Source organism: Thermobia domestica, chromosome 18, assembly GCF_964235325.1.
Source record: "Thermobia domestica chromosome 18, izTheDome1.hap1.1, whole genome shotgun sequence".
Lineage (NCBI taxonomy): Eukaryota > Metazoa > Arthropoda > Insecta > Zygentoma > Lepismatidae > Thermobia > Thermobia domestica.
Window position 1 is genome coordinate 40,411,794 of NC_137471.1, and position 72,089 is coordinate 40,483,882.

Below are 72,089 nucleotides of genomic sequence, written 5' to 3' on the forward strand. Positions count from 1 at the left end.
CTCCTTTGATGATATCCTGGATCCGCCACTGCATATATATATATATATATATATATATATATATATATATATATATATATATATATATACAGATATATGTATGTATGTATGTATATAATATGTGTGTGTGTAGTATGTTGTACGATGCAAGCTGATGAAAAAGCTTTATCTTATTCTTGATTTTTTGACAGGCAAATAAAGAATATTTCGGGGAGTAATCTACCCTAAAGATTATAATAATGTATCTTATCTTTTCTCTTGCATGTATAATCTCAGTCCTGCAGGAAGTTTTCATTTCTTTCTTGGAATAGTTAAACGAATACTTTGGTTCGGCTTCTCCTTCACAAATCTATGTCGAAAGGTTAACTTTATCGCTACAAACACAAATTACTTCTTCTCATAGAAACCATCTACAAATACACTGTACTGCTGAAACAGAAACCATCAACTAAAGAGGTCATAAATTTTGCCAATCCTCGTGTTTGAAGTCCCCGTTCTTCACAATAATTTCCTTCCTCCCGCCCCTGTTAAGAAGGTCAAAGTAGGTTTTTAAAAGGACTGACTCCCGCTGAGAAGGAAAGTGGGATGAGAAATGACTATAGTGCCATGTAGCAGTTAGACGGCAAAGTACGTGAACACGAAAAAATCTGATTTCTGAAGATTCAATGATGAAGGATATAATTTCAAATCGATTGTGTAATGGATGTATTTGGAAACAGCGAAAAAATAGCACAGTAGCCCACAAATACAAAGACAGTACTCCATTCTCCAAAAAAAATCCGAAGTTTTTAGCTCTTTTCCTTACTGTAAAAAAAAAAAAAAAAAAAAAAAAAAAAACAGAAGACTTTTCCCTCTAATTTTGATCATTTTCTTATGGGAATTTGGATTTTAATTATTTGTATTTAGAAGAAGAAAATATCACGCACAGAGTTCAAATTGCACCTTTAAAATGAGATGCATCATATTGAGTGAGCTATTGAGACATTTTTGCGAAAGAACGAAATGAAACCATGATTTGCCTTAAAAATGGTTGAGATCCCATGTTAAATTGAACACCAATATTCCGACCGCTGTGGCCCACTCCTTCTCCCTCTTAAGTTGTGATAATCAAAGTATAATATTAGATGTATTAACAATCTTAAAGTGAAAATATGAATAATTTAACGTAATAATTATTTGAGTAATCATTTTGTTTTGTAAATTCTATTCCTTCATTAACGCTAGGATGTAGGTTACGGGATGTCCTTCGCATCCAACGTAGAAGTAGTGAGCTATACCTCGCAATAGGTAGGCCTATAAATAGTAGAAAAGTGAAAAACAATAATTAAACCAATTTTGACATTCTGATAGCTCGTACGTAACCGACCACGTTGCCCATCAATTTGTTATTTAAATCTTACCAAGTGTAAATAACAATTGACAAAGCATGATATGTGTCCTGGTAAAGGAAATGTTTAGGAAATTTAAATTTTTCGATACCTCTCAGCTGTGAGTGCAAGGGTAGAGAGGTGTGACCTCCAACACCATCGATAACATATTTAACAAATTATTTTCCACGTTGATATTGTCTCCAATTGATCTTATGATTCTTTCTTGCGAGTTATTAACTAGTTTTTAGAAATTATGTTTCAACATTATTGAAACTGGATCTATCGTACATTTAGAAACATCCAAATATCATACGATGGTACATGTTCACAGTGTGTGTTATTGAATCGTTATTTTAACGATAAAATATTAGTATAATATGTTCTTAATTTCAATGCATCTATTCTAAGCATAAATATGTTCCAGCTGTTAAGTTTTAGTGCATTTTCAAATTAATATTTCATGTAATCAACAACATAGAAGAAAATAAAATTAATGGTTATACCCAACTGCTCACAAACTTTGTTTCTTGTAATTATGTAAAACTTTATTTCTGGTTATTGTTATGCCGTGGACATTTTTACATTGCAAATGTCTGGAAGAGGGTAGATCAACCCCTACTCCTATTCTTTACTATGATGAATTTATATAAAATATTTAAAATATTTAAAATATTTCTAGATGCCTGTTTGTCAACTGTTTCTGTACAACAATGAAAAACAACCTTTATTCCCGGGTGCCGTCAGATATTTTGTTTACAAATCGGAAGTATTTGTATAGTTTTCCTTCTTCTGTAGTGGCTACCGCACGTCCTTCCATTCAAGGGACTTTATGTTCGATTCCAGGAAATGAGTATGAAATATGAATGCATTATATCGTTCGAGCTCTTCCTTGAATTTTAACTCCTTGCTTCATGTAGTTCCGGTCCTAAAAATGGACGCTAGACTTAAAAATACGTACAACCAATCATAACTGTTTATAGGTATTTCCTACTGTACACAGGGTAGTAATAAAGCATGCCGACAAAAGCAAATGATTGCTCAAATCGAAATAGGTAGAAAAGTATATAGTTTCAGAGCTAGGGTGTCCAAAATAGTGAAAAGCTAAATTTCGACACGCGCTACTTGAAATTCGAGTAACCGCGAAGAGGCGGTTCATATCAGCGTAAGGGAAGTCATACACACACATTAAAAAAGGAAATATTTCATCAATGAATAATCAGGATGCAAGGAATTCTTTGTAGTTTATAATTTCTAGACATACTCTCAACAGAATTCCTAGATATACGCTATTTCAAGGTGGGTTCAAAATAGGCACAAGATAAGCCTTGAGAACAGAAGGTATGGGATGCTATGGCGGAAGATGGGTACATTTCAGAACCGTCAGTACCACGTTCGTTTTCGTTCTTCGAAATAACGGTGCTGCGATGTACTTGTCCACTGTTTTCAAGGCTTACCTTTTACGTATTTTAGACTTACTTTGAAATAAGAGCAAATCTAGGAGCTCTATAATGAGAATATCTGGCAATGATACCCTATTCGGAATCCCTTGTACACCCAGTGGAAATAAGAAACCTGTATTTTTGGATGAGTATTTGCATCCGCTGTTATGCTGATATGAGTCGCCATTCCAAAGTTTTTTGAATCAAAAGTAGCACGTATTGAAAGTTAACTTGTCCTCCATACCGAGCAGTCCTCCATTCACTTATTATGATGTGACGAATCATTTATTACAGTTTGCTGGTATAGTTCATTAAACTATATATATATATGATGGATCATTTATTCTAATACGCCCTAATATTTATTAATAAACAAGTTGTAAAATTCTGAAATTTCAAATATGCAAAGGGTGATATTGAGAGGCAGGTTAATAATTTTGCTACCGGTAACCCAAAATATTGCTGTATTTTTTTTTAAATAACACTACACTATGTTAATATATATTTCGAGTCATCATATCAAAAGGAAACTTACAGTAACACATTTTTATTGCTAAATATGAACATTACAATAACAGAAATATTGAAACGCAACAAAATTTTTAAGGTTCCTACAACAGTAATAATGCAAGTGAGATAAACAGAGGAATGCGAATTCTTTCACTGGTTCTCAAATTTGATATAACGCGTTTAATATTACTCTATTAAGATAATTTTTTATGGGTTTCTTTAGTCTCGTATTGAGTCACTTTATTGGTTAAACTAAACGAGAACCACTCTAAATAAAATATTCCAGATATAGATAGAGGGCCACAAATAAAAAGTAAAGTGTATTTCTTTTATACGTGGACAGTTCGGCAAATTCTTTAAATTTCCCCTCCTGGAGTTTACAACATTATCTCTTCCTTCCCCTATCCCTCTTTTAAACGCATTTGCGGGGTTGCAGTGTCGCAGCAACCACTATGTCTCGTGTCTCTTATTCTCAATGCCAATACTATCGCTAATGTGAAACAGACGTCAGGCGTCCACATTTTGCTATATTCGAGTATAATATATAAGTATAAGAAACTTATGTATGTGAACAACAATCTTCTAATCACTGACTGAAAGGACAGTGTTTGGAACTGTGGCAACTAAGTACTCCACGTGGATTTGACGAGCGGTTGTTAAATGCTGGAAATGAGGGTTCTGGTTGGTCATTTAGTTATTGATGGTGTTTTCCAGATGTTCCCACGGACGATGACTTATTTATGGCACTAGCCCCACACGGAGAAAGCGGCATCCTGTATATACAAACTGTACATGTATAGATGGAAAACACTTTAACGAACATTTAGAAGACACTGTTCAGTAGGTGATCATATATATATCGAAGGGGTGCTAATGTATTACTACAACTCCCTACTCAAACTTCAGCTTCGGAAAATGAAAATAGGTTTAAAATGAGGTCTTTAATTTAAAAATTTAGTACGTTTACTTCTTTGTTAGAAAGCAGAAGTCATCTTTCTAGTCAATATTTATCGAGTCCATTTCTATCTTGTAGTTTAAACACGACATTACTTTAGATTTAAGAGCACAAACTTCTTGTAATATCGCATATAGTATTTGCTTGTTTTACAAGTTACGATTTTGAGGTCAGATATAAAAAAATATATTGTATATTTGTTGTATTATTTACTATTTTACGTGGACACATCAATTCAGTATTAGCAGCCGTAAAATCCCATAATATTGTATGAGTATTTACAATGTTACAGATAACTCAACCATGTCTTCGGGTTTTCTATTAATATCTTGTCCACTACAGATTGGCTTACTCCTCTTTGCACGAGACGCGGAGCAATGTTTAGAAGTATGTGAGCATAACCATGGCCTCCATATTTCACCTGGAAATATATGTATTTAATAGTAAGATGCACAAAAAATATTTATCACATTTATTGTACAAATATTTCTAAAACAGTATCAATAAAATATATATATATTATAAAGCATTTTTATAAGCACTAGAACTCAAATTTTACCCACTTCCAAGTGGAATTCACAATAATAAATTGTCCATATCTTCGAATACATTAAATTTAGAAATAAGAAATTTGTTGTTCGAACATTTGATTTAAAATAAGTCAGCACGTATTTCAACGCATTTTGATACTTGATTTATATTTGTGAACCACTACACTCTTTTCTTTGAAGCCGTTTTCTTCTGTTGTACGTCGAATATAGAACGAAACGATGAAACACGTATTTAATTATTTGAAATCAAAAGTCCAAATACAGAATTTAATTTCTCTGAACTTCAGAGATTCTGAGTTATGGACATTTTAGGCCTTATGCAGAGTCGTTCTGACGCGTAATTAGTGTCATACTAAAGAGTGCGACTAACATATGTTTCCTGCAGTAGTCAGGCCTTTAGTATGACGCTAATCATAAGTCAAAACGACTCTGCATAAGGCCCCTTGTTACCATAATTGAACTCCACCCTTTTACTCCCAAACCATTTTCATCGTTTCTGTGCAGATTGCCAAGAAAAGTTCAACCACGTATTTAATTATTTTAAGTTAAAAGTCTATTTTATGTCCCCAACCTTAAGAGGTTTCGAGATATGAGTATCTAATATAGTAACTGATATTTATATCTTATTATAATAATGCATCTCCAACTTCTGTTTCTTGAATTCTAAATAAAATATCAAAAATGGTCAATCATGTGACTAATTATTTTCAATGAAGAGTTAAAAAAAATCGAGATTCACTTCTCGAAGCATAAGAAATTCCGGAATATGGGCATTTTATTTTAATAATTTTACATCCATATACTTTTTATCTTCTTAGCTCTATCCTCCCTTCTTGATAAATGATGAAATAAATTATTCACAACATGTCTAATAATTTTAAATGAGAAGTCGGTATGCCAAGCATCATGTCTCTGAGCATTGTATTATAATAAATGTAAAATACCCCCCTTTTATTTGTACCCCGTTTTCTAAATTTCAAGGTGAAATTTAGAAAGACACTGAAGCACCTGCCTAATTACTTTAAATGAGAAGCTTACATATATATAAAACTGCATGTGTCTAAGATCAAAAAATTCCTATTATAATAACTCTAATCCCCACGTTTTTTACTCACACACATTTTATTTCCCTTTTGATCAAATATCAAAAGCCGATGAAACATATGTGACTATTTTAAATGAGAAGTCCAAATACGGAATTTCATGCCTCTCACCTTTGCAAATTCTGAGATGCGGACATATAATCATTGTAAACCCATTCCTGTTTTCTACCCACCCTCCTTTTCTTATCTTCTAGATTAAATATTAAACAAAATACTCTTTAATAAGTTTCCTATTATTTTAAACGGGAAGTTTAAATACAAAAGTTCATATCTGTAAGGTTAAGAGATTCCAAGATATGAAAATGAAATCTTTAAGTTTTACGTCCAACGTTTATTTCGGTTAGGCTAAGGGAGAGGGTGATTATGATAAATGAAATGGTGAAATGAAGAAAGTGTGAGGAAACGGGAGAACCCCGAGAAAACCCATGAGCATGGTGTTTGTCCAACACAAAGCTCTCACGGCGCGAGCTGGGATCAAACCAGGGACCCCAAGCACCGGAGATGAATGCTCTACCATTGAGCCACCGCGCCCCCTCCAAGATATGATTATTATAAGGTGGCAATTCTCACATTTTCCTCCACACCCCTTTTTATTCCCTTCTAGATTAAATATCAAAAATAAGAAGTCCAAAAGTTAAATTTTACAACTCTATCCTTAGGAGACTTCAAGATATGAACATCAAATTATAATAATTGTAATCTCCACTCATTTTCACCCTTTTCTTCCGTTAGAAGTCAAACAAAAACGCATCTGATTATTTGAAATGTGAAGTTCAAATACAAAATTTCATGTTTCTAACGATCAGGAATTCTGAAACATGCACATGTTATATAATAATTATGACCTCATTTCTCTCCTTCATCGTAGGTTTTCCAAAAATTTACTCTTAGTGGCTCCTTGCGTAAAATCTTTTATGTACTGTCCAAATTTCAAGTTCCTAGATTAACCAATTTCGTCTGAATATTTCTTTTAAAAAATGGGCATCTTAAAATAATAGTAAACTACATCCGCATTTTCTTTCCGCCCCTATTTATTTCCTTCTAGGTCGAAGATCAAAAGACGCTGAAACATGTGTCGGATTACTTTAAATAACAAATTTCATGTCACTAACCTTATGATATTCAGAGATTTGAGCAATTTATTGTAATAATTGAAGTCCCCATCCTCTTTCTGCTATTGTATGTTAAATATCGAAAAACAACACTATTCAGTCTGTCTAATTATTTTTAAATATGAATTCCTGATACCAAATTCCATGTCTCTAGTCTTCAAATATTTTGAAACGTGGGCATCTTATATCAATTACTACCCTATTTACACCACCTATCCTTTCTCGTCGAATTCTAAAATTCATACCTTAATTAGTGATATTTTACATCACAAGTCCTATCCACTGTCCAAAATTTCAAATTTCTATTTTAAAGGTTTGGCCTAAGCGTTGACTTGGCAGTCCGTCGGGATGTTCTCTTATATAGAGACATGTACGGCATTTGTAATAAAATAATGAAATAATAATCATCAAGGGTAGGGTAGCTGCAGTGGCGGATCCAAGGGGGGCTATAGGGGCTACAGCCCCCCCACCCCACCCATGACGCTCAGATATACACTGGATAAAATGGGCTTCAATCCTGCTTTACACTGGATAAAACGGCAAAATATGGTTCAGCCCCTCTCTTGGTCATATCCTGGATCCGTACCTGGGTAGGGTGACTCAAAGTTGAGTTAAAAACAGTATACTTCAACAAATATTTCTTTTTCAAAGTAAAGAAAAAGAATGCTTAGAATTTAATCTTAGGTATAACTGTTCACAATTACGATGTGAAGTTATATTACTGCTTCAGAAGATACAATTCTTGCAAATAATAACAATAACCGTAACACTTAGTGATATAAAAGTGTATCTCCCGTCATTCCATACGGTTGAATCCTAAACTTCAAATCAACCAATATGGTTGGAGGTCAGGTTAGCAATTCTAACAGACAAGTTAATCTACAATCAACTCATGATAAATGTGTTTTAAGAATATTACACTTTTACATTATTATTATTATTATTATTATTATTATTATTATTATTATTATTATTATTATTATTATTTGAAGCACTTATGATGACTTCTGATACTTTTTGTAAATTGAAATATTCAAACACATTTATTTTAAAATGTACTTGTTTTCATTTACTAAAAGTCAATTTATACTTCTTTTCTTGGTAAAGTACGCACTCTGTTCCTAATTCCTGAATAAATAACGAAATTTATAATGTATTACAACGTAACTAGTTTTGTCATAGGGCCGCGGTGGCTCAGTGGTAGAGCGTTCATCTCTGGTGCTTGGGGTCCCGGGTTCGATCCCAGCCCCCACAAAGTGAACTTTGTGGTGGATGAACACCGTGTGCGTAGGTTTCCTCGGGGTTCTCCCGTTTCCTCCCACTTTCTTCATTCCACCATTTCATTCATTACTCATCATCACCGTCTCCTTTAGCCTAACCGGCATAACCGTGGGACGTAAAACTCGAAGATTTCATTTTACTTTTGTCATAAGCATATTTTCTCTAAGTTTGACTTTTTCACAGGGATGGTCATATCTTCTCTTATGATCCATGATGCTTTACTTTATTATCTCGATGTGTGTCCTCAAAAAAATAATGCACAATAATACCTTTCCTGAAATACGGACTTTCTTAATATTGTGTTTTTGCATAAATACTCTTTCTAGAAATATTTTTCGTAGATTTAATTGTATCAACTATTATTTTTCTCGAACCTTCCACAAAAGTTCAGAAACATAGCGTAACGATCCTAACGTACTTCACTATTTTATCCATTAAAAACTACGTACAATCCTTAAAGTGACTATCAATTAGTAACTCCAATGTTATTTTACAGATAGAAGCTTTAATTGACTCATTAAATTTTGAAAAAAAAAAATTAAGTTTCAACTCAATTCTCTTAGCAAATTGACCGAACTTGTATCATTTCAGCGTAAGAGATCCCATAATAATACTTTTAGGGGTCTATATTTTATATTTTATGTTCTTTATTGCAATTCCCAATTATCACATAGAAAGTATTTCCAATTAGAAATTTGTTTTTACTTATTAAATTGTAGAAGAAACGGGATGTTATTTTAATGATATCTACAAATCGTAGGAACTTCGATAGTCTCGCAATAAAAGACAAAAGATTTCTTTCAAACAGAAGAGTTTGAAAAAGCATTCTGGTCTAAAAATTGCTATTATTATATTACTGAAATAAATTTACTTCGAAATTTTTAGATTCGTCATTTTAGAATTTATATGAATTTATTTCTAATGATAACAAACGTAATAAATAATCTATTTACTTACAACATGTTTATTGTGGAGCTAAGTTGATACTTTGTACTTTTCCTGATTTAGTATTCCTGATTTTGATGCAAGTTTTATTCCTCAGTAATATGGACACCTCTATGCGGAAGAAAGTAGTTCCACGTATACATACTTTACAGTATTTAAAACACATGCATATTCATTATTATAAATAAGCGTAACTCACCAATCGATGTTTTGTATGGATATCATGAGCAACGAGAATTCTATCTTCTACGCCTTCTTTCACGAGAGTTAAAATTTTGTGGATTCTCTGTGCATCTGATGGCATGTCTATTTGAGGTGCCAACTGGTAATGAGAACACTCTATCCCAAATAAATCAAACTGGCAGTAGGTTCCTAATCTCGAAAATTCTATCAGTCGATCATCATCAAGAAGAGTTCCTGCAAGTTCAAATAAATAACTGGTTAATTAAGTGAATCCATTAAAGAACAATGATTCTAAGAAAAATGCAACGTAATGTAGAGGCAGAGATTATTAGAATTTTTAAGGCTTGTTGCTGTAAGCCCACAATTGCAATTATATGAACCAACCTTCTTATATTTCTACCGAACTGTGATTTACCTTATTAACTGGTTAAACTTTGCAATGAATAAAAACCAGAAGGACGAAATTATGTGTGTTTTCTATTATTTGTGGCCTTTTATGCTTTTTGTCCTTTGGTACATCATCTCTTGTCTATAGGGATACAAGCCTGTTGTACATCCAGACACGAAATAGTTTCAGACATAAGTTATTGCTCAGTTACAAGAAGCGTTCAGGAACTGGCATTTTTTTTTTTTTTTTTTTTTTTTTTTGTATAATAAACAATGAATATCTAAAGACTTTAGAGCATCCTGGCTCCTTTGGTATTATTTGTTTAGTAAATAAAAGAGAAAATTCAAAAATGTCCCTAAGTATGACACCTTCCCTACAGAAGAACCATCTTCCTGTGTTTCTTCCTACCCAGACCCAATTTGTTTTCATTTTTAGTGTATCCTCAATTTCTTCAAAAAAAAAATGCAAACGTTCACTGAGTGAATTTGTAGTAGAAACCACTGAAAGATAAAGGGACATATTGGACACGGCAATAGCATTTTCTTTCTACGTAGCAAACATTTCTTTCAATGTTGTAGAATTAAATCAGTTTAAAACAATGATTAACCTACTGAAACCTAGTTATAATCCTGCTTAAGCAAATGCAATTGGTGAAAACTATTAGATTGTGTTGTAGAAGAAATCGAAGTATAGCTGAGAGAATTACTAAAATCCAGCAGCGTTGCTATAACATTAGATAGTTTGTTTAGTGTTCGAAATGATCTAATACAAGGAGGAAATGATCCATAAAAAAATTCAAGTTTTCTACTAAGTCCATGTGATTCCGGTTTCGCAAAAAGACGACAAAGTATCTGGCTATAGTTGACTCTGCAATCACAGAATGTGAAGGGAAGTTTGGGATTAAGGTTCTCGCACTAATAACGGACAATGAGAACAAAATGAAAAAGACAAGGGAAATACTAAAAGAAAAATACACGCACATTATTATGTATCGTGATGAGCCCATCTTTCAAATTTAGTTAAATAGGATATTCTACTTCAGTTCCCAAACGTAGTTGAAGTATAAAAGTATTTTCGAAAAACACATCAGAATCATGGGTGGCTGAAACAATATATGGACTCATTCCGCACATCCTAATGACACTGGATAGAATTCTCATCCTGCCTGTATCAATATGTTCACTGGTAACTACCATTAGTATAGGGAAATAACATTTGAACATAAAGATAAAATTGATAAATTGATATCAAAAGTTGTAGACAATGTTGGTATATATACACCGAGACTTTGCATTTGGAGAAACAGCTAAAAGTTGTTGGTGCTGTGCTGAACACACTGCAATGTGTGTCAACCTCACCAGGTTCTGCTGAATTTATTTAAAAAAAGTGATACCACATCACAGTCATTTTAGAAAATGATGATTTAATGAAGCACTACAACTTTTCCAGTTTCTTCCCAATATCAGGAATCCTAATTACATGGGACATCGCTTGAACAGTGAGCAAGAACGCATAGCAGAAGAATGGATTTCCTACAGAAATCCGGAATACCTTCCAGCTTTTAGAATTAAAGATACTGAGTATTTCGCCACATCTATGTTGCAGAAAAGTGTGATAAAGCAATCCCCCATGCAAAGTGTGTGGAGAACCATGGAAGTAAAAACCAAAAAGTGTTCAAAATTTCTAAGTGGGTTCCGTGATTTCTTCGCTCTCCTTCATTCAGTCCTAGCATCATCGCCATCAATAGAAAGATTTTCTACTTTCGGATTAATTTGGAATTAAACGTGGAACAGAAAAGGTTATCAAGTTGGTGAAAGTTTATAGATTTCTGCGTTCAAAAGATAAGGAAAAATCGAACATTAACTCATAGGATTATGTGACTTCCGAAGAACGCTACCTTTGTTTGAATGTGAAATATTATTTAGTGAGTAGCCTATCTGTTTTCTTCAAGTTTATTTGCGATTATAAGAAAGCAAGTCTATGTTGCTATATATACCGACATAGAAATAATAAATCAGCCAATCTTAAATGGTCTCTTGTTCATTTGTGTTTTGATAAGTGATGGTGTATTTGTTCGAATATAGTGAGTTATGTATGAAACGTCGTTTGTTGTCATAGTGACGGACAAAAACGTCTTCTATAGTTCAAAAATCCAAATAAGTAAGTGCTTTCATAGAATTTTGTTACTTTAGCACGTTAAGGTTTATATTTGAAAGAACATTAGATAATTATGTAGATAAGATTCACCATTTTAGCTAGTTAAATGGTCTGTATTGGTACAATCTCACGTAAAAATATTCTTTTTTCTATAATAAATTCTGTAATATATATATTTAATAAAAAATGTTAGTTTTCTATCTTTTCTGAATATATTTTTTAAAATAATATTCAAAGGCATAATGATACAAATCGTGTTTAGCTTTATGTATAGTAAATTAAATGAGAGAATTAATGTCATGCTTCATGCAATAATTTGTACTACAGAGCAAGATTCATTACCGTATACACTTGGGGAAAAAATATACCATTTTGTTTCCCTCCTTTACATTATCGGTGCACGAGTATTTCGTAGCTATGGACAACACCCTTATAACGTTTAAGTATAAACGAAACATAAGAAGAAAGAAAACATTATCATATTTCCCTGTTAGAAAGGCAGCTTTTGACAAAAATGAGATAATGCCATTTCTTTTTCGTTTTCATTCCCGGCTCTAAAATTATATTGACTAACTAGTGGGATTTCCTTCGTTGGTATTTTTCTTTAGTTTTAACAGAATAAAATTATACAGTTTCAAAGTCTAAATATTCAAAGTAAGAGATAATGGCCCTTTTAATTACGTTTATAATTTAGGAAAGGTATATTAAACTACTTCCACTTGTTTTTGTGCGTATTTTAATTACGAATCGTCATATCCATTCTAACCATTAAAATCCATTTTTCAGTATTAGTCTATTGTATAAGGTCTTTCTAATGCCGGAAATAGTTAAAAAAAAAAAAGGAAGATAACGAAAAATCACTGTATTTTAAAACTTTTTTTTTTCAAATAGATCGAACCTGAAAAAAAAAACGCTGGGATTTTTGTGGCAAACCCTGCTTACTAATCGGGTATTTCATTAAGTCATGATGCAGCGAGGTGATTACACTTCATTCGAGTCACCAGTAAAGTTCACTTTTAGATTGGTCGCGTAAAATGAGAGAAAAATATATTTGAGTATAAATTCATCGAATTCGAATGGTATCAATGTACTTACTTTCAAGGTGAGACATAACAGCTTTCTTAACCGATCCACCAGCTTCTTGGTATATTCGTATAATTTCGAAAGGTGCATCGGGATGTCGACCTGGGTGGAAGCTCACTGGACATCCTAAACTCTGCTGAACTTCAGCTGTCGCTTGTATAGCTCGCTTTTCAAAATCTGTCAAGAGAAGATGATAATCAATTGGAACTGTAAATAAAAGTTGTGTAACATCTGTAATCTGTACATTTAAATGTTATAAAACATTCGTGGATTTCGATCGATTCTAAAACCCCAAAAGAAATCTTGCTGCGAAACCAGTGCTGCTTTAGGTATTCTTTATTTTGTGCATTGAATAGGTTGAAGCTCCGTCTCTTACCACTTGCTACACAAATGTTGCAATTTAGTGGGGTGAAAAGTCACATGAACTGAACTTTGGTCAATCTACCTATTCTTCAAAATAATGCAAAATCACAAGGCTCAATAAAATATTTAATATTCCGTCATTCTGCTTTACATAAGAGAGACAATAACAAAAATAAATATAACTAAATCAATAATGAGCACTTATCTAAAAACGGAAGACAACAAGAAGCCAAGAGATGGTGTACATATATTAATGAAGACTATTGAGAACGAAAAATAATAATATGTATTAGCTGAAGACAGACTATTAACAGTGATATAATTCATTGTATTCTGGACTAATACAAGAGCACGCATGATGAAAATAGGAGTTAACAATAATACGACGTCAAGGAATAAATAAAAACTAACTTCCTGAAGAATAATGCAGAAGCACCTTTTCATGTGTACTGTCGCAGTTCATTTGCAATGTTGAGGCAAGTTTCCTTTATTTTCTTTCTTTCTCTCTCTCTCTCTCTCTCTCTCTCTCTCTCTCTCTATATATATATATATATATATATATATATATATATATATATATATAGTCCCATATTCATCAACGCATTGCTTTTTATATCATTTCCTATTGTTATCCATCAGCTAGACTTACCTTCCTTATTATTTGTTCTAAATGTCTTTTTACTTATATCTTAACCTCGGGACAGCCGAAGCAAATAAATCTGTACGCTAAATTGTTATACTTGATCAATGCAGTGGTGTACCTACTTTTGGGCCAGCCTATATATATATATATATATATATATATATATATCCAGGTTTAGTTGTTTTAAAACTAATATTTTTTAAACAAAAAGTATCTGTGTTTTATCTTTTGTTTAAAATAAAGCTGTTGAATGTATAATACTGTGCTGTGTTTCTTTTAAATACTTAAAAACGACTAGAAGTAGATATTTATATTTCGCCTTCCTAAGATATTCTTTGACATATATTTTTAAACTTCAATTTTAAACACTTAACACTCTTGACAACTTCATTTTATTTCGCGGGTTAATAATTTCTATTTAGATTCGGTAATAACTTATTATTATTATTTTAATATATGTCCTAAATCTGAGAAAAACTTACTGGTGAAAATAGTTAGAGCAAACCAAAAACTACGAAAGCGACTCCAGAAACTATATATATATATATTTGTCCGTGGTGATCGTTGCCTTACATATTATAGATTATTCATGTTGAGGTATAGACACGGAAGAATTATCAGTGGTAACATTATACACGACTGACATCTAGTGGTAAGGCACGAAATCTACAGATTCACAAGAAACTCCCAGTATATGTTGGTAACGCTAAAAAGTGGATATGAGTTAGTGTAATATTGTTTTGAACAGGAACAATGCCGCCACAGCGTAATTTAGAGGAGACTATGGCTTGGAAAGCCATTGAGAGAATGGAAAAGGATAAACACATGGGCAAGGAGAAGAAGTCTTGCACGTGTATCCTAGTGTCATTTACCGATTGTGGACACAGTTCTTACAGACTAACACTGTTGGATGTAGGTACAAATACAGACCGTGAGCTTTCAAGCTGAAAATGGCTCGTCAACGGAGTGTGAAGAAGATTAGGTGAATAACTTAAATCACCATCTCTTTTACTTTAAATTGACCGAAAATTTGAAGAACCCAGGAGGAAAATATGGTGTGCGACCATTATACTATATTTGAATTGCATAGTTTACCTCACTGCTAGAAAAAAAAAAATATCACATAGAATACACTTTTACTATAATAATAAACATCTATATGAATTACATTTGCTACTAACAAATAAAATGTTAAATTGCCTTTCCAACAACAACAACAATAAAAAAGGCTTTCAGTATCTTTAAACGGCATTTGTCACCTATCATGTTTTTCTCTCTAATTTTTCATTTGTAAAAATCCTTGTTGCTCGTTAATATAGCTATTGGGAAAGATATACTATTATACTATACCTAATAGTACATCTCGCGGCACGAGAGGAGTCGTTTGACAGCAGGTAAGAGGTTGAGTTAAATGATACGCATCGTTTGAAAGATATTTCTGTTATCATTACGAAAACATTATTTTATTTGAATAGAGTTAATGTTTCTGGAGAACATGACTAATTTCTATTCAAATTTTTCATTTATCTTATACAATTTCTCATTTTTCACTCCATTTGTATCGGGAGACACGTGGAATTAAATTTACGGAAGAGATATATGACATTACCTTCATTTGATAACTTAAAAAAAAAAAAAAAAAAAAAAACATTAAGTATAGTGAGAGCCCGTCATTGTAGTGAGAACAGGGGATTAAAATTGAAACTAACCGTTCAAAATTGTTTGCTATTAACATTTCCCAAAGGCAATAGGAGTCCAAAGTTTGCTTGCATTTGTTGAAATGCAAGTTACTTTCAGAAATCAGAATTAAAAATACATAAAATAACCCGAAAATATTAGTTATTTCAGAAAACATGGCTGTAAACATTAATAACTGAATAAAATGAATTTTCAAAAAATCAAATTTAGTTTTTCAAGTCATATTATGTTATGGACAAATACCATGTGTGTGTAGTCTCCGGATTATTCTGCTTCTTCATACTTTCTTCATTTCACTCATCCTCATCATTACTGTCTCCTCTAGCCTCCGGGAATAACAATGGACATTAAACTGAAAGATATTAATTTTCGAGTGTTATCGTATCCAACTCAAAGAAATTAATATATTTGGAAAGACAATCAGTAGATATTTTAAATTATATATTACAATTGTTATTCAACTTTTTGAAGCTGACACTTTAACCATGCAAGTGCGGGTTGAAACTAATATGGTTTAATTTTAAATATTTCACTCCAATACATTCCGTATGCTGCTCAGGATGCACATAATAAAAAATTAATTACCTAGAATTGGCCAAACGCTCCCAACTTCACCAATGAATCCACATTTAATTTCTGGAGCTTCAATACAACCTTTTGTCAGCTCTGTTCTGATCACCTCAGCCATGGACTCAACACTTCTTGAAAGTTCAGTTGGTTTCTGAACCTCTGCAACATAAAATCCTGGAAAGAAATGTATGTAATATATAATAGTATTTGCAGAATACTTACAAAACTTATTTCATTAGTTGTTCATGCATAAAATAATTACAAATTTCAACCTCTGGGAGGCTCCTTAGCCCACTCCTTGCAAAAATATATTTCCGCATTAATAATTAAATATTTTAATAACCAAATGTGTGCAACTGTAACAACTACACAATGGCTGAATAGCAACTGTTTCGTAAACTATTCTAACTCAAACAAAAATGTATTCCTTTTTTACTTTGGCTACAAAATATAGTTATTACATATTTCGATTTTCATGTACCACTATGTTCAAAAAAATGGCGCGTATACTGTAACTCGCAATTTGTCGTATTTATTCCATTTTCCTTACATTTACGGATACAATTCCGTTATTACTAAGTCAAATTAAAGAAAGCACATCCATTTATTCAGATGTTTCTAAAATATATAATAAAAGAATAAAAATATAAGCAAAAAACAAAATTATGCTAGGTTTGTGTATCCTGGTAATCATGGTTTCGAGGGATTTTTGTAGGAGCAAAGCACGATTGCAAAGAGAAATTAATAATTACCAGTGTAAAACAAAAAGCTAGAGGAAGGAACTAAAAAGCGGAGTAAAATATTAAATTTATTGGTTGGTTTAAATCTAGTGTCAAGATTGTCTGCCAAATATAAATTAGCGTCTGTAACGAAGAGTTCGTACCCAAATATAGAAACAAACAGGAAAACTCTTGCCTTGAGGTTGGAAGTGACACTCTCCATGGCTATAAAATAGCAAAAACAGAAAACAGAAGATGAACCTACGCAGTCTTCGTTGTTAGGTGGGTAGAGTGGCGGACTAGAAGTTATATACTATTTTGACACCAGATCAAATCCCATCTCTTTTTTCTACAAAACATTACAAAAAGTGTATAATTTTCATATTAATAACAACCGAAACAATAAAGAAATAACTTATTGATATTTTACTTTAATCGACGTATTTATTCAGAATTAGAGTACTATCGGTAACAGTGGTTGTTTTCAGTTTATTGTCTTGTATGCTTACTCTTCTCCTCCCGTCGTTACACAGCGGACCAACTTCAAGTAACTGCGGGTTTGTGTTGAGTCAGGAACAGAAAAAGAAACATACTCAACATGTAGCCTTTCCAATCTTGTCACCAAGCATGATCTACAACGAATGAAATAGAAAAGCTTGTTGTCATGAAAAAAGGAAAAGCTGATGTCAAATTATTTTTCTGCTTTATAGAGTATTGAAAGTTCTTTGGTTTGGTAACAGTCATACCCAAGGTGCAAGAAATGCGATCATATTCATAAGATTTGTAACGAATAAAGAATACTCTCTTTGAACAAAAATAAATTATACAGATTGTGGTGTGGAACAAGAATAGTTCAAAAGAATAGAATGTGTATGAACGATAAGCATACCATTCGTCTAATATATACAGTAGATGAACAACTGATATTAAAAGGAAACAACTAACAGGCATAAGCTGTTTTGTTTTTCTAGCATGACCACACAATAAAAATAACTTATTAAATTTTTGGAATGACAGATTATCACCTCACGTCTCGGTGTAGGTCTATTCGTTTTCACATTCGGGGCCGCGGTGGCTCAGTGGTAGAGCGTGCACCTCTTTTGCGTGGAATCCTTCGTTCGATTCCAGATTGTCTAGTGAACTTCGTAGTGGAGAAACGCGTGCGTGGATTTTGTAGGGGTTCTCCCGTTTCCTCCCAGTTTCTTCATTCCATCTTTTCACTCATTTCTCATCATCACCGTATCCTTAAGCCTAACCGTCGTAAACGTAGGACATAAAACTTAAAGATTCCATTTCATTTTCACATTCGAGCGACGAAAGAAGGTGTGATGTAGCGATAAAAATTGAATTCGAGATTTCAATGAATTTAAGTATCATAGCCCCCAACATATCAGTGAAATAGGTTTTCGATATTTGTCCATCTGTTCGTCACGCTTTTACATGCACTCAACCAGAGGCCATGGCAGACAACCTATCTAGACCAATTCTAGACATAATGTTTTTATAGTATTTTATCCTTTCAAACCTTCCTACTGCACTTAAAATAAAGGTAGTTCATAGAAGAATGAAAACTTAAACTAATTCAATTTTCTCAAAAACAGCTATAACGATTTTATTTATATTTTATAAATTAATATTTTATTAACAACCCTGCACGTAGTATGAATCATCGTTCTGAAAAACTACAAAAGGTGTAATTTACTCTGTGATTACTTCTTTTCGCACAATTTTCTCAATCAGATTTCATAAATAAATATTTCACTAATAACTTAACAATATGGCATTACTCATTCGTCATGCTAAACATTCAGAAGGATGAGTGAAGATAAGGGTTTAACCATAGGATGTTTTTTTTTTTTTTCTCGACGGTTTTCCCGTTAAGGCCTTAGACAATGTGGTTCATATTTTGTAAAGAAATGTAACAATACTGTATATCTCATTAGGAAGATTCAGGACTGGTTCTTCTTAAGGGGTGAAGTGTTTTTTTTTTTTTTTTTACAATTTTTTCACAAATAACACACAAATATGTTCATAATTCGTTAATAATCATTTCAGTAGTTACCTTATAATATGGCATAACTCGCTTGTCCCGGAAAAAATCCATAAGATATAGTTTACTTCGAGGGTGAAATTTTTACCGACGAGAGTTAAAGTAAAAACTTTAAATGCAGAGTGCTTGGTACCCGTAAAGTCTGTAATTGGATTCGACACTAATATGTGTTATTTTTGATCAGTTTTCGTATATCTCTTGCTCTCCCGCCAGCAAGTTGCGAGACTGAATTTGGATGCAACCGGCATCGGTAGAGTAACTGATCATCTCAGCGACCCCGAAAATTAGGGTTCGACACTAATATGGGTCATTTTCGATCATTTTTAAATATCTCGATCTCCCATCTCTAAGTTGCAACGTTGAAGTGAAATGACAAAAAATATATCAGACCCGAGCCCCAAGTATGTTGAAAAAGACCTCGCACAATCCTTAAAGAAATTGAATTTCGGTGGAATTGCTTGAAACCGTGATATATTACAGATAGTGTGTTCCTAAGAAAGTCTCAATGAGCATAACCACCATTCGCTGACCATTTGGTCACTGCAGGGCCACTTTCTTTAAAAAATCAGAAGATACCGGTATTCTGGATTTCGGTAGAATTGCTTGAAACCGTAATATATTGTAAATAATGTGATTCTGAGAAAAAGTCTCAATGGGCACAAATACCCATAACTGACCGTTTGGCCACTACGGGGCCACTTTTTCGAAACCAACCATCAATCACTGACTATTTTGTTTGTACGAGACTACTATTTTGAAAACAGCCGAATATAATGATATTCTGGACTTCAGTGAAATGCCTGAAACCGTGATATGTTGAAGCTATTGTGGTCCTGACAAAAGGTCTCAATGGACAAAATCACAAATCGCTGACCGTTTGGCTAGTATAGGGCCACTTTCTGAAAGCAACCGAAAATAGTGATATTCTGGATTTCGTTGAAAATAATTGAAACCGTAATGTATTATAGATATTCTGATCCTGATAAAAGTCTCAATGGGCGCAACCACCAGCCACTGATCGTTTGGCCACTACAGGGCTACTTTCTTGAAAACAGTCGAAGATACAAATATTCTGGATCTCGGTGAAAATGATTGAAACCGTGATATGTTGTAGATCTTTTCATCATGATAAAAAGCCTTAATTGGCACAACCATCAATTATTGGACGTTTGGTTACTACAGGTCCAGATTTTTTAAAAACAACTGTGTATAACGATATTCTAGATTTCGGTAAATATGAATAAAACTGATGTTGTAGATGTCGTGATCCTCAAAAAAGTTAATTTGTGGCTGCCGAGTAACAATACGTTAGTTGGTAGAGAGTTTGTTCGCATTCGGAAGGTTTGGCCCGGACCGGTCATCCTGTCCAGTGTTTGCTTGGTTGTTAAGATCTAAATCTTTTCAGGATTTATACAATACCACCAAAACTTCAGAATATCGTTATACATTCTGCTATTTTTAATAAAAAGATGTGACCCCGTAGTGGCCAAATGGTCAATGATTGGTGGTTGTGCCCATTGAAACTTTTATTCAGGATCACAGTATCTACAATACATCACGGTTTCAATCATTTTCATCGATATCCAGAATATCACTATATTCGGTTGCTTTGAAAAAAGTGGCACTCTACTAGCCAAACAGTCAGTGATTGACGATTTAGTCCCTTGAAGCTTTTTCTTGCCATCACAATATCTATAACATATCATGGTTTTAGACATTTTCACCGAAATCCAGAATACCGTTACGTTCTGCTGTTTTCAAAAGTGCTTTAGTGGCAAAACGGTCAGTGATTGGTGATTGTACCCACTGAGGCTTTTTCTCATGATCACAATATCTAGAACACATCACGGCTTCAGTCATTTTCACCGAAATCCAGGATATCGGTATCTTTGGCTGTTTTCAAGAAGGTCGCCTTGTAATGGCCAAAGGGTCAGTGGTTGCGCCCATTGAGATTTTTTCTCAGGAACACAATATCTACAACATATCACGATTTCAAGTAATTCCACCTAAATACAATTTTCATAAGGATTGTGTGAAATTCTTTTCCACATAATTGGGGTTTGGATCTGGGATGGCTTTTATCATTTCAGTTTGACGGTAGAACCTACGGGAGGGGAAGGATTGAGATATTTAAAAATAAATAAAATAAATACAAATGATAAAAATGACCGATATTAGTGTCGAATCTATAGTTTTCTGGGTCGTTGAGATGAACATTGACACTTTCAATGTCGACTAAAACTAAATGTAGCCCCGAAACTTGGAGGAGGGGAAGGGAATATATATGTTATCGAAACTGACCTATATTAGTGCCGAATCCACAGTTTTCGGGATCGCTGAAACGAATAGTGAAACTTCTGATGTTCTAATGCCCTTTAAATCCATATTCTCCCCTTTACGCTCAAAACAGAACTATTCTCTCCGTGCAAAGAAAGGGTATTCTGGTACTATATATAAATAAATAAAAGTGACTACGTGACTTAGTAACTCTTGAGCCACCAGACAGATCCCTATCAAATTTTTAACATAAATGAGGTCCAGGCCGGGGACGGGGACAGGCGTCGATCCAAGGGGAGCTATTGCCCCTCTGATGCTCAAGTATACATGGGATAAAATAGGCTTCAATCCTTCTTTACACTGGATAAAGCGGTAAGTTATGGTTTAGCCCATCCCTTGATCATATCCTGGATCCGTGGCTGTATATATATATATATATATATATATATATATATATATATATATATATATATATATATATATATATATATATATATATATGCCGGATTTAGGTGTGCACCGGAGCACATGCAGCTTCGATACCAGTTTTTTCTTTTTCATGACAATAAGCTTTTCTATTTCATTCGCTGTAGATCATGCTTGGTGATAACATTGGAAAGGCTACATGTTGAGTATGTTCCTTTTTCTGTTCCTGACTCAACACAAACCCGCAGTTACTTGAAGTTGATCTGCTGTGTAACGACGGGAGGGGAGGAGTAAGCATACAAGACAATAAACTGAAAACAACCATTGTTACCAATAGTACTCTAATCCTCAATAAACACGTCAATTAAAGGAACATAAGTTTTTTCCTTATTATATTCTTTCGGTTGTTATTAACATGAAAAATATAAACTTTCTGTAATGTTTTGTAAAAAAAGAGATGGGATGATATGGGATTCGATCTGGTGTCAAAATAGTAGAAATTCTAGTCCGCCATTCTACCCACCTAACCACGGAGACTGCGTAGGTTCATCTTTTGTTTTCGGTTTTTATTATTTTATAGCCATGGAGAGTGTCACTTCCAACCTCAAGGCAAGAGTTTTCCTATTTGTTTCTATATTTGCGTACGGACTCTTGATTACAGACGCTAATTTATATTTGGCAGACAATCTTGACACTAGGTTTAAACCAATAAATTCAATATTTTACTCCGCTTTCTAGTTCCTTCCTTCAGCTTTTTTTACTGGTAATTGTCAATTTCCTTTTGCCATCGTGCTCTGCTACTGCAAAAATCCCTCGAGAGCATGATTGCCAGGATACACGAAACCGAGCATATTTTTTGCTTGCATTTACATAATTATTTCAGATATTTTGGAAATATATCCATAAACGGATTGCTTTCTATTATCTGCACTTACTAACAACAGTATTTTATCCATAAATGTAAGGAAGATGGAATAAATACGACAAAGCGCGAGTTACAGTATATGCGCCTTTTTTTTAACATAGTGTTACATTCGACAAAAATATCTAGACGGAGTAAAAGATATTCTTGCCACGAACAAAACTCTTCTTCAACATAAGAAATAAATGTTTGTCATAAAGGGGACAATATCCAACGTTTCCCTGTGAATTCCTACCCTGTTGCTAATATGACAATCCCAATCTATGTTCAATGCTAATAAATCAAGGTTGCTTTCAGGCGATAATAATAGCTTCAGTTTCCATAGTAATTAATATAGTCTTCTTATTTCTTTACGGTTATTAAAATGATTGTTTAAACAATACCTACTGGTACTTCTAACAAGCCTTAGACTATCTTTTTTATGCTCGTTCATTTATCTTTTTCTTTCCTGGGAAGGGTCCTACTGACCGCCGAAATGATTAATTCTAAAGTTAAGACCAACGAAAATGTTAATAAACATACATCGACAACACTCAAAATGTACTTTACCTTACAACGAAAGGACTAACCATTGAAAATAAATGCATTTTGAACATACTCGCAACGTTCCCATATTTCCTAAACCATCCATCCAAATACTTCTGTTCCTAAGAAAACTACCAATCAGGATTTACAATTACAAATATTATTCATTTCTTAACATTGTTGTAGTAGTTACGAATGTTAGTATTGTCAACGTCTTAAAATTTACTGATTTATACAAATGTAATGTAAAATGGTTTACGCCACATTAATGTTATTTCTTCAAATAAATAAGAATGAGAAACGGGTAACATCAAGTCAAGCATTTCGTGAGTTAACAGGGTCTCTCTTCAGTCAGAGAGATAGATAGGCAAAAATAACCACGAGAACTATATACAGGCGTGTTAAAGACAAAAGTAGACAGACACATAACATTATGTTCTTATAATTGTCATCATCTAATCATGTAATCTAAGCAAGATCCCAATATTATTACAGAAGCATATTTAATACTGAACAGTAATATTAAACTATTTATCGTATATATATATATATATATATATATATATATATATATATATATATATATATATATATATATATATATATATATATATATATATATATATATATATATATATATATATATATATATATATCACGGCCATAAACGAAAAAAATACTTAAATACCTGTTCCAGCTACCACATTTACGCCAGTTTCTTCACTAAGTTGTTTGATAATTCTGGCATTCCGTGCAAGTCCATGTGAAGAATTTTCAACAATGGTGCCGCCACCACAAGCTCGAAAGAACTCGAGATCACTTTTAACGGCTTTTATTGTGTCCTCATCATTGAAGGTTAGGTTATATTTGCATGAGTACCTAATTTAAAAAGAAAGTAGATAGCTAATTTACGATTATTTAAAATTTTATTTCATGTTTTGCTTTGAGAATAAGTCTTTAACAATTCACCTTCGTAAACTATTTTCAACGGTTATGTAGCCTCTTGAAAGTTTTTTAAAAAATCAATTTTGAAAATATAGTTGAGCCTCAGTGTTCGAATTAGCATTATCTGGAAGTTCTTCTGTAACAATGATTTCTCAAATTATATTAAAGGTAATGGCTTTTGTACGAAAATAAATTTTAGAAGTTTCATTCCTGTTTTTGGATATTTCATAAAATACCACTGATATTGTTTCTCAAGGAACAAATAAATAATAGTCTAGATGGGCTTCGTCCTTCAATTCTTAAAGACCTTCTTTCTTGTCAAATACTGGAATCGAAGGAAAAACTGCTAAAATCCTTATGTGATCTATTTAATTTAATCATTTCTGGAAAAGTACCAACGGAAGTTCGCCCACTGTTCTTCAGCGCCAAACTTACAGCGCTAAGAAAAAAGGATGGTGGTATTCGGCCCATAGCGGTTGGGAATGTTTGGCGCAGAATATCGGCAAAAATTATATGCTTTAGAATACGTGAGCCAGTTAAGAACTTTTTATCCCCCCATCAGCTTGGTGTTTGTGTTCCTAATGGTGCCGAAGCAGCTGTTCACGCAGCCCGAGTTTATTTCTCTTCTACTCACAGTGCTACTAAGGCGATTGTAAAATTGGATTTTCGTAACGCATTTAATGAGCTTCGCCGGGATACTATGCTTGCCGCAGTGATGAATAATTTTCCTTCAATTTATCCATATGTTTATCAATGTTATGCTCAACCAAGTGATCTGTTTTTCAACGGAAACACTATTTCTTCTCAGAGAGGTGTACAACAAGGTGATCCCCTGGGCCCAGCACTTTTCGCTATAACCATTCACTCTTTAGTTAAATCACTGAATACCGAATTAAACATTTGGTACTTAGACGATGGAACAATTGGTGGTGACCCCGAGATAGTTCTTTCATCTTTAATAGAAATAAATAAGAAGGCATCACTTCTTGGCTTGCGTCTTAACTTTTCTAAATGCGAGGTGGGTTGTCTTGGAACAGATGAAACCGCATTCGACGAAATCTTTAGAAGATTTAATGAGGCTGCACCAGGCACACGCCCTCTAACAATCCAGAATGCATGTCTTCTAGGTGCTGCTCTCACGTCGGAAGCACTCACTAACGTGCTATTGAATAAAATATCTACTTTAGAATTGTTCTTGTCTCGACTTCCCTCAATTTCAGCCCATTCAGCCTTTTTCCTTTTACGAGCATCTTTATCAATCCCTCGCCTAACCTATTTTTTACGATGCTTTCCATCTTGGCATGAGAGTTCTTTGCTGCAAAAATATGATACTGTTCTGGAAACTGACCTTGAATCAATTCTGAACTGCTCCTTAAATGACAACTCTTGGATACAAGCATGTTTACCTGTTGGTTTGGGCGGTCTTGGTATTCGACGAGCTGTGGATATGGCGATTCCTACATTCTTAGCGTCATACCACGGATCTCTGCGTTTAATCGAAGCTCTCCTTCCACAGGGTTATTGTTTGGACCCAGATGGTTCAGTTCAAGAAGGTTCTAATAAGTGGGCAAACTTAGCAGATACAAGCCTTCCGGAGATTAACAAAATGTGTTATCAGTCATCTTGGTATACACCAATTGCATGTCAATTACATAATCATTTGTTACAATCTGTTCTTGTTCCAGAAGATAAAGCCAGGCTTCTTGCTGCCTCGTCTCCCGAAGCGGGTGCATGGTTGATGGCGATACCTTCTCCGCCTTTAGGCCTTCATTTGTCAAATGAAAGCTTTCGAATTGCTGCAGCCTTACGTTTAGGCTTAGCAGTTTGTGAGCCTCATCGCTGTCCAGCTTGTGGGGATGAGGTTAACCAACGTGGCCTGCATGGCCTTTCATGCATGAAGAGCGCTGGTAGATTCGCCCGACATTCCTCGGTAAATGATATAATACTACGAGCCCTCAACACAGCTGGATTTCCTTCAATACGGGAACCTTCTGGTTGCTGTCGTTCGGATGGAAAGCGACCGGATGGGATGACACTGATTCCATGGACGAGAGGTAAATGTTTATTGTGAGACTTCACATGCGCTGATACATACGCTCATTCAAGTCTCCCTCTATCAGTAATGAACGCTGGAGCTGTTGCTAATCGCAGAGAAGCTGAAAAGCAAAGAAAATACAACAACCTTCTCGAAAAGTTTGTTTTCACTCCAATCGCTATTGAAACAAGTGGTGCTTGGGGTGCAAGAAGTCTAGAATTCATTAGGGAGGTAGGAAGACGCATTTCTTGTGTTTCCGGCGAACTTCGCTCCACATCCTATCTAATACAGCGCATATCCGTTTCAATCCAACGTGGTAACGTCTCGTCGGTCCTTGGCACTTTACCACCTGGCAAGGAACTGGATGAGGTGTTTATACTCTGAGAAGAATTGTCTTTGTAGAAGAACGTAATCAGAATCTAACTGCTTGATATTGTAAGATTTTAAATATATTTGAGATGACAGGAAAAGGTTTTGTAGCTGCTGGTGCTAAATGTAATTTCCTGTTGGTTGGTTTATATGACGTCCTTATCGTCCCCCCCCCTCCCTTTCTGAAAAGTAATTTTCTATTTACAATTTGTTTACATAAAATAATTGTAATACTGAAATATCAATAACAATTATAAAAACATAACATCAATCAATAATAAAAATACTTTATAAATTTAAAAAAATAGTATAAATTGTTTTATTTTATTTTATTTTATTTATTTTGATCTCATATCATTGGAAATATGTGAAGAAAACAAAATCAAAATTTTCGTTAAGTAGTCAAAAATGTTTTCTATCAGTAGCGGGGGTTAAGATCCCAAATGAAGAATCATTTCAAGTGTTAAAACACACATTTCAATACGTTAAATGCTTATGGTTACATAATGTCTTGTTGAAGGAATGGTTAAACTCGGTAAACCCTCTTTTGCATATAACAGTGGTCACTATAGTACTCGTTGTACCATAGTGTGTACCAGTCGTTTTGCAAATAGGTTAGACATCATCTCTATAAGAATATTTCTTCAGAAAAACTGCTTGGATATATTTTTTATTGTTTTTAGTTCTGATCCATACTAAACATAAGAGGCCTCTTTTAATGTTTTATATTACTTGATTGAATGTAAGGCCTCAAGTAGCAAAGCTTACGCTGAGGACAGTGTAAGATTTTTTTGTTAAAAAAAGGAATATGAAGGGTTGAGATGTTTGAATTTGCATGCAATCTATAAATGTACTCAGTGTTGGATTCTGCGTAATATTTGAACATTTGCTCTGATTTTTTTTATATCTTTATTTTTCTACGATAAAACTGAAGATCCTTTTAAGAAACACAAGGTAAAATATTTAAAAGCTCTGTAGTAATACTGTTGTTTGAACAGAACAAAATGTGTAATAACAGTAGTAGGAAAGAGCGCGGGACACAGATTCCTTTTCTTTTAAACAAAAAGGAATTGCGAGTCCTGGTGATTAAAGTGATTTTACTTTAATTAGCACAGAGAGATGTACATGATATTCTGTAAATGAGAAAGCAATAGCCAAGTGAGAAAGACGTGAAAGAATAAAAGCATTGCATTAATAAGAAACATGGATTTAAAACATTAAGCATAAACAAGAAACAAAATAAGTTCTGAACAGAGGACAAGAGAAAAGGAATTAGCAGAATCTGGATAAAGAAGATAAAGAGCTAATAAAACGTAACTGGATAAGAAAAATCTGCTCATTTGCCTTCCATAAATCACCCAGCAACTGATAAGTCAACAGTTTATGAAATATTGACTGAGTACAGTCAAATAAAGCAAAGCCTAAATTAGGAAAATATTGTTGTTGCTGTAGATCAGACCAACTTTTCAAAAGCAACAGAAATTAAATTGACACATCTCAATAAATTTGAGAGTATTTTCTTAATGATGGGACCTTTTCACATAGTTTGTAACCTACTTTCCATTATTGGTAATGTTGGATTTGAAGACTTAACAGTAGAATCAGAAACAATTGCAATTGGCTCCATTTGTCAAGTTTTAGACGGAAAGCAATACAACCGTGCTGTAAGACTCCACAAATGCGTCTACGAAGCCTTAATGAGGATAATTTGGAATGAGTTCGTGGATCGTGTAGAAGTCATAAATATTCAACTTCCTTTTATAGTTACGGAATTAAATGGGCTATTTTGTTCATTTGCCGAAAGCATATCTCAAAACAGTTTCGAAACTTTGTGGAGACGACAAAATCAAAGAAATGTTTTTTTTCTTTTCGAAGGCTATCTAAATTATTTGAGATATGAGAATGGGGCACTTTCATCTTTCTGGATGTTTGACAGATTTAGTGGAATTACCGTTGGGCTTGATTCGAGCTCGTAGGGAAGGTATTTTTTACATGGTGTTTTGCTGTAGATAAAATGAACTATGCCAGGTACTTGTCAATTCATTTGGCTGAACTATCCCAATTGGAAAATACAAATCCTTGTATTTTTGAGTTTTTCATGTCTGGAGAATTTTCTGACCAGCTTAAATCAAAGCACCCGTTTGCACGAATTCCGGTTGCTCAGGCTGTAGACGAGACAGTAAATAAAGTTACACAGACAGCAGGTGTGACAAAAGGATTCAGTTTAAAGCTTGGAGCAATCAGGAAATCGTGTTTAACCGCATAATATCAAGCTTCAGCACTTGGGAAGATGCGAAAATTTGTGGAAATCATTCCAGACAAGAAATATCAGCATACAGATCTTCTGAAGACTCATATTTCTAAAAGCAGAGAACAAGTCTCGGCCATAGTTGAGCTTCTGCAGAATGAATGGACCAACCCTTTCGACAAAAAATCCTGCAGCATTGTGCACATTTCAACAGGCTTAGAAGAGCCGATAGAAGTTCAAAATGATTTATTATTGGCAAGACAGAAAGGGGAAAAAGCTTACGAAAACTTCAAGCATGATCGTTTAGAAAATAATAAATGTTTCGTTGGCCCTATTAAATATTCAGGTGCAAACTTTCAAAAATAATCAGGAGCATGGACGTCTCTGGCGGGGGGACGGGGGGGACGCGTCCCCCCCAATATTTTGAGTGACATAATCTAAAATTCCGCTGAGATACTAGCAGTTAGATCATTTCCTTTGATGTCCCCCCCAAATTTTACATGCCAGAGACGCCAATGATCAGGAGATTAGGTGTAAAACAACCAACAAAGAAATAATTTTAAAGACAGATAGAAATATTTTCGGCAACATGATTTTGATAGCAGAAAATTGTAACCTAAACATGGAGGAAGTTTTCAGTCATCCTTTGGGCCCTTTGTCATAGAGTCTAGCGAATCTTGATGGCACTTTAAGAAAAACTATTAAAGCCGCACAAGCGAACATTCTTGAGGGCCTGGTTTCACCTACTGATCATCCACAAGGTAAATCTGCAACAGTTATTCACGCATTGGAACTTATTCATAAGTTACATGGAGAAAAATATACTTTTAATTAAATATCTCATTTTAATACTACTACATCTTTTAAAAGTTGGTCGTTTCAGTGACTAAATAGACGAAACCAAAGTTTTTACTCTTATAAAGAGAAATCAATAAAGTCCGCTGAAAGAACGTTGACAGGTGCTGATGAAAGGGTATCATTTCATGTTTTGAAGAATGTACATAAAGTGCAAAACTGGAAGCGACTCTTTAAGAAATAATGACAGCAAGAATAAGCTAACAAGATTCCTAGCAGAAAGTTGGCAGCAAAAGGAAATAAAAATGGATTTGAAAGGAAAAATTTTGTTCGTAACGGAAACAAGTGTTTAAAAGATACAGTAGAAGATATCAATGAAGTCCCAGAAGTGTCATCTTCTCAAGAAGAAGCTGACACGAGAATGATTTTATATATTAAACACACCTCACAAGAGTTTTCAAATGTCATATGGAAATCAAATGTCAATTCGTTAGTTATGATTCAGTTAGTGCTATGTGTAGTCAAGGAAAATTAGGGACAATTAAACTGTTATGAAATGATGAGGAATTTATAAATTTATTTTCTTCCTTTGGAAGAAACTGGAATATAAACAGTAACCTTTTCAGAAATAAAACACTCAACTGCTGAACAAGACTGTACTATTCATAAAAATAAATACTTTACATGTTACGTTTCGATCTTCTAACTAAGATCCAAATCAGACATACACTAAATCTGTGTACAATGCAAACATACTAATATAATTGCCAAAACAATCTACCAGCTCCCTCATTGGTCGAAAAAAATAGCCAATCAACGTCGCCCGTTGAAGACAGCCTCAGCGAATCTGAGGATCTTGGTTAGAAGATCAAAATGTAACATGTAAAGTGTTTATTTTTTATGAATAGTACAGTCTTGTTCAACAGTACAGTGTTTTATTTCTGTTCTTATTTGCAAGACGTGCAGCAAATGTTGTGTTGTCTGTTTGAACTTTTCAGCCAACTACAGAAGTTTGTTTGCTTCCTGTATTTAAGAAATGAACGTAATGATAAAGTAAATGAAGCACGCTACCAATTATTTCGAAGCAAACGAGATGTAATTGATTCTGTTCAAGTTTTCCCTGCGAAGATTGCCTCTATCAGCATGCTCTTATAGCAAATTACCATATCTGCAATTTGGAAACGATGCCTGGAGAACTTTATTGAAATTCCTGAGCCTGAAAACTATGGTTGGACAATTGACGAGAATGGACATTTATCTATTCAGTGGATGACCGGATTACGAGCTCCAGAAGCTGTCTTGAGTCTTTTGAGTTGCCTCGTTCTCGTTCCTGTAAGCTACCTAGCTGTTCTTGTTTGCTTAATTACATGAAATGCACAATTACCTGTAACCTCGCCGACTCTGACAACCTACCTCGAACTGATCCTGATGAGTATAAGTTAACGATGAGGTTTTCAGAAGGGGCGTTCCCACGAGGGGACAACCGGGTCCAGTCCCCCCTCCAAAAAAAACTTCCTAACTCAACATACATTTGCAGACTTTCTCAATAAAATTATAATTGTTTTAACATAGAACTGATTGATGTAGCATGAAAATTTGATTTTACACGTCATCTCTACTAAAAACGTTCTAGTTCTATCATTTTTCCTTAAAATAGGTGGAAGTATTTTACAATTATCTATCGTCTTTTCGGGTGTAGAATAATACCCGTTTAATACTACATAGGCGTAGTGGTTCTAGTATTGGATACCATCCAAGCTTAGACACTCCCCCAACGAAACATTTTGGAGTCCGTGCCTGGTTTTCAGACAGTGATGAGAAGAACTAAAATTCACAAGGAAAGTTTACATTTTAAGAGACTAAAATAATATGAAATGTAGCTCATGTTACGTGCTTTTTGCTGAAAAGAAATTTTATTTTAAAAATTAAATTTTTGAGTTTTCTGAACGCCTGCCGAACTTTGAACATTCAAATCTTGATATTTTCTGCTGTATTTTTGTATATATTATTCATAAATACATCAAACGAGAGACAAATTAATTTCTCTTCTCTTTCGCACAAAGGAATTTTCTATAAAATATTTTATTGTCATGATTAGTGTAAATTAAATGGAACTTAAGCGCTTCGACATTCAGTTTTTATTATTTTCCTCTCTTGTCGTCAAAGATACGGTAAAAATGATGAGAACAATATTTCTTGCAAATATAATGAGCTAACATTTAAAAAAAAACGTTAAGACTCGATAATTAAGAGACGAGGTAGTGTGTTTTATAAATCGACTCAGGCGCCATCTTTGATTCGACGCCATCTTGAAAAGCTATCGTTTCGAGACGGCCATCATAATTCTTCGTGGTCCTCAGGTACCAATACAATTGTGATTTGAAGGAAATCTGGTACCTCCAAATTATACTCAAATCTTGTTTGGCCCATAGACTAATATAATAACAAACGTAAATCGAAGCTCTTAATTCTTACTTGCTGTATTAGCTCTCGCTAATATCTAAGAGATGGTGCCCAACAACAGCTGTACTAACTCTTCCTTTACCTCAAACTGTAGATTCACATTCTGTATAGCCTTGATGCTGAAAAAAGGATGCTAACCCCACCCCTCAAAATAACCAATGTAGTTATATGTATGAATGCATGGTTGCGTTTATTCCCCTCATGAACTACAGAACAATTTGGAACTTTTATCAATATCTTTATTGGAATGTTGAGGCTACTTTTCATCATGTTTAGGTTTTAGAGATAGGACCATTAGTTTAGGAGAATATTGGGCATCTTTGAAAGAAGGGAGGCTAAGAAAGAAACACCCTTTCCATTAAAAACGACATAACATTCCAATATTGTGGATAAGTAAGTAAATCAATGTCTGGTCAGTAAGCTAAACACACACACACACACACACACACACACAAAAAGAACAAAATAATCTTGAATTATTTTCTTTATTCAGCTCTTCTCATTCGTCATATTGGAAATCATGTCCCGGCCGCATAAAACCTTCAGGGGGCTGCGTGTGCCCCTAGGGCCATAGTTTTCCTATCACTGGTTTAAGAATGGACCCATGAGTCTTCAAAAATCGGAAAATGGTTAAATTCCTTTTCACTAATCGTTTCGATTGTCTACTGCTTTCCATAAAATGTGCAGGGTCCATAATTTACAGGAATGACAAAAGTGATTTTCATAAGCCTCGACTTTGCGGGAAGCAAGAGGGAAGGAAGAGTTAGATACTCCAGCGATTTCTAACTCTTGACAACTAGTTCTCCGGACAGGAAATAACAATGCGATTCTAATATCTGCTATGGAAAAACGATAATATTTCAGTTGATTTCGAATATTCTACTCTTACAAAACTTAGAGTAGTGCAAATAATGCAAGTATATTACCTCATTTTTGACGAACATTTTAACACAGGTTTTTAGATCCTCTGAATTGCACAAATACCCTATAAACATATAATAAATCTTAGAAGATTTTTGTATCAGTTGTATTACATAAGCACATACAAGGTCACTTTCAGAAACACAGAGTAATTATTTGATAACTCTACTGTTATAGCAATTTAAAGGATCATGTGTATGTATTGTGCAAATAAGAAAGTTGCATACCAATTAGAATGGTTTATTTTCTTGTGTACAAATCAGTCTAAAACACATTTAATTTTGAATTTCTTCCGAATAGTCAATATCCTAATACTATTCAACCTTCATGTTTCTCCAGTAAATTACAGCTATATATAATGATAATATAACGGATAATTTGTAAAATTGAAAAAGAATATAATTTACTGAGATGTGATAATAGACAGATTTCCGGACTGGCAACAGAAAAGGTTTTTGACCGAAGCTATACGTAAAGTACAGGTTCCATCGAGAAAATAGTATTTAAGATCCCACGGTTTTGCTAAAGGTGGTGGTTTTTCTTAATTTAATTTCCCACGATGATGAGATGGATGATAAAGTTGAGATGAAGTAAGTGAGATGAAAGGGGAGAAACCCGAGAAAACCCACGTACACGGTGTTCGTCCACACACAAAGTTTACTTAGTGAGGGCTGCAATGGAACCAGGAACCCTATGCACGATAAAGGAAAGTAAAGGATTAAAAAATAATTTGTAGGATGAGAGTGTGGAAGGGAACGGGTCGGGTAGAAGGTCCACCACCAATTCGCATAGCTTATGATCGAACCACGGACCTTCGCATAAGAACTGAGTGCTGTACCATTAAGATATGGTGCTATTTCCCTTACAAAACAAGAATACCATCTCTCTTGTCTCAGAAAGGTGTCATGAGTAAAAATGACATCTCGTCTCAAAGAACGTATATTATGTTTCTGATGGAAGAGCTAAGTTTCGTCACAAAAATTCTGTTTACCGTCCTTTGTTGTCAACCATAAGAGCAAGTGAACACGAATGGTAAGGCACAATTGAGAATGTAGTTGAAACAAATGCAAAGATGTTTTATACATAATGTTAAGAATTGGAAGAAGAAATAACATATTTGTAAAAATGATCAACATCGGCTTCTAGACATTCAAATTTTACCCGACAGCTCCCCATACTATGAAAAAATGTACACTCATGTCCAAAATTATTGTCGCATCTCTATAAATATGTTGTTGTAGGAATATAATTTGATAACGAATTCACCCGGTATTTCTCATAATGTTAATACGTGTATAATCGGCAAAGACATGTATGTGGCAAATTTCATGTCAAAAGAGCAGTAAATAAGAACAATGAAACGAAAATAAAACTTTCTTGTCTATTTAGCAACATTTTGTTTTACTCATTCTAATTTTCGTATTTATAATTCTTTTCCTATGAAATTTACCACAAATATACACTTCCCGATTATACACATAGTATCAGTGTTAAAAGTACCCTGCAGTATCATTATTAAATTATATTCTTACAAGAAGACAGTTATAGGTATGCGACAATCATTTTGGACATGAGTGTACCTATATTGGAGACATAATTTAAAGACGTACAGGATTTTACGGAAGTTGTTCATTTAATCTTTATTTTTTTTTAAAAAAAAAAAAAAAAAGGTAAATAGGCTAGTTATAGAAATTTAGAATTAAAACTATTTCTTATTTGTTAAACAGTTTATTTGTAATACGTGTGCATTTAATCTATTTTTAAATACAATATTGCATTATTCACTTATGGAATAGTCTAGTGTTCCACCTTTCTTGCGAAATAGACAATTATTATTAAAATATTTGTTGGAGATAATAACAATGTGAATTTAATGGAGTGGCCTTTTATATTGAATTTTGAAGAAGTTATAGCAATGTTTTGTGCATATTTGGCAAGAAACGCTATAAGAGTAAGTTCCAATATTTTGATTAGTTATGTATCTTGCTTGTTTACTTATTGTTAGTTTGTTATAGATAACCTATGAGAGAAGAGTCAATTACAAGATGATATGAAAGGTCGTGTTTTTGTTATTTTTTAAAGTATGTTTTACAAGATTATTTTAATATTTTCTTATCTTTTTCCAGCATAAATTTTTGTTCAAAACACCATAAACATTATCAAAATAAATCTAATATAAATAAAATAAAGAGTTTGTTTGTTTGTGGGGTGGGTGTCTGTCTGTGTGCGGCCTGGGGACCAGACGAGTGGACCGAGAGTTATCAAATTTGGGTCACGGGTACCATGGTTTAAGCCCCAGACCAAGGCGAATAGTTTTTTTTTTTCAAAATTCGAATCAGGGGGCCTCAGGGGGCGTTTACCTGGATATATAAAGTAGTAGAACATGACCGATATTAGTGTTGAATTCATAATTTCCGCGGTCGCTGAGATCAATGGTGAAACTCTGATCGCATTAACTTCCAAATTCACCCTATTTCGTCGCGGGCCGGAGTCACCGGGAGAGGAGGGGGAGGTCCGAGACATGTAAAAGTAATCCAAAATGACCGATATTAGTGTCAAATTCATAGTTTTTGTGGTCGCTGGGATCAATGGTGACACTTCCAATAGCGAAGACTTGCAAATTCAGCTACAATTGTATGCGAGCCGGGGGTCAGCAGAGGGGGGTGATACCGAGACATGTACAAAATGACCGATATTAGTGTCAAATCCATAGTTTTCGTGGTCGCTGAAATGAATAGCGATACTCCCACAGGCGTTGATTTCCAAATAAAGCCCCCATGCGAAGAATGAGTATATTCAGCTAGTATAAAATAACTGAGTTTTGTTTCATAAAGTGAAGGTAAATCTATAGTAGACTTCCAAACTATGTAAAGTCAATACTAAAATACTAAGTAGTAAACATATAATTTCCGATTGCAATAGAGGAATAAGACCAGATGAGAAACGTGTTCTACGGACACGTAATATATATATATATATATATATATATATATATATATATATATATATATATATATATATATATATATATATATATGTATGTATATGTATATAAATCTTCCTATTTCTAACAATTACTACCATATAAAAATCAATATTAAAACTAAAAGTTGTGGTTTTGGTTACTACTACTTATGGTTTCGGTAAAAAAAAAAAAAAATAATAATAATAATAATAATAATAACAGGCGAAATCTTTCCTTGGGATGGTGAATCTGTACCAGAAAGCTGTTTATCGCTGTCTCTGACTATTTTTCAATTTATGGACTTCAATTTTGAAACCGGAACTGGTAATAACTTCTGTAACTTCGGGTTACAATACAGGAATGAATGAGCAGGAGGAACATTTGTAGTACTGAATCCATAAAATAATGCCTTGGCGTACCCATTATCGTCTTATTTTACCATGGTAATCAGCGTTCAAACCGCTTCCGTTACCATTTCTGGTTTGAATAGGGATCATAAACGCCGATATTAGGCTTATTCTTGAGACGCTGAATAAGGAAAACAAAAACATCTCGCTACCATTCACTGTTTATGTTCTTTGGAGATCAATACAGGAAACGGAAGTGGTAGCAAATTTCTACCATTTTAGGTTCTAGTAGGGAGGAAAGAGTGTCAATCTAACTTATTTTTGGGATGCTAAAGCGATCCCAAGAAACCACTTTTAGCTTCTACGTTATCGCTTTTTCTCTATCGTGAACAACGTTGGAAAAGAAAATGGAATAGAACCTTAAGGAAAGAGATGATATATATATATATATATATATATATTTTTTTTTTTTTTTTTTTTTTGAGACGGTGATTTGATTCAAAAAGTAGCTAATCTTCTCGTACCGTTTATGCTCTGATACTTAGGCTACCAACAGACACACAGACGTAGCATACAAATAAATAAATTTGAAAATTTCAAAATAAGAACAATGAAGACCTAAAATATATAACAATATATATTCATATTGATTATAATTTACAAACAAAATATTTCTGGTGCCATGGGGTCCTTGGTTCGATCTCAGCTTGCATAAATGAGCTTGTATACAGTGAGGTTTGTGGTGGACAAACACCCTGTGCATGGGTTTTCTCGAGGTTCTCCCGTATCCTTCCACTTTCTTCATTCCACTGTTTCATTCATTTGTCATCATGACAGTCTCCTTTAGCCCCGGCATAAGCGTGGGACGTAAAACTTAAAAGATTTCATTTCATTTTTTTAAAATGTGGATGTTAATATTTAAAAAAAAAGAAAAAAAACTACAACACCAAATAAATGCGTTGGCTGTGAAAATATTATTCTTCCTCTTATTTATACAAGTTCTAAATTACGACCTGGCAACGAGTGGTCCTCACAGCTAGTAATAAAATATTGTCTGTATAGCCTATCTATCTATCTGTCATCAGCTTTTGCCATAGAAAGGAGACACGCAGAGACAAAGAATACAGATAGAGGTGAGGTGAGGTGATTTTAATTTAGCGTCCCGTTCAGCAGCGAGGCTATATGAGACGTGGACCTACTGATTAACGTGGAATCCGAACCACATGAGCTCCCGCCGGGAATCGAACCCAGGTCTCCCACGCCAAAGGCGCGTACGCTAACCGCTTAGCCAAGAGGGAGCTCTGAATATTGATAGATTTGGCATATAGATGTGTAGACCTCTATCAGATATAATCACCTACGAAGCTCTGTTTTCGAATTTCGGCACGAAAGGGGGGAAAATTGCAGGCGTTCGAAACCTAGCTTTGTAAGATGATAAATATCGGAACACCAAATGCTAGTATCAAATTCAGAGTAGTTTTCGGGCTCGCTAAAATGAATAGTAACACTTCCGACGCAGTTGAAGTCTAACTTTACCCTCATTGTCGTGGGAAGCCGGAGGCGTGGAAAATAACACGATCAAAATTACCTATATCGATGTCAAATTTGTAGTTTTTCGAGAACACTGAGATAGACAGTAACACTCTTGACAGCGTGCAAGTTCAACTTAGCTACAATCATCATGAGGGAAGGGGACCGTGAAAAATATCATGTACAAACTAACCGACGTTAGTCTCAAATTAATAGTTCTCGGGGTCGCTGAGTAGAATAGTAATACTTTTGATACCGTTCAAGACCAACTGTATCTCTCATTATCATTAGGGGGTTGGGGGAATGAGAAATAATATGTACAAAATGATCAGTAAAAGTATCGAACCCATAGTTTTCGGCAATGCTAAATTGATTGGTGACTCCCGATGCATTTGAGGCCAAGATATGAATTATGAACAAAATTACTGGGGTCATTTTAGAAAGAAACAAAAATCCAGAAAGCATCAACCTCCAAGAGTAAAATACTACTGGCTTTTCCTTGGAAAATGCTTGTTATAGGACTGTTAATGAAACTTCTTTTTTTTTTCATGTGTATGAACAAGAAAAAAAAATCATTAGACATTCAAAAATCCGTTTATTGGCATGTAAGGTCATGAAACGTGTAAATCTATTGAAATCTCGAATTTGATTTTTTGTTTCTTACTTTCTTCACGATCAATTTAGAGTACAACTTAAAAAAAAACGAGGTGGATAATCCGACCGAGCTCATCTCAAAGACTCTGTAACCGCAGGAAAGTGAAATTGAAAAACAAAATGGAGATTTTCCCTTTTGAAATCCTGAATTCAGCATGTATATATTCGAATAATATAAAAAATAAGAAAGTATTGATCACAATTTTAATATCAATCATCATTCATTTTCCTACCTTCGAATTCAAGCCTAGATTAAGGGTTCAGAACTGGATATTGTCTTATTATTAAACACAGCAACGCTTTGGAAGTAAGTGCGCGGCTATTCGATGCGTTCGCAACGTGCTTTTTTTTTGGCTCATCCGTACACTTGGAATACGCTAACCATGTGATTTAAATGTGGATGGCTAATTACAATGAGCTGTAAACGCGAAAGCATTAAATGGCGCAAAATACGTCGGCTCGAACGTATTTGGTGCCTTTCGGAACAATAGACCTCCTGTTGCTTCGGAATCAATAAAAGATATCTAAAGGAAGGAGTAACAGGAAAGACGTGTCACCAGGCGATGGGATTTTAGCAAGAAACGGCTGGTTGGAAGATGCCTTGTGCAAAGTATTGGAACTCTGCTACTATAAAGCATGTGCGTGTATAACAAAAATAAAATCAGAAAAAATACAAGGAAATTACTAAAAATTAGCTAATCACAATAATCTAGGTAACACATTAGAGTTATTTCTCGTGATTTGCATGAATGAGAATAAGGGTATGGCAGTAACGCCTGGAAACCCTGACTGGCTCATAGTATGATTTATAACTCTGGCGAAAGTAAACTTACTGAATAGCCACCTAGATCGCGTTCGCTGCGGGGGATAACGCATCGGAAACGCATTCCCGTTAGCCATAGCCTAAGTCATACGTACCAACAAGGAAGTAAGGGAGATACACATTGATGTCACTACTCAACAGCTTGAGTTGAAGTAAATATTATAAACCTAACTATTACTTATTTTGTAAAAATTATTATTATTATTTATTATAGGGGCTTGTGTATAGCCCGCTCCCCCCAGTTCTTTGTCACCGGAACTGGAAGAGTTACTACTACTACTAGTGCTACTGCTACTACTACTACTACTACCACTACTACTACTACTACTACTACTACTTATATCGAGAACAGAACCCAACCAACCCCTGCGGGGCTTCTAACCCGTTCATACTACTACTACTACTATTGCTACTAACTACCACTACAACTACTACTATTGCTACTAACTACTACTACTACTACCGCTACTACTACTACTACTATTACTACTACTACTACTACTTATACTAAAGCTTCCTTACCACAATATTTACATCTTAAATCTTTATAACATGCGATTCCGATTCATTATGAACTAGTATTAATCGTTAGAATCACTATGATTCGTTAAAAATCACTGGGGGGAGCGGGCTATACTCAATCCATTATAGGATCTAAGTTAGCTAAAACTTGCACTCTACAACGCTGTAGACAATAATGTTGCAAGTTGCATTACCGGTACCTCCAAAGTCACCAGTACAAACATCATAATCGTTAAAACAGATTTTAGACTTTAATTTTTGAGGCTGTTCAACCAAGACTTTTACAAATTTCATTAATTAGGTTATTTTTACTTCTACTTGACTCAAAGTCACAGTTTTAATAGGTAGTAATCTTTCTGATAAGCAGTATTCAACAAGTTCAGCATAAGAACCAAAAATGTACTAATTAAGTTCAGACTATACACTTACGGATACTGACGAATAAATCCTATATTTTCCAAAGTAGGCGTTTCCTCGAAACGTTGTGCAATTATTTCTGGCGGTTTCACATAGAAATTATGGAAGTCAAGCGTTATATGCTCATGCGTTAAAGTTCTTCCAAGTTTTTCCCCTGGAATCTCTCCAAGTACTGGAACAAAAGAAATTAATTACACATATATAGACTTATAGGATAATAATATATATAAAAGTCTATCCGGTCACCAAGTCTACCGTATGAAAAAACATTCATTTACATAATAATAATAATAATAATAATAATAATAATAATAATAATAATAATAATAATAATAATAATAATACATGTACATTAAAATTCTTCAAAATATTGCCCTCCTGTGTGAATATGTCTTTGCCACAGGGATTTCCAATCTGCAAAGTCCTGTTCAAGAAGTGCTTTAAAGCAATTTTACAATCTGTTTTCACGTTGCCAATTGTTCTGTAACGATGTCCTTTCAGGGGAGATTTCAAATGGGGAGACACTCATCCCCAAATGCTTCTTCAACCATTGGAAAAATTTCCGCTAAAGAGTTACACCGAGGTTCACACAAAATTTGATCGTGTATCTTTATTCAAGTGAGCGCTACATCGCTACTTGCACAAGAAACGAAACAAAAGTTTACGAGATCGCCAGTCTTTCACTCCCGAGAGCTCGAAGACAACTGAGCAAGGACTCTCTCAGTAGTTTACTTACACGACACCACCATCGATCCCGCCAGCTAGAGCGCGTTGCAACGTTCAATCGCTTCACAATAAAATGTAACATTACTTTCCGGATAGATCTTGTAAATATTAGATTTGGTACCATTCTAAGTGAAAAGATCCAGAGAACTTAATTCATATATTCTCCTGTCAGTCCTTCAAAAACCACTAGTTACACTTTACTACTACTATTTGCACTTGTGAAATATTTTCTGTATAGACCTTTGGCTTTCAAGTTATAGGCCATCCAATCTGGGATTTGGTCCCCGTGTTTTATTTAGGCCATCAAAGTTGTGGTTTGGAACTTTGGCTCCCGAGTTATAGGCCATCGAAGCTCGGGTTTGGAAGATGTCGAATTGTCTCAAGTAACTGCATTGGTTGCTATCCAGAAGAATAATCAGGGGGCATATCTATAATGAAGAAACCTGTTAAAATTTCAGTAAACCCACTTGGTACCAGTAACGAGGCTGACCCAACTCAAGCCCCCTCCCCTTTACCATTCCGATACCGAAAATGATTCTGCTTACGTGTAGTATATTACATTTCTGATTCCGATCTTCCAACTTCTTAAAGAAATAATCTATCAGAGAAAACAAGCAGTGCACAATCATGTTCAAAACATTTATTTTCCAGCAGCTCTATATTTAACACTACATAAATTTTCAGAAAACTAGTAGTACGTAGGCCTATGCATAATTCTTCATTTTTTGTGGTCCACTCTCTAGCAAATGCTTGAAAATCTACCATCTACGAAGGCGAATAAAAAACATTAAAAAATACATAATTTCTGCTTAACCGAATATTAACGCTCAACTTTGGTGTACTAGTTCCTTATTAACGGCGGGTGCACTAAAATTTTCAGGTGTTGAAAAAATATTATGGGGCAATTGCAAAGAAACATGAATTAAAAAGTATCGTCTCCGGTTCAGAATACCAGATAGCTATAATAAAGCCTGGGTGACAATGCGCTAACAACGCAGCATCTAACAGGACACCATAATAATATAAATCCAATTTAAGACATAGACCTACATGTTCTTTCTGGGTGCCAGACCCTATTTCAATTCTCTATGGCGACCAGTGGCGGATCTAGCGGAGGGACGAGGGGCCTAGGTCCCCCAGTTTTCTGAAGAGCAAAATATAATTGAAGCTATTATTTAAATATTTTTAAAAGTTTATAGTAAACTCATGATATACCTATCATAATCTGGGCTCTGACTGTCCCCCCCCCCCAGGTTTTACCTTCTGGATCTGCCACTGATGGTGACTTGGCAGTGGGCTCTTTTGAGCCATATACATATATGTATGTGTGGAAGAGAGATTCTTTTAATAAGTTTCTGGCTACGCCACTGGCGGGTATTTATAATAAAACTTTACTAAAATCACTGAGAAACGGTGTTTCTCCAAGATTGTGGAAAGCATTACTCGTCTCTGGTCATTCCCGACGGAATTTAAGCAACTCTTCAATTGTCTTCTAACGCCAATAATTGCGTGCTATCACTAGAAACCGAATCCGGTCCATACGCAACAAGCACATATGCATGAAATACTCGGTTAAATGGAGAATTAGGATTCCTTTGGCAACACTGTAGGCTATTATTTACTTGTTACTTCGACAGATGTGATGAAGGTGAATGTGATGTGCGTTGTGTGGTAGCTTCGCATTCATTCATAGTAACTGAGCTCTTCTCCGTGTGTGTTCGTATGCACTCCGCCTCAAAACATACTCTCTCTCTCTCTCTCTCTCTCTATATATATATATATATATATATATATATATATATATATATATATATATATATATACAAGGACGCCCATGTTGTGGTTTCCAAGGAGGACAAGTATAAGGCGTGTTTCAAATATAGTTTCAAATTTTGCTGTAACTAATATAAAAATTCTATTGGGTTTTCGATATTTCCAAGTACAATTTCCTCTTAGGGGGCAAGCGCCCCACCTTTCCCCTCTGATGGGTGCCCTTGTATATACGTATATATAGTAACAAGCGTGAATTCCCATATGTTCTGAGTTCGCTTGAACACAAATCGTGTTGATTTGATTACTTTCGTAACTGTAAAACATTGACGATAACAAGAGACAGACAAAAACAAGAGAGAAGTTATTTTGTAATTCTTATTTAGGCCTAGTTAACCAATTATTTATCATTCTGGTTTCAGTCTGCTTAGAATTAACTTACCGGTTTGCGCTCTTGGTCCCATTGTTCAGTCCTGTGAGTCTCTCACTCTCTCGAAAAACAACTTGTTACTTGCTTTTTATTTGAGTTCCCCCCAGTCGTTCTTGGATGTTTCTAGCGTTGTCAAGGTCGAGACAAGCAGACGGCTACTGTTTTGTCTCCTCTCCTCATCCCGCTGTGAAGTGATAAAGATGACAAGTGGTAAATCAATATTTCCAACCGCTGATATCAAGATCTTCATATTTGCTCTAAATGAACTATTCAAACAAGTACTCAAAAAAAATGAGTTTGTTTTCCCTTTATTTCTGTACTTTTGTTTCCTAGTGGAAAAATTCATTTTTAACAATTGTATATCACTGTAAGATAAGTGAATAAGAGTTTGTGTTACCTCCTCACACAATAACTACTGAACAAATTTGATTTCATTTCATTTAAATTCATTTGATTTTCAGTTTGAAGTTCCTTTCAACAGCTATGCTATGTGAGACTTATATCCGAACCACATGAGCTCCGGCCGGGAATCAAACTCGGGTCACCCACGCCAAATGCACCAAATTGAAGCTTCGGTCATTCATGAAATAGGTACTGTCCTTCACATCCTCAGTTTTGAGTAGGGTTGCCAACTGGCCGGATATATTGCTGTTATTTTGATTAAAGCCGAACCCTTTATGACCGTTTTTTTTTTTTAAATTTGTATCTATAAATAGTTCGAAGCAATTTCATCTAGTTCAAAATATAGATTTAAAAAGTTACTTTCATTATCTAAGTCCAAAACTGTTACCTTTCACCATCTATTAGCGATTAATATACACCTTTGTTCATCTGTTTAGAAACTTTAAAAAGACGGGACTGTATTAGAGAAAATTTGAAATTTAGTAGTAAGGAATTTTATACATTTATTGAGAATGAAAATGGACTCCCCAAGGCAATTTCCTGTAGTTGAAATACAAGTTTAAAGAATAAATTTAATTTTCCAAATCCAAAATTGTCACGTACAGTAAATATACTTTTGTTCATCTGTTTCGATAATTTTAAAGAAGTGGCAGTTACTGCTAAATACAATAAAATGATCAAATGCCAATTTCAGTTTCTCATTTATAGCACAATGTATCTGAAGTTTACTATGCTTATTAGGTGCTAGTGTTCGTTTGTTCACGATAGTAAATTTCCTTCCCATATATGGGTCCGAACAGAGATGCTTCACACTTACACTTATAGCATTGGGTATTTTGAGAGGGCGCCGGTTTTTTTCATTTTCCAGAGTTGGCAACCCTAGTTTTGAGTGAGGAGGACAAAATAAAATCTGAAACTCATATCTTTAAAATAAAAAAAGTCACTATTGTGAAATGAAACTAATAAGTTGTAGAAAATAAAAACGACAATAAAGTTATAATCTATGGAAATTTATTGTAGGATTCCCATTCTTCGCACGACATGAAATGGCAAATACTCGAATCTCTTTCCCCCTCAGAATATTTATTTCAGTGAACGTGTAATAGTAAAAATACAGAAGATACTCTACCTTTGGGATAAAAATTGAAATATCCTTGTTTCGATCCCAGATCGCGACAACTGGAATTTGTAGTGGATAAACACCGTGTACGGGGGTTTCTAGGGATTCTTCCGTTTACTCCCACTTTCTTCATTCCACCAGTGCATTCATTTCTCGTCATCACCGTCTCTTTTAGCCTATCCTGCATAATCGTGGGACGTAAAACTGAAAGATTTCATTTCATTTCATTTCGAAATGCCCTACGCACACAGAATACTTCTTTCATCAAATTAGTAATATTTAAAAACTCAACTTGAAGTGAGCAGTAACTACCTTCCGAAAGTTGTTTCAAACAGGTCTGATGCTCGAAAATTATGAATTCGATACAAATCTGTCATTTTTGGTAATTTTTTAGCTCCCTTTGCCTTCTGCCGATGGGGCTGAACTTGGACTTAAATGGCATTGGAAGAGTCACTATTCATTTCAGTGAGTCCCAAAACTATGGATTGCTCACTAATACAGCGGTTTTACATTATTTTTTATATATCACCTTTTCCAACTCGCTCTTTGGGGTGTCTTACTGCCGCAGTACTTCTTTTCTTCAGATTGAAAACAATATGTCTATCAATCTTGTTTCAAATTGCTTCCGACTTTTTGGAGTTACACTGGAATAGACATACGCATAATCCAAATCTTATATAGGTGTACGAGCAACGATATCAGTGCTATCTCTGTGAATTTCCAGTCCAAGTGACTTGCCCGTTCATGCCTAATCTTAGGATTAAATATCATCGCGGCTGTAACCTAATAACTTAGCGAATCCGGAAACTATGGATTCGGCACTAATCTCGATCATTTCATATATATTTTATTTTTCCCGCTTCTCATCTCAAATGCTGATGCGGTCTAAACTCGGACTTCAACACTATCGGCAATGTAACTAATAATTAATTCATCGAGACCGAGAACTTTCAGGATTTAGGATTTAGATTTCTCTGCTTTCGGCATCAATGGCCATGTTAGCCCGTCAGGTACGTATGACGGGTGACGTCACTTGGGGAGCACACCATCCGAGGAAACGGAAGGAAGAAAGGATTGGAGAAGCAAGGAAGCTGCCCCTGGGTACCATCCCGGTGAATGAGAAAAACCCAGGAAAACCTAATTAAGGATGCCTGGCCTGAGAAAGCTTTTAACACTTTTTCGATAGAGTGGCCCCACCGGGAATCGAACCTGGTACCGCTCGGACACCGAGAACTATGGATTTAACATTAATAATGGTCATCTTCTTTAACGTTACATCAAAACATATGGAAAAATAAGCATATACAAGACTATGAATGTAGTTCACTTAATTTAATAACCATAGAATTTTCTGCTTTAATAATTTTGGATATTTATCACAATTAACGAAATCGCATATTTAGAACACAACACTAAAATAACATAAATTCGCATAATTCCTCAGATTTTTCCCAATTATATGTGCTCCGATTTGTAACAAACTTGATCATTAGTAGTTAGTTAAATAACTACCTGACTAATTTTGGTAAACGAAGAATTGGAAAAATTGAATAATTATTATTAATGTACGAAATTTGTAACAAAAGATGATAATATTATAAAAAAGATTAACACTATAGGAAAAATTAAAAATAAGATTCCTACATCCTCGCCAGACACGCCCGGGTATATCACTTTCGGCAACAATCGAAATGAAAGCCATTTATTTATTTTATTGTCTTATGTGGACAGAGAGATACTTAGAAAATTGGTTCTGTAGGTCCGTACCTCCTTGAAATCCACACTTTTCTCTAAATTTAGTCTAATTTTCGGGGTGATTTTACAAATTTCAATATAATTTATCGCTATGTTGAATTTAGAACCCCCCAAAGCTTTAGACTCTCCCGAAATAAATTCTTGCATATGTGCGTGTGCGTGGACATGGAAAGATAAACATTTTCTGTATACAACAAAAAAACATGGTAATGAAAAGCAAAATAGAGGATAAGTAAATACAGTTCACCAACAATTTAAACTACTAAATTTGTCATTCTATAGATGACCAAAAAATTGTCTGTTTTTGAGTGTGTACACGTGAAGCTTTCTATTAATTGCTGAGTCTGTAATGCTATCAAGGAGCTGCAACTTGATTACGCGACCCTACGGAGTAAACCTATATTTGTATGACAAAATTCTAATCTACGAACAGTGGCGGATGTAGGCCAGGGCCGTGGAGGTTTAGGCCCCCTCAGTTTTTTCAGTGACAAAGTAGTTTAAGCTAGTATTTATATATTTTTGGAAGTTTATATATGACTATCATAGTCTGGGTACTGGCTGCCCCCCCCCAGTTTTTATCTTCTAGATCCGCCACTGCCTACGAAGGTAAATTTATATTTCTAATTTTATAAGTGTTAATAATAAGTGTTAATTTCTTAACTCATATTACCTAGGTATAATCAAATTATGCTGGATCAAGTTTAAAGTTATAAAACAAAATCTACCTTCTCTAGTCATTCCCATGACAAACAAAAGTACGTAGTGTGTGGCCCCGCATAGCGTAGTCGCTAACGTTCTCACCTTCGGTGCGAGCGGTCCCGGGTTCGATTCCAGGTGGGGCACTCGGTTGAAAAAGTGTAAAACGCTTTTTCAGGCCAGCCACCCTGAATGAGGTTTTTCTGGGTTTTCCTCATTCATACCAGGCAAATAGGTCCCAGGCCGCTACCTTCCTTTCCCAATCTTTTCTTTCTTCCCTTTCCCCGGATAGTGTACTCGCCGAGGGCCATCATGGGAGGGCTAAATGACCTTAGATGCCGAAAGCCCAGACATCTAAATCCTAAAATTACGTAGTAAATGAATCTTTCTGAACCAATGAAATGAAATAACTATAAAGATGTGCAGTTTATAAACTTTTTACTCCAGAGCTTGATACAACAGGGAGAAAATGAAGTATTGTGAAAATCCTGTTTTCGTTAGCTATCTAACTTCCAGAAATTAAGCTGAGGTCTTACATTTCGAAAGCCCATTGATAAACTTTATTTTCACATGCAATATAAGGACTAAATACACATGATATTTTTGTCGTCAATTCCATAGCCATTCTACTTCAATATGGTGTCTAGCCCAAAGTGTATTGGTAAGTATTATTGAGAACCAAAGAGAATCTTTAAGAATACCCCAAGTTTATCACTAATATACGAGATCAAAAGAGATTCCTTCATTCACAGTGGAAAAATTGTATGTACTGCTTTTCATAGAATAAAATGGGTAAAAGATATCCAGAAGCGTGTTCTTGCAGTCGATTCAGCGTCCCAAAAATACGTTCCATCTTCTCCGTTATCCTCATATTGATACGGAAAGTGGTAAACTCAACCATTTCCTGTTTTAACGTTTATCGCAATAGTACAAAAAAAGGCGCTAGAATAGAAAAAGTGGTTTATTACAATTGGTTTAGTAACGTGTCTGCTTACTACTACGTTAGATTACACACTAACGTGTCTGCTTACTACTACGTTAGATTACACACTAGGGGCTCGATTAATCTAAATATTTTACTGACAACATACCCATATTGATTGGTTAGGACAATAAAATGAGGATATGTTAGTAAGTATTTTAATAAAAAGATATGAAGAAATCTCGAGTAAAAGAATATAAAAAAGCATTGAAGAAGATATAGTCTTCCGAGGTCATTCGAACGGTGTCGAGAATTTTGCGCCTGGGAAATTTGCGCCCTACCTCAAGAACAGGGAGAATTGCGACTGCGATGTACTGTACCTCCACCGGGAAGTTTGAGCCCTGAGAAATAAAAGAACCTATTCGAGCTTACGCATTTGCTCGGAGGGGCTGACGTTACAGCATAAACAATCCTCCCCCCACAACCATGCCATTTGTGATTTATTTTCATTGTGACTATATAAGGGGAGAATAAACTTCAATATAAGCCAAAAGAACACAACGGATCAACGCTATCATTGCTTCTTCCAGAGATGATTTTGGGGGAACATTGGCCTCTCCAGAGCTCTCAGAGTGCCCCCTTGGAGGAGACCAAAATAATACGTCTATAATATAATAATAAATAGAATAGTACCAGCAGTGACCTCCCTCCGGAATACTAAGTGTGCCCCCCGGAACATTTTTTTTTCTGAAAGAACGACTGAACGCAATTGTGTGTTTGAAGTGTAATTCCAGCAAGTAAACACATTATACATAGTTTTCTTGATAATATTACTGAACTGATTTTACATTCACTTTACATTTTCTTTTCTATATTTTGTGTCCTGAAAAGCCAAACAACTCGCAACAGAGATAGTGAACAGAGATATCTGGGTAGAGCCAAACAGCCTTTTGTAGATTAAATTATATTCTTTGATTATATTAATAAATAATTATATATCAGTCATTTATACTTTTATTGTAAATTTTGTAGTATAATGAATAATTGTATTTGTATGGATTGCCCTTTAGTGAACTCAAATTGTATTTTTTTCATTTGTTCGGAATATTATAACGGATGGAGTAACTCACTGAGACGATGAGAGGCAAGCCTAGTTCAAGTGTGAGTGAAAGTTACTTTCCACAATACAAAAATTAGTTGAATTGTAGGGCGCAAACATCCCAGTGCAAATATATAGCTGACGCATTTTTTCCTCTTTTTGGGGTAGGGCGCAAACATCCCAGTGCAAATATATTGCGGGCTCATTTTTCCCTATTTTTGTGGTAGGGTGCAAATTTCCCGGGCGCAAAATTCTCGCATTCAATGCCGTGAAGTTGACAAGCCACTTATGTCAGACCCCAATTTCGACTTTAAACGTCGCTAGTGCTACGTCAGTGTTCGATAGTGACGCAAATCGTTAGTACTCCACAGATAACATGTGCTTTTTAAATAATGGATATAGGTCTTCTAACTGCATGCCAACACGCCCACTTCTAAGAATCATCTCAAAAATGAGGTTAACCGTTAGAGCAAGTAAGTGCTCATTAGTGCCATTAATATTAACGTTAATGCCTCCATCGTACGGCCCTTATAGTAATAATATGACTTTAACAACTTTATACATCAGGCTCACCTTATTAAAATTAGCCAAACGAACATGATAACACCACGCTCTTTGCTAGAGTCTCAATGCGTCCCTATATTCTCGCGAACATAATGCGCAATGTGGATGTCCCCTGACGTGCCCGAGTCAGTTACTTTTTTTTTCTTTTGCAACTATTGTTTATCTGTTATTTATTGCTAGCCTGCAGAGTAGTCCTTGCATTAATATGCCATTGTCCTTGATAATCATTGCGTATTTACAAGCAGTTTGTTATTACTTATAGAAGATATCAAAAAAGAACAGATAAAATCTACTACTTAACGATTCATATTTTTCTTTTACAGTACATAAACGATTAATAATAATAATAATAATAATAATAATAATAATAATAATAATAATAATAATAATAATAATAATAATAATAATAATAAAACTATTCCATCATAAAAGTTATCAATTGCATCACACTGGCAACAAGCGAAATTTTTTCGAATTTCGGAATTTTTCCGAAATCCGGATTTTTTTCAATTCCGGAATTTTTCCGAAATCCGGATTTTTTCCGAAATCCGGAATTTTCCGATTTTGCTTTCCGGATTCCGGAAAGTAAAAATTCCGAAATTGGCCATCCCTAATATATATATATATATATATATATATATATATATATATATATATATATATTCACAAAAACAAAGACAAACAAAAACACTAATGTGTCCAAACCTTCAAACACTTCACAATTTGGAATTTTGTCTGGTGATAGTCTTTTTATTTTCAGAATTTTAAGCTGGATTGCTAGTCACCATTAGGGTAAAACTTTCTCAATAGATAACAGAGCACATTGCGACACATGCGATGTTGCGACATGGGTTACGGATAGAAAAGTGTTTAGACACGATCACATTTTATACATGATTTACTACGAAGAGAAATAAGAGCTTTTATTTCTATTTTAATCAATACTGCCTGCTTTTAAATGTGAATTAATTATATTCTTGGTTCAAAAGTGATTTTTTTTCAACTCATAAAGTGTTATGCGTATATTTCTCTCAAACTAGATGACTTTAGGGTGCAGATTAAGAAAACGTATTCTAATACAAAATTATTACATAAATTTCATCTTTTGGACAAAACAGACTCTCAGTACGCTCAAAAATGGTATTTTATAAGCGTAGTTGAAATCCTCGGTGTAGCTCTACTTTAGAGGCTTAATTTTCATGGTTAAAATTCCAGCGTTTTCTGATCAAAGCGTAAGTCAATTTGCAGTTAGAGGAAAATTATATTTTTATGGTAATAGTTTCTCAGAAAATGGCAGTGAAACTTTATACATTTATTCATAACTAGATGTCTCTACGGTTGCAGATTAAGAATATGTGTACGAATACAAAATCATTACCTGGGTACATAGGACAAAACAGATTCTTAGTAGGCCCTACATTCAAAAATGGTATTTTATAAGCGAAGTTGCAATCCCCGGAGGTGCTTTAGTTTAGGGGCTTAAATATCATGGCTAATATTTTAGCGTTTTCTGGGCAAAATACGGCTTAAACTGCGTTAAATGAAAACTGTTACGAACTTATACTAGGTTGCTTACTTACACAGGCAGATTTGTTCCACAATCCAGGTGGAATGAGGAATCTGAGACTTATAGAGCCTTATACAGAGTCGTTTTGACGTATGGTTTGCGTCATACTGAAAGCCTGGTTACTGTAGGAAACATATTTTAGTCGAAGGCTTTAGTATGGCACTAACCACGCATCAGAACGACTAATAACGCATCAGAACATAAGGCCCGTAGTGAATAAAGCTACGCGATTGGCACGGGTGTTAGGGTACCGAAGGCGTTATTTGAAATTCCACGATTATATTCGGAATCTAAAAGAAGCAGTGATGGTGACTATCAAAATGGTGGACTGAAGGAAGTGGGAAAACACCGAGAAAATCCACGCACACTATGTGTCCTACATAGAGTCCTCCTGGAGAGAAGTGCGATCGAACCAGTGATCTCGTACGCCAGAGGTGATCTATCTACCGAGCTATTTACAGCTAATTTTATTAAAATCTACTAGTATATTTCACCTACTTCATTTCTCCAAATGTTTTGCAAATATTTGTTTTTGCATCTTGATTGCTGTACTTCATATAACAGATGATCTTCTACAATAATAAGCTGAGATATGAATTCTCTAATTCTTGTTTATAGTGGCATATATCCAAAACAGTTTCACGCTATATTTCAGCTTGGTTTATACTTCATACTATGCACACCTGAAGATAATAACAGTTCCGAATAAGAACACTTTTATCCAGAAACACCCGCAGGATTTTTCCAAGGGCGAGAAAGGGACAAAAGTTAATCTTCCATTGATGCCTAATATCTAATAGGCATCAAAGGAAGATTAAGAGAAAGTTTTAAGGCAATTGGTCAAGTATAAACAACAGGTGTGTTCAAGATGTCTGGAAAAGATAAACACAGGTGGGAGGGTAATTAAGTCAGGGCAGGTGGCCGAGAGATGACGCCCGGGGAAGTGCGACTCAGTTGGCTTTCCATGCACACAAGGAATCTGAGTACTTTCACTTTTAGTATAAATATCTATTCTCTAAGATATCTCTTTCAGTTAGTGTCTGATAAAGACAACTTTAAGTTGTCGAAACCGTTACACTGTAATTTAGTTTTTAATAAACAAGTGTCTATACTCTGGTCAGAAGTGTTTAGTATTTCTTCAGCGTCAGGAATTTAGGCTGAAAAATATTATGAAAGAATGAATCAAAAGATTGCGATCTTGGCAATAATTAATTTTACAATGCACAGAAAAGAAACTTACGAATGATCCTAAAAATGGATCAAAAGATTGCGGTCTTGGCCAATAATTAGTTTTTGGATTACGGACCCCAAAATTTTAGAACGGCCAATATTTTCTACGGAATAAGCACATCATACTAAGTTATGTGATAGTTTGAAAAAATGAAATGAAAGTTTTACGTCCCACGCTTGTGTCGGTTTGGCTAAAGTAGACGGTGATGATGAGAGATTAGTGAAAATGGTGGAATGAAGAAAAGTGGGAGGAAACGGGAGAACCCCAAGAAAACCCACGAGCACGGTGTTTGTCCACTACAAAGTCCACACGGCGCGAGCTGGGATCGAACCAGGGACCGCAAGCATCGGAGGTGAACGCTCTACCACTGAGCCACCGCGCCCCCAATGTGATAGTTTGAGTTTGGCTACACTATATGAAATTCTCCAGATATAAGGCCTATAAGAAAATTTTTGATTGAAATATATTGGATCTTTTCATGAGAAAACAGCTGTCGAGATGTCATCTTCTTTATTTGAGGATGTAGTATTTGTAGAAGATATAGATCTCCTAGTTCTTCTAGCAAGTTTGCGCGCAGCCTACGAAAATCCTTTTTAGAAGCCAGGAAGAGGAGCAAGAAGACAATATGTTAAAAATAATCCGGTGCAATGGAGATGGAAAAGAAGACAAGCTGATTTAACTCCGGTTTCAATATTGACGGATCCTACACCTCCAGCGTTAATGTAATGTATATTTTGCAAATGTAAGACGGGGTGTTGAATAGCATGCAGGTGCAGGAAAGTTGGGCTAAAATTCTCAATAACTTGTTTAAGCTATAACGGACAATCGTGTACCAATGTGCAAGAATTTCTCAAGGAGTCTTAAGAGTCCTTATCACTGCGAAATTAAAATACCGCTAATTTTACAATAATTATGTGATATCTTCAAATAGATAAAAGATAATCGAAAAGTGGATCAAGACCTCCCTAGACGATGTTATTATGCATGAGGTACCATTATCACGAGTCACCTAGTAGCTTTCCGTATGCAGTTATTTAGAAACGCGAAAATAAATGCCGATTTTCTAAATAGCTGGAAATTGAAAGCATATAAATGAGTCTTGATAACGGTATCTCACGCAAAATAATATTGTCTAGGGAGGTCTTGTTCCACTTTTCGATTATCTTTCATCTATTTGAAGATATCACATAATTACTGTAAAATTAGCGGTATTTTAATTTCGCAGTGATAAGGCCTCTTAAGAGGAAAACATTGTTAAATCACCGATCGAAATATCTTTTCTAAGTATTGAAGATGACGTCACTTTGCAGTCAGGATGTGGCGATATGGAACCCAAAGATTTTAGCATTGAACCCAATTGTAATACGGTACCGAGGATGATTTTAGCTATTCTATCCCATCAACATCCGGAATAGAAACAAGAAGTTTTGCGAAACAATAGATCTATATTGTTTCAGTGTGGAGTAGTTCTACTGGGGATCAGAGATGGAGTGGGTCGGTGGGTCAACAGCATGTGACCCACTGACCCACCACCCACCGTGACCCACTGTGACCCACCACCCACCATGACCCACTGCGACCCACCGACTCAGTATGATCTACCGACCCTCTCTGCTCACTGCATTGTAGACAGTATCTTCTGAGGACTGGTAAATTTATCTCCGTTTTACTTTCAAGAACTTCATTTCCCTTTCTTTTCCACTTCTTTCTGTCTACTTACCTGAGGTGAGTAAATATAACCAAGTGAAAAAAGAACTTCAGGCACTTTTGGATATTGATATTTTTAATAGTAATAATAGCAATAGGACTTATACTACTACTTGGCTTTCGAGACCTGTAAGTTTTTAGAGCGAACTACTAGAAAAAATACATTTTTGAATCACTGTAATAAATATATTATTATATAAAAAAATTGAATGTAACTATGTGTGCCTGATCATCACGGTCAAATTGCAAAAAGAAATGAAATTACTTTTGGTATATAATTAGGCCTTAATCCAAATTGGGATGTTATATTGCTTTTATTATAATGTATAATATTCTAAGGAGGTAGTGAGGATCCGAATTTTTGCGAAAAAAATGAATATCTCGCAAACCGTTTAATTTACGGAGCTGAAATTCAGTGTATTAACTCTTTATTGAAAATAAACAGTGTGTGCCCTAGCATTTTTAAAATTCTCCTTTATGTGGGGGGGGGGCACTTTCTATGTATGGAAAATTGGTAGTGAGTTGGTTTGTAAAAATGATCGAAAATGATCGATGTTGTTTAAGAAAAAAATTAGAAACAAAAAATACAGTGCTTGGCTTCATATATCCATTGCTTTCTGCTATAATAATTGCTGAAGCTTATGTTTATTATATGGAGCGCTTACAGCACAGGGCAATCAACCCATAAAGTTGTGAGAAAAATAGGCATAAAATTTGTACTGTAAGCTTAATTACACGGAAATTTGAAGTTTGGATTGTACGCATAACTGTATGGAAAATTTTACACTTCTGCTCCCTTTACGTTGGTCTACTTACTTTGATTTGGAACTTTGAAATTTCATCCTTTTTTCCACTGAAAAGTATTGATAATTCAACAAGGAAATAATTATACTATGATAATTTAATTGAAATTCATCGTAATTTGGCACATGGCAAACAGCAGTGTGATAATTGAAGTTGAAGAAGGAAATTCCCGTTCACCCCTGAACACTTTCCAGGAATCTCGTTCCCTTTCGCTTTCTAGACGGGGGAGGGAACTTGGTAATGGTATCAAACCTTCATGTGTAATTACAAAAATTAAATTTATGAACAAATAAGAAATCATCAGTTTATCAGGCTTTAATTGATAATTTATTCACAAGATTCCATATCAAAGGTGTGGTAGATGAAGTTTCTGTTCTACATGGATCGACATTGCCAACCGGCAGGGTCAATATGGAAAAGATGTTGTATGGTGATAGAGAGATGATATTTTTTGCTGAGTATTTAAAATCTGACCAAGAAAAATCGTTATCAGACTTAAGTCTAACAAGCAGATTGTCGATGAGAAGTTGCAGAAATCGGGTAGAAGTATTATCAATTTCCACGACAGAGTGCGAACGGGGATTTCCCCTTTATGAATTTACAGATGACTGATATTAGAAATACACTAAGTGCTCAAACATTGTCTAACTTGTTGCTCATCAATGTTAATGGCCCACCGCTAGACAAGCTCAAAGTAGACGAGCTAGTTATTTCTTGGCTGAAGGATGGACATCATTCCACTGCGGATGATTTACCAACAGGAAATAAATCCGATTTCAGATTTGTTTTAAGGTGGAAAATTACCAGTTACGGAAAATGTTTATTTGTACTACTAATGGCTTATTTGTGTTATTCAACTTTATACCTAATTTTTAGTAAGTCTCTTCTTTGCTTTGGGTAAACTACTTTGAATAAATATTCATAATAATTGCAATTATGCATATTTGTAACTTGAATTTAACGTGGTGTTTTAGTGATTACACAAATTACAATTATGAGCATACTTTATGGAGATGCTGTCACAGAGGGTACCCGAGCACCTTTATACCCTATGAACTACTGATTTTTCAAGTCTTTTGTGAGAAAAATACTGTGAACTGAGAAACCATAAACTTTTCCATATTGTATTTGGTCTAGGAATTAATTCGTGCGGGTGGACAAGAGATGGCGCAACGAACGGAGCGTCCCACAGTTCCGTGTATCCACACATGTGTTGCAAACCCCTGTCATCGCGTATCGTTCGTAGTATAGGGCAGTGGATTAAAGCGTCAACAACACCAGTTTGTAGTTAAGTGAGCATGGCGCAATTTGTGCCTGATAAAGTGTTTTTGCGGGGTGTCCTGCTGCATTACTTTAACATGCAGAAAAGTGCGACTGAAAGTTATCGTATTTTGGTGGAAGTGTATGGTGACCATGCTCTAGCTGAGCGAACGTGTCAGAAGTGGTTTGCACGGTTTAGAAGTGGTGATTTCGGCTTGGCAGACCAAGAGCGAGCTGGACAGCCAAAAAAATTTCAAGACGAAGAATTGACAGCATTGCTCGAGCAGGATTCGTGTCAAACGCAGGAACAACTTGCAGCAGCATTAGGCGTTGATCAAACAACAGTCTTCAAACGCTTGAAAGCCATGGGAATGATTCAAAAGATGTCACATTGGGTTCCACATGAATTGAAAGACAGAGACGTTGAAAGACGAAAAACCATTTGCGAGTTGCTGCTTCAACGACAGAGCAGAAAGGGGTTTCTGCATCGAATTATTACGGGTGATGAGAAGTGGATCCATTACGAGAACCCTAAACGAAAAAAGGCCTGGGTGAAACCAGGTGAACCAGGTCCATCACAACCAAAACGAGATATTCACTGTGCAAAGGTTATGCTGTGCATATGGTGGGATATGAAAGGTGTGGTGTACTATGAGCTGCTGCAACTGGGTGAAACTATGAATGGAGAACGTTGTCGACGACAATTAATGCGTTTGAAGCCAGCTCTGGCCAGAACACGACCAGAATGGGAGAACAGACATGATAAACTTATTGTTCAACATGATAACGCTCGCCCACATGTCGCAAAACCGGTCAAAACCTATTTAGAAAATGTCGGATGGGAAGTTTTACCCCACCCGCCGTATTCACCAGACGTTGCTCCTTCGGACTACTACTTGTTTGATTGCATGAACAACGATTTGATTGGACAGCGGTTTACTTCTTCTGAAGATATCGAAACATGGGTCTCTGACTGGATCGCTTCCAAGGATGAGGACTTCTTTCGCCACGGAATCCGTACATTGCCTGACTGATGGACTGTATCACACAAACGCTGGTTCGTTCTGTAATAATTTGATTTAATAATATTGTTAATATTTCTTACAATTCCCGAGTTAAACTAAAATGCACATTGAACACAACGATGAGGCAGCTATAGGCTACGAGCTCACTCACACACACTGCTGCTATACACAGTTTCAACAAGCAACTACCCTTTCTTCTTCTTCTTCTACAGCTAACAAGTTACATTGAACAAACATCTTTAAACAAAACTAAACAATTTAAATAAACAAGTTAGGACTAAACATAGCCCCCACCCTTGAACGATCTAGTTCAAGATACACACAAAAATGAATTAGTAATATATTGGAAATGACATATAAAAAGTAAAACAAAACGGTAAATGAAAAATGTCTTTTTCAATCAAATGGCAATGGGGATACTTTCACAACTGGTCTTTTGTAAACTCCATCTGAGGTCTTTACAGTCACTGCACGTACAACGTTATCGCTTCCAGGATGAATATTTACAATACGTCCCAACTTCCATTTTAAAGGAGGTAAGTTATCTTCCACAAGTAAAACTAAATCACCTTCCTTCACGTTGTTGTTTCTTTTCCACCACTTTGGACGCTGTTGTAACATAGAGATATATTCTACACTCCACCTCTTCAGAAGTGTTGCTGAAGTCGTTGCACTAATTGCCATCTTGACAGTCGATTAAGTTTCTTTTCTGTATAATCTGGTTCAGGTATTGCCAACATTGGAGCTCCAATGATAAAATGTCCTGGAGTTAGGCTACACAAATCATTGGGGTCTGAAGACAAAGGGGTAATTGGCCGTGAATTCAGGCACGCTTCAATTTGACACAACACGGTTGACATTTCTTCAAAATTTAACACAGCATTGCCTACTACTCTTTTCAGATGATACTTCACTGATTTGATTCCGGCTTCCCACAATCCACCAAAATGTGGTGCATGAGGTACATTAAAATGCCACTGTATGCCTTCTTTACTAAGATAATCTGTGACACTAATATTATGATGATCAGATTTTAGCAACGTAACAAAATCCTTTAGCTCTTTGTTAGCTCTGACGAAGGTTGTGGAACAGTCACTAAATATATCTGTTGGTTTTCCCCTACGAGCAACAAATCTTCTTAGAGCAGCTAAGAAGGCTTCAGTTGTACAGTCACTCACAATTTCTAAATGGATTGCGTGAGTAGTAAAACATACAAATAATGCTACATATGCTTTGTAAGTTGTTCGCCCTCTGCCTTTAATTGCTTTGAGATGAATTGGCCCACAATAATCTATTCCTGAACGACTAAACGGACGACTTGGATTTACTCTTGAAGCAGGCAAATCTCCCATAAGCTGTTCTACCGATAACTTTTTATGGCGATGACATGTCAGACATTTCCGAAGTAATTTGCGAACAAAATCTCTTCCATTTATAATCCAAAATGTCTGTTGTAAAGAAGATAATACCAGTCTTGGTCCACCATGCAAACACAATTTGTGTTCATTCCACACAATTAATTCTGTTAAATGGCTATCCCTTGGAAGTAAAATGGGATGCTTTCGATCTTCTGAAACATTGGCATTTTTAAGTCGACCTCCCACACGTAAAATACCTTTATCATCGACAAATGGGTTCAAGCAAAGCAATCGATTTTTGGAAGGTAATGATTTTCCGTTTTTCAGGTACTCAATTTCTGATGCAAATGACCCTTGTTGAACAATCTTTATCAGACACATCAAGGCATTAGAAAGTTCTGTCACTGTAAGTGGACCTGTATGCTTGTTTCCTTGCGACACACGACAATTATTAATAAAGCGCTTACAATATGCAATAGTTCGCTCAAGTTTCACCAACGATGAACAATTGTCAATAATGGAGGTATCAACATGAACATGCATAGAAACTATATGTTTTCTTTCCTCTTGGTTGACTAACTTTGAATCCACTGTATATTCATTGCACTCTGGGAGAATGGGGTTTCTGAGCCACTCTGGGCCTGAGAACCATAAGTGATGTGCAAGTAAGGAAGAAGGTAATAAACCTCGAGAACCACAGTCTGCTGGATTATTCTTTGAATCCACTTTGAGCCACTTCACTGATGGCAAAAGAGTTTGAATCTTTGCTACACGATTCGCGACAAATACTTTCCATCTGCTTGAATCCGAATTCAGCCACGATAACACAACAGTAGAGTCAGAATAGGCAATTACATCATGCACTTCCAAACGTAATGAATTTAATATGAGATTCATCATTTTAGCTAATAGCAAGGCACCACAGAGCTCTAATCGGGGCAAGGACACTTGTTTGATTGGAGCAACCTTCGTTTTTCCCATAACAATGCTCACACTCACTTGGCCGTCTTGAGATACAGACTTCATATACACCACTCCACAATAGGCCTTTTCGGAAGAATCACAAAATCCTATTAACTCTCTTCTCGTAGCCTGAGTGACACTGATACACCTGTTGATTTTGATGTTTTTCAATAAAGAAAGCTCTGAGTAGTAATTCCTCCATTTTCTCAAAATCCATTCAGGAACTGGACTGTCCCATTCTAAATTTAGTTTCCAAATTTCTTGCAATAATATTTTCGCAATAATAGTAGTTGGAGAAATCAAACCTAATGGATCGAACACTTTTGCACTTTCTGATAAAATATTACGCTTAGTTACAACTGACTTAACTGACACAAGATTGACATTATACGAAAATACATCATTTGATGGATACCACAAAATTCCTAACGTTTTCACTGAATTACTACTATCAAAGTCTAAACTACTCGTCGCTTGTTTCAAATGAGAGGGTACGGAATCCAAAACGTTGGGACTGTTGGACGCCCATTTTCTCAGTTCAAAACCTCCTTTCTGCAATAATGCACTGAGTTGTTCTTGTAACTGATTTGCTTCACTAACTGAGTTGGCACCACTGATTAAATCATCAACAAAAAAGTCTTGCATTACTACAGCTGCTGCAAGAGGAAATTATTCTTCTTCATATTTCGCTAATTGTTGCAAACTTTTCACCGCTAAATATGGTGCTGAAGCTGTACCATAAGTTACCGTTACAAGCCTGTAATCTTTGATCGGAAGATTAGGTTTCTCACGCCACACAATTCGCTGGAAGTCTCTATGTTCTGGTTGGATTCTCACCTGTCTATACATTTTCTCAATATCAGCAGTTAATGCCACATTATGTTGTCTAAAACGCACAAGTAATGGAATTAAGTCACACTGCAACCTAGGTCCGACAAGTAACTTATCATTCAATGACACATTAGATGAAGTTTTACAACTACCATCAAAAACTACTCTCAGTTTTGTTGTAGAACTGGAATCTTTCAATACTGCGTGATGAGGTAAATAACACACTTCACTATTTGGTTTCAGTATTTCACTTTCTGGAATAATCTCCATATGCCCAAGTACCTCATACTCGTGCATAAAATCTACATATAATTGACGCATTTTAGGCCTCTTCTTCAAACGACTTTCTACTTGCTTAAGGCGTTTAATTGCCACTTCACGTGACTCACCAAGTCTTGCACTGTTGTCGCGAAATGGTAACTGCACATGGAACCTACCTGTCTCATCTCTTTGATGGGTCTTCTCGAAATAAATTTCACACTGCTTTTCTTCTGACGACATTATTTTTTGTGTAGGAATATCTTCCAATTCCCAAAATTGTTGCAAAATTCTTTCACTGTTGCACTGGATATGATATGTTGACGCTGTGAATTCTTTACGTCGCATTTCGTAGTCGCCAATAGAACCAAACAACACCCATCCTAATTTGGTATTCACTGCTACGGGAGAACCATTAACACCATTACACACACCCGCCAATAGCAATTGAGGGTAAATATCTGCACCCAATAACAGATCGATTCTGTCAGGAACATTAAAATTCGGATCTGCTAATGTTAACTTGTTAACATGCGACCACTGCTTGCTTTTATGAATATACCGTTTTGGTAGCATACCTGTTACCTTTGGCAACACTAACGCTTCTATAGAAAATTCTGATTTAACATCATAACTTGATGTAAACACAATATTAACAACACCTTTTGCTCGAGCAACATTACTGGAACTCAGTCCCGAAACATGTACATAAACCGGCTGTTTTTGTAAACCGAGTCGTTGTATGCAGTTTTCTGACACAAAGCTTTTTTCACTGGCTGAATCTAACAAGGCTCTCACAGGTTGTAAATTACCATATGAATCCTTCACCATCACTACTGCAGTTTGTAATAACACTGCATGTTGCACATTAGTTTCACTTGAAAAATGAGTCCCCACTGAAACACCTGAGTTCTGTTTATTTGGAAAATGAAGTAAAGTATGATGACGTTTGCCACACTCACGACACGATGCTGATTTGCAACTGGATAGTTTATGATTAGATTGTAAACAATTAAAGCACAATGCTTTGTTTTTCACTAAAGAATGACGTTCGTCAACTGACAGCGAAAGAAAGTCATCACATTTATGCAAAGGATGATTTTTGCTTTTGCACTGGCAACACGAAAATTGAGCTGAAGCATGATGCGCTATTGTTGATTTTTTATTACTCTTGTTTGACTCATTGGGTGGGATTGATTTTGCATTGGAAGTGCTACTTGCTAATGCGCGACACCTATGATCTATGAATTTCACCAATTGGTCAAATGTTGGTAGTTCACTGTCTGACAATGAAAGTTCCCACTGTCTTTTTGTTTCACTGTCTAGCTTCTCTGTTATGTGAAATATAAGCAAAGGATCCCATTCGTTTACTTTTATGTCCAACACTGATAACGATCGCACACACTCAACACTTGTATCCAACAACCGACGCAACGCGCCAGCTGATTCTTGCTGCACTTGACCTTGACTTACAAACCGCCGCAAGATAGACGTGACTAATTCTCGTTTATTTTGATATCTTAAATTTAACAGGTCCCAAGCTTCTTTATAGTTATCGTCAGTTATTTGTATAGATTGAATAAGTGTTGCTGCTTCACCTTGCAGACTAGTTTTTAAGTACTGGAGTTTTTGTGCACCCGTCAATTTCTCATTATTATGCACTGCTGCGATAAACAAATCACGAAACGAAAGCCAATCATTTAAGTTCCCGCTAAAGCATGGCAATTGCAATTTTGGAAGTCGAATTTCTGTTGTGTTTCTTTGATTATTCACATCACTAGAAGAAGTGTGAGATAATTTACCCTGCACTTCCACTAATTTCACGTTAAGCTTTGTAAGTCTATCTTCAATAGCAGCAAGCTCTTCTTCTTGCACCAAATAAATTTCTTCTTCGGCACACAAATTACTGGCTAGCAACAAAAGCTCATTTGTTTCACGTGACAGTTCACTCACTTTGTTTTTGTAGACCTGAACTACACTAATATCTTCCTGTTCTGTGATATTGTTTATGCAGTTTTCAGCACGAGTGACCTTGCCTTTTAAAACACGCTTTCGGGAATTGTAAGCTTCCATTGTCGCCCACACAGTTTTTTCTTTCTTGTTAACACACAAGTCTTAGCACGTAGGTCACATAAAACACATAAACACGTATTAACATCTGGGTAGGAGGACCAAATCTTTATGATGGACTGTATCACACAAACGCTGGTTCGTTCTGTAATAATTTGATTTAATAATATTGTTAATATTTCTTACAATTCCCGAGTTAAACTAAAATGCACATTGAACACAACGATGAGGCAGCTATAGGCTACGAGCTCACTCACACACACTGCTGCTATACACAGTTTCAACAAGCAACTACCCTTTCTTCTTCTTCTTCTACAGCTAACAAGTTACATTGAACAAACATCTTTAAACAAAACTAAACAATTTAAATAAACAAGTTAGGACTAAACACTGACAGATGGGCGAAAGTGGTGGCTAGCGATGGACAATATTTTTCTTAAGGTATTTATGTATTTTGTGTTTGTACTACAGCTTCAATGTGTGCGTACCAACCGCACGAATTAATTCCTAGACCAAATACATGGGTATTTTCCTGCGAATAGAAGTTTCTTGTGGAATGCGTTCAGAAATTAACACTTGAAAGAATACTCTCTTCGTACAAGTATATTTTAGGCACACACTAATTTCCCCCCACCTCGAACTGTTTCAATTTCCTTACTGACAAACACTTTACCATTTTATATTGTAAAGGTCAGATCCACTGTTATTGTAACAGAGTGGTGCTTGAGCGATTGACTAGAAATTTAAACTTCGATTAGTGACAATTTCACAGTCTTGTTTTATTACAACTGTAAACTCTTTAGTCAGTTCAGAAGAGGCCGGGGATCGTGTTCAGAGTTGATGACGATGGATTTTGGTGAGTCAGAGTAGGAGGTCAAAGTGGATGAGAGTGTTTCATGGTGGGTGGTGGGTCAGAGTGGGTCACCGTGGATGGTGGGTCAGAGTGGGTCACGGTGGGTGGTGGGTCAGAGTGGGTCACGGTGGGTGGTGGGTCAGAGTGGGTCACCATGGGTGGTGGGTCACAGTGGGTCATGGTGGGTGGTGTGTCAGAGTGGGTCACCATGGGTGGTGGGTCATGGTGGGTTACAGTGGGTCATGGTGGGTGGTGGGTCACCGTGGGTGAAGGGTCAGTAGGTCGTGGGTCAAGTTTTCATTGACCCACGCCAACTCTGCTGGGGATACCACGTTAACCCTTTCACTGTGGAAGGCGACGGAAAAAATTTCCCTAACCTGCAAATGTCGATTATAGTAGACGTGTTAAAATTTGTCTGTATCTTGGTTTTGTCGATTGTAATCGCCAAAGGTTTTCTGTGTGATTTCTATTGTTTATCGAAAACAATAGAACACACAAAAAAAATGAACGGTACAACTTTGGCGACTACTCTCGACAAAGCCAAGATACGGACAAACAAATTTTAACACGTCGACTATAGTCGACATTCGCATGTTAAGGAAATTTGGTTTTGTCGACAAAAGTCGACTTCCTCTGTGAAAGGGTTAAAAAAAAAACGCTCCCAAATATTTACCTCAAAGGGTGGTGCGGACATCGGAATATTCCAACAAGCTATTGAAGCAATATTGTAAAATGTAGCAAATATGAAAGTGAAGTGGTACGCAGAAAGAAAAACAGTACAATCTGGCAGATACAGAAAATAAATGACATCAAAGCTTAAAAAAAAAAAAAAAAAAAAACTTTCAGTAGGTACAGGTGAAATATATATTTTCTAAGACTGTTTCATCGAAACTATTGATTTTTAGAAAAAAAAATAATAGTACCTCAATTGTAGAAAATTTTATGCTCTTTCTTTTTATAGTAACATATTTTGTGCTAAAATGTAAGTAAGTCGAGTTATTTGTAAAAAGGGTTTTTATCACGCTATTTTAGGAAGATTTTGTTTTAGGCACCATTTTACCAAGATGGCGGCACGAGCGGAAATCTCACGAGGTTGCAAATTTGGTATGTTATTTAGGTCATCCTAATACACACTTTGATCAAGTTTTTAAAACTACCTCACTTAATGCAATCAGCAACCACATTTTAGTACCTATTGACTGGACTATATAGTTTATCGTCATGTTGAATTTGGAACCCCCTGAAGCTTAGGACCCATCCCGAAATAAATTCCTGCATACGTGCCTGTGTCTGGACATGGAAAGGTAAACATTTTCCGTATACAACAAAAACACATGGTAATGAAAAACAAATTAGAGGATAAGTAAATGCAATTCACCAACAATTTAAAGTACTAACTTTGTTATTCTATAGATAGCCAAAAATTTATCTGGTTTTGAATGAGTCCACATGAAACTATCGATTAATTACTGAGTTTGTAATGCTATCAAGAAACTGGAACTTGTTTATTATACCTACGAAGTAAACCTATATTTCTATGACAAAATTCTAACCTATGAAGGTAAATTTATATTTCTAGTTCACAAGCGTTAATATCCTAACTCATATTACAGACAAATAATGCCGGATCAACTTTTGCGGTTTTTTTTATTTAAGTTATAAATTAAAGTACTTTCTGTAGTCATTTCCATGAGAAACAAAATACGTAGCAAAAGAATATTTATGGGTCAGTGCAGTGGTGCCCACCCCCCTTATGTCCATGACGCACCCCCTCCCCCCGCAATTGTCTATCCATGGGTGTTCTTCCATGAAAAAAAAATATTTTCGATTAATTTTTACACCTCCTCAAACATATTTATATAGATTTTACCCCCCCCCCCCAAATATTTCAATGACGCAGATTGCGTCATAGCCCCCCCTTGTGGGAACCCCTGGGTCAGTGCTATGAAATAGCGTACCTATGCAGTTGTGTTTATAAACTTCTTACTTCAGAGCTTGACACAGCAGAAAAAGAAAAAGAAGTATTGCTAATCATCTGTGTTTTTGCTAGTTTTCTAATTTTCGGAAAGTAAGTTGAGGATTTCTATTTTGAAAGCCCATTAATACACTTTATTTTCATATGTAGTATAACAACTAAATGTGCATGGTCTTTTTGTCAATTTTATAGCCAGTCTTTTGCAATCTGGTATTTAGCCAATATGGTAGATTGGTATGCATTATTGAGAACCAAAGATGACCTGAAAGAAAATCCCAGGTTTATCACAATTATATGAGAGCAAACGAGAAATTAAGGTGAGTTGATTTTTAATTTAGCGTCCCTTTCAGCAGCAAGGATATATGAGACGGGACCTACTGATTAATGTGGAATACGAAGCACATGAGATCCCGCCAGGAATCGAACCCGTGTCTCCCACGCCAAAGGCGCGTATGCTCATCGCTTAGGAGAGCAAAAGAGAATTCTAACATAAACGAAAATCTAGAGTATACTGTTTTCATGTAGAAATAACTTACTTTGATGGTCTTTTTTGTAAATTATACTCTTTGATCCAGTGCAATTTGCGATGTTATTTTTCGTTTGCTTCTCAATACTATGATTTTGTGTAGCAAAACTGTACTGCTTTTAAAAATAACGCTGATATGTTAATTTTTCCATAATGCTATTAACGCCGAGAGCTCTACTGAAACCATACCATTAGTGTAAGTGTTTTTAGGGCGGGAGACTCGGATCCGATTTCTAGCGAGTGCTTATGTGGTTCGAATCAAACGCTAATATGTATACCCAGTTCTCATATACACTTGATACTGAAAGGGATTCTAAATCCTAATTCAATCAAACAACAAACACTGTTTACGAACAATTCTGTAGTGAAAGTGGTAAAGGCTTTTTGGCTTAATTAAGGCAAGCCTAAAGCTGTAACCATACATTTGCTTTATTTGCAGCATTCAAAGAACGAAAACAACATCTAATGTCAATTACAATATGTTATTTATGAATTTTTTCAATAAAAGTATATATGTGTGATATTATGACTTAGCTGGCGAAGTTGTTATTTATTACGTTTAATGGAGTTATATACGCTAATTGTGGAGCTGATATTACTTTTGGAAGCTAATGCAAATGTTGTAAGTAACAATACGACTCCAGTAATGGACTACAATATAGCACGACATTTAATCAATACAGATTTTTACCGACATTCAACGAAAGAAGATTGACTGAAGTTACTTAACTATTTATCTGAACCATTTTTCAAAGTGACATATTACATATTTTGAAGCATTTTTAGTTCTAAACATGTTTGAGGCAGTATGTATTTCTAACAATAGTAATTCTTATAGGTAAATTGCAACCGAAAAGCAACATCAGTTGAACATTTTAGATTCACGTATACTTGTACCCTGATCATTAAAAGCTAATTCTGTTTCGGTCGTACTGGATGTCTTTACGCGTTCCATTTCACAAATTTTTCTTCTTAGCTTCAGGAGATAAATATCTATTTTTAATAAACTTTTTTTTCATAATAATAATATTAGAAGTTACTCAATATAGTTCCAGAATTGCATGCAGATACTAAATAGAGTGTTACCGCTGACAAAGAACGTGGTGCTAGGGCAAGTATCACTAAATAATTCAGTGTTTGTATTTGTGTAAACTAATGTAAGCCATGATTATATAAAATTTAATAACTTCACAAATTAGGAATGTTCCTTAGGTCAAAAGTGGCTATAAATATATTATTTGATTGAGGAACATTTACTGAATATTGTCTTTTAAGTTTGTAACAGTACAAATGTTACGTATGAGAGGATGCATGTGTAAAGTAAAAACTACTTTTTTGACAGAACAAACTTTGTATTATTCTTCAGAAAGAAGTATTGTCCGGATCTTCATTAGTAGGCCCTACTGTAAAAGTTTAAGGCACCAGCAGGCTTATCTTATTACTATACACGTATATACTTCAATTAATAATCACGACTAACTACAACTGCACCATTCAACCAATATGTGATGCTTTAATTTCTAATGTTATATTTTTTGTGTTGATATATCGCTGAATGAAAACAGGCTCTTTCTTGGTTCAAATCAATCACTTTCAAGAAATGTAAAACAATACAAACAAACACTGTATTAAACCGATCAAGTGCAATATACAGTATTTTAGCAATTGGAATGTATTTTGAGAAAACATAAGGAAAAAGGTAATAATTTCAGCAAAGTACTTAAAAATAAGTATGTCGTTTAGATTTTCAAGTGATTTATCCAAGTAATCAGGTCACAAGTTTATATATTTTTCCTACAGATTTCTTTAATATTCTCTATCTTATTTCGCCAAATATTCTTTTCACTAAGAGAAACCGTAGACATTTCTCTTGAATATATGAGTTATTCGCTTCCTTTGCATTTAAATAGACAAGGTGAATTGTCCAGGCACATCACGTATTGCTTTAGTTAAATTCATCATTTTACAAAGTGTAGTTTTTGTTTTCTTTACGTCTATGTACCTCATTGAATTTTTCTCTTTATTATGAGTACGACTAGAATAATTAGTAGTATACAAGATATCATCAAGTTAGTACCACTAAAGTCTGATCTATTGCACAGAATTAACTGTCCCACGCCGCCTCGTGCTACTCGATGTAAGAGAGATCGTGTGTTGCAGTATATGGGTCTTTATTATGTCTTTATAATTATCTGTTCATATGCAAACGTTTGTAAAAATATCAATTTCAAGGAAAACATAGGCAAGTAAAATAAAATTAACACTGCATGATCATACAGAAGTTATTACAATTTCCAAACTTCACCAGAGATTTGGCCTGAAGATTTTACGCGCTGTAATCAGATCCTCTACATGTCGTGTTATCGAATCAATTAGGGATGGCTCTAAGTATTTTGACTCCCTATAGGAGAAATATTTTGGTGCCTTCTTCCCCTCATGTTTTCAAGGAGACGGCAATAAAGGGAGGAATGGAGTGGAGGGTTGCTTATCTGATGTATTGACATTACTTTTTCGTTTAGGTATTTAAACAAAAATAATACCTTCATTACCCTCCCAATCTGAACGTAAGTTAATACCATTTCCATTTGGATTACGTGTGTGGTGAAGCATGCCATGATACGACTTAGTTTGCTTTAATGCTTTCACTTAGCTTGTAATAATTTTTCACCCTATTAATGTTACAAGCTCCGTTAAGCAAAAGAAAAAATCACCAACTGCGTCGCTCCTAAAATTTGTCGCCCATAGGCGACTACTTAGTTCGCCTGTATGAACGAGCCAGCTTTGGTTGACTGTTTTTCCGAAAATTCGTCATCGTGTTTCTTCTTGTATGCGTTTCTGGAAGACCAAATATGTTATCCAATATCTGTCCATTATAATTCCGAGATAGAATCTGTCTTTCACTGAAGGGTGTATGTTACAATCCGATTAGATATAATGTTTATTGGTTCAAAAATCAATATTTTCTTCAAGCTTACCACCTTTTCAGAAGATTCCATGGTGACCAAAATTGAACCGGTATATCGGGAACGGAATACGATAGAACATCATATTGACGCTAGAATTGACATATGTAAATATGGAAATATAACGGACAAGCATTCTACCTCCTAAACATACGCCGCAATTGTTACCATACATCGCTGCTTTGTTCTTTCATAATATAAAGAACAGTTTCTGTAGCAATGTATTTTATGGAATACACGATTACTTAACACCAATCCTGTGTTTATTAGCAACCTCCAAATTTAGTAGCATGATTGACGCATTATTCTTTCTGTACGAGAAGATTTTTAGGTATTAACTTGGTCAACTTAAATCACAAATCATCAAAACCTGTTAACTTCACCTTTCAATATAACTTCATCACCATTTAAAGGTAAAACATAATCATCAAATTCTTTTAACTATGGCGTTCATCGTAACTTCAATAACTTTTAAGCTACATTAAACTTATTAAATCGTAATTTAATCCTGTATGTTGGAGAAATTGAGGCAGAGTTATCTGCCTACGAGATAACAATTGAAGCTCTTTTCTCTCATAAATGTGTCTTGAAAGAGATATCTCATCCCGAAAAATGTATCTGTTTCTATTGAAAGTACTTTGTCTCCTCCCCTATCTCATGAGAAAAATCCATCATGTATCTGTTTCTATTGAAAGTGCCTTGTCTCTTCCCATGTCTCATGAGAAAAATCCATCATGTATCTGTTTCTATTGAAAGTGTTTTGTCTCCTCCCATGTCGATGAGAAAAATCCTTCATGCATCTGTTTCTATTGAAAGTGCTTTGTGTCCTCACATGTCTCATGAGAAAAATCCTTGCTAACCTCGTCTCATCAGCAACTTTACAAGCGAACATTTAAAGAAAATTTAAACTACAACCTTCAAGCTCTTTTAACTTAGCCATTCAGCGTGACTCAAGCAAATTATAAAGACAACTTAAAGTTCTGTTTACAAAACTTGTAACTCTGTATTTATAGCATAACTCATTAAATTTTAAAAACAAACTTGAAGTGCTATCTTCATACTATTTCAACTATGTCGCATAATTCAACTAAAACATCATTTAAGGGTGTACTAAGAACTCAATTTTCAAAATTCTTTAGCTTTGTATTTTAACATTATTCATGCAACATTTAAATGCTATTCACAGGATGGCTTTCATAACTTTTAATAGTTCCAATCTGCACAACTCAATATATTAGTAAAATTGGAAGTTGATTATTATAGAAACAAAAGCCATCATAATTGTACCGTACAATGTAACAAGTCAGTTCAAGTAAACTACAATATTTGTAATTAATTCTCCTCCTGTAGTTATGCAAACTGGGAACTTGTATTTGCCAAAATAAGCAACCTAAATCTCTGTCTACAAAACCATCTAACTCTGTGTTCTAGCATAACCCAAGCAGTTTGAAGAAGACAGTTAAAGCGTAGCCTTCAAACTTTTTAAACTTTCCCATTTGATTCATATCAATCAGTATTTAAAGGCAACTAAAAGCAGAGTCCTCAGAATTCTTTAACTCTATATTTTATTATTGGTGAAGCAGCATTTATTAAAATTATAGCATAGCCTCGAAACATTTAACTCTATCAATCAGCATAACTAAATCTATTAAGAATTTGGAAGCTAATTATAAATAAAGCCTACAAGTTTGTCGCACAATGAGACAAATCAATGGAAATAAACTTAACGAAATGTTAGCATTCCTGCTGGAGTTATATTGAATGTAGTTTTGTATTTGCAAAAGAAGTTATGTTTAGGAGAATATACTTGACCTAAAAACCTCGTACCTATAAAATGTGTGTTATACGTTGATTCTGAGTGATGTGTTTTGAAACAGAGAGTTTACTTTGCGTAGACTTTGAGAATGCTTTGAAACAGACATTTGGAATCTTTTCTATAATCTGTTTTACTAATTATATTTCTTTCTTTCCAGCCATTGACTAATGCCTAATTTTCAAATGAGATCAAGTGCTTTAACTGTGTGGTTGTACCTCCTGCAATTAAGTTTTGCCAGTTTCAGCGAAATGATTCAGAATTTGGCAGCAAATTATTCAGAAAGTAAAGTATACGTCAATTTTAAAATAATTCATAACAAATCTCTGTTACACAATAATTGGTTCGAAACTTCTAAGCTTCAGTCCATACGAGTGGGCATTTTCTCTTATTTTCCTTTCATTATCATAAACTCAGAAAGTGATTACGTAAACATAGATGGGTTTGATGTAAGAATTCTCAAAGAAATGGCAAATGCAAAGAATATTTCTTTGAAGTTTAAACACGTTCCGGAAAAGTGGGGAAGCGTCTCTTTAAATAAATCTGCACAAGGAACTTGCAAGGAAATTCTAAACGAAGAACTTGAAATTGGAATTGGAGGATTTTATATAGACTATGTTCAGTCCTTGTACTTAGATTACACAATATCATATGAAATAGTTTGTTCAACTTTAGTTACTAAACAACCCGAACCTATTCCACAATATCTCACTTTGGTACTTCCATTTAATAGTTACTTATGGATCAGCATAATTGGATCAGTTTTAATGTTTCCAATAGTGGTTCATTCAGTTGCCCGAGTAATTATACCAGTAAGTGCAAGTAAATCTAGCAATTATAAATATTGCGAATATTCATTTTTAAGTATTTTCAGCATTACTGTGAGTCTAGCTATACCAAACGTGCCTGAAGAAATATCTCTGAGAATCCTTCAGAGCTGTTTTACTATTTTCATTCTTATAGTATCAACTGCTTATACAAATAAAATTATATCTTATTTAACGGTGCCTATGCGCTTCTCACCTATTAATACTATAGACGATATGATAGACAGTGGATTACTTTGGACAGCTCTTGACATGTATTTAAATAATGCT

At 35.1% G+C, this 72,089-nt stretch overlaps 3 protein-coding genes across 3 annotated transcripts; all 3 read right to left on the bottom strand.

The window, feature by feature from the left end:
• Positions 1-4,463: 4,463 nt before the first annotated feature.
• LOC145675875 (phosphotriesterase-related protein) lies at positions 4,464-43,396 on the bottom strand. Its single transcript, XM_081746661.1, has 7 exons — positions 43,243-43,396; positions 40,317-40,476; positions 23,959-24,149; positions 16,367-16,525; positions 13,090-13,254; positions 9,466-9,683; positions 4,464-4,695 (listed from the first exon to the last, which is right to left on the bottom strand). Exons 1-7 carry the CDS (start codon positions 43,262-43,264, stop codon positions 4,561-4,563), a joined length of 1,050 nt encoding a protein of 349 aa, XP_081602787.1. The 5' UTR covers positions 43,265-43,396; the 3' UTR covers positions 4,464-4,560.
• Positions 43,397-58,029: 14,633 nt separating this feature from the next.
• On the bottom strand, positions 58,030-60,348 carry LOC145675070 (uncharacterized). Its single transcript, XM_081745438.1, has one exon. It carries the CDS (start codon positions 60,346-60,348, stop codon positions 58,030-58,032), a length of 2,319 nt encoding a protein of 772 aa, XP_081601564.1.
• A 24-nt stretch (positions 60,349-60,372) lies between these two features.
• Positions 60,373-62,865, bottom strand: LOC145675071 (uncharacterized). The gene has a single exon (XM_081745439.1). It carries the CDS (start codon positions 62,863-62,865, stop codon positions 60,373-60,375), a length of 2,493 nt encoding a protein of 830 aa, XP_081601565.1.
• Between the last annotated feature and the right edge of the window lie 9,224 nt (positions 62,866-72,089).

Bases quoted from the DNA above. Each gene is read 5' to 3' on its own strand.
- LOC145675875 (XM_081746661.1), bottom strand. From the start codon at position 43,264: ATGGGACCAAGAGCGCAAACCG. The intron at 40,477-43,242 runs GTAAGTTAATTC...CTTTTGTTCCAG, and splicing joins GGGACCAAGAGCGCAAACCG to TACTTGGAGAGATTCCAGGG. The intron at 4,696-9,465 runs GTGAGTTACGCT...ATATATTTCCAG, and splicing joins TCCATACAAAACATCGATTG to GTGAAATATGGAGGCCATGG.
- LOC145675070 (XM_081745438.1), bottom strand. From the start codon at position 60,348: ATGCAAGACTTTTTTGTTGATGATTTAATCAGTGGTGCCAACTCAGTT.
- LOC145675071 (XM_081745439.1), bottom strand. From the start codon at position 62,865: ATGGAAGCTTACAATTCCCGAAAGCGTGTTTTAAAAGGCAAGGTCACT.